At 45.9% G+C, this 60,948-nt stretch overlaps 4 protein-coding genes and 1 long non-coding RNA gene across 8 annotated transcripts in view; 3 read left to right on the plus strand and 2 right to left on the minus strand.

Moving 5' to 3' along the window:
* LOC146445658 (putative mitochondrial transporter UCP3) overlaps positions 1–556 on the plus strand; it is a 9,375-nt gene extending 8,819 nt beyond the window's left edge. For all 4 annotated transcript variants that reach the window (XM_085078228.1, XM_085078260.1, XM_085078245.1 and 1 more), the window contains one exon: positions 1–556. This exon is cut by the window's left edge and continues 1,260 nt beyond it. The gene's annotated coding sequence lies outside the window, so the exon portion shown is untranslated.
* A 145-nt stretch (positions 557–701) lies between these two features.
* LOC146445659 (uncharacterized) lies at positions 702–2,877 on the plus strand. The gene is made up of 2 exons (XM_085050049.1): positions 702–1,580; positions 1,629–2,877. Exons 1-2 carry the CDS (start codon positions 1,528–1,530, stop codon positions 2,875–2,877), a joined length of 1,302 nt encoding a protein of 433 aa, XP_084906175.1. The 5' UTR covers positions 702–1,527.
* Positions 2,878–4,964: 2,087 nt separating this feature from the next.
* Positions 4,965–8,017, minus strand: MIS18A (MIS18 kinetochore protein A). The gene is made up of 5 exons (XM_085078299.1): positions 7,672–8,017; positions 7,519–7,585; positions 6,789–6,911; positions 6,008–6,101; positions 4,965–5,287 (listed from the first exon to the last, which is right to left on the minus strand). Exons 1-5 carry the CDS (start codon positions 7,910–7,912, stop codon positions 5,207–5,209), a joined length of 606 nt encoding a protein of 201 aa, XP_084934425.1. The 5' UTR covers positions 7,913–8,017; the 3' UTR covers positions 4,965–5,206.
* Positions 8,018–8,159: 142 nt separating this feature from the next.
* Positions 8,160–12,770, plus strand: LOC146445661 (uncharacterized). The gene is made up of 3 exons (XR_014855719.1): positions 8,160–9,194; positions 11,794–11,866; positions 12,680–12,770. It is a non-coding gene; the product is annotated as an uncharacterized LOC146445661 (long non-coding RNA).
* Positions 12,771–18,497: 5,727 nt separating this feature from the next.
* URB1 (URB1 ribosome biogenesis factor) lies at positions 18,498–54,213 on the minus strand. Its single transcript, XM_085078285.1, has 39 exons — positions 54,041–54,213; positions 53,819–53,958; positions 52,517–52,668; positions 51,771–51,903; positions 50,222–50,318; positions 49,593–49,678; positions 48,311–48,436; positions 47,524–47,654; positions 47,024–47,219; positions 46,759–46,896; positions 46,195–46,368; positions 45,463–45,613; positions 43,849–43,971; positions 41,928–42,040; positions 41,027–41,146; positions 39,019–39,135; positions 38,243–38,381; positions 37,394–37,564; positions 36,238–36,434; positions 35,473–35,697; positions 34,760–34,939; positions 33,283–34,144; positions 32,187–32,388; positions 31,821–31,998; positions 31,289–31,347; positions 30,963–31,156; positions 29,664–29,774; positions 29,516–29,579; positions 28,914–29,085; positions 28,291–28,393; positions 25,456–25,616; positions 24,975–25,086; positions 24,593–24,699; positions 23,914–24,057; positions 23,176–23,285; positions 22,426–22,602; positions 21,844–22,085; positions 20,266–20,862; positions 18,498–19,696 (listed from the first exon to the last, which is right to left on the minus strand). The coding sequence occupies exons 1-39, from the start codon at positions 54,177–54,179 to the stop codon at positions 19,485–19,487; spliced, it is 6,855 nt and encodes a 2,284-aa protein (XP_084934411.1). The 5' UTR covers positions 54,180–54,213; the 3' UTR covers positions 18,498–19,484.
* Positions 54,214–60,948: the final 6,735 nt, after the last annotated feature.

A 60,948-nucleotide genomic window follows, 5' to 3' on the forward strand; every position in this document is an offset into this window, starting at 1 on the left:
AGCAGCCCATGGCCGAGGAGCCGCAGGCAGCCCTTTATCCGTGTCCGTCAGAGCGCTGCCCGGGCATCCCAGCGCCCAACCCCGGGACGTGTGTTCCGCATGCTGTGTGCCACAGGCAGGACCCTGCAGGCACAGCTCCTCCCCTGGAAATATGAAGGACAAGAGGTGCTGGTCCCCCTTCTGTGGCTCCCGACCTTCTCCCGCCCTGCATTCCCAGCCAGCTAGGACACGAGGACGAAACACCGAGGAACATTCCTGGCAGTGAGCAGGAGTTCCCGAGGGCTCTGTCTAGCTCTGGGTCTGAAAAGCAGCCCCAGCCTCAGCAGCTGCTGTCATTTGGGGCTGAAACACTCACCTGCAGGAAACTCCCCTCTGCAGGTGGGACCAGCTCTGACACTCTCCAGAAGCACTTCTGCCAATGGACCAAGTGAACCCTCAGGACTCGTCTTGCTTATTTCTCCCTGTAAAGGCACATTGCATGACCACCTTGACAGCTGCTGGGTAAATCCTGGAAGGGGCAGGAAATCAAGGTTATTGGAAAAGTTTTGTGCTGTCATGTCAGGTGCTAGCCAGGTCTGCCCTAGAGCCATGCCAGGGCTGGCGTGTAAAGCAGCATTAGCGCAGAAGAAGGAGCTGTGTTTCCATAGGAATTACCTTGCTGGCACCAACCATTTGCATTCCAAGAAGTCATCCCCATGCTCCTGAGATTGGCTCAGGTGGCTGGAGTTGAGTGCTGACAGAGCCAAGGTGGTGAGTTCAAGCCCCAAATGGGCCAGCCATTTGAGAGGTGGATTTGAGGATCCCTCTCAACCTCAGAATATCCTGTGACCTAGAAATGAAGAAGAAAAACTTCAGCTGCATTTTCAAAACAGGTTTTGCCATTGCAGAGTGTGAGCTGCAAGGAAAGGGGAGGGGGAGCATCAAGCCTCACCTGGCAGGTATTGGAGGAAAGGCCAGAGCCGAACAGTACCTGGAGCCCCAGCCACAGCTGGAGCAGCAGCGCCGAACTCAGCCACAGCTCCCGGCGTCTGGGAGATCCCAGGGTCTGCATGGAGAGAGTGCCCCTGCCGCGGCTGGATCCAGCACCAATACAGCGTCTGCAGGATGAAATCGCCGCCGTTCTCCCGTGCACGGCTACCGGCAGAGCCCCGGCTCCCCGCGGCCCCAGCGGGACCGTGCCCGGAGCCCCGGTGGGGCTGCAGCCGGAGCAGGAGCGGCAGCGCCGAGGTCGGCCCCAGAGCCTTTCCCGGAGCGGCTCCTGCTGCCCGCGGCGATCCCGGGGGCGATTCTGGTCCCGACCACGGCCCCAGTCCTGCCCCGGTCCTTCAGCCCCGGGACCCGCACCCCGCCCGCCCGGGGAGAGGTGGTGCACCCAGCAGACACCGACAGGACCCGAATCCCCGGGTCCCGATCCCGATCCCAGTCCCGGATCCCACCTTAGCACCTCAGGTCCTGCGCAGCTCCCGGAGCGACGATCTCGCTGTATCCCGAGATGAGCATCCTCCGCACGAAACGGAGCAGGCGTGAATGCGCCGGGATTTATGGGCGGGGCGGGGCGGGGCGGGGCGGGGCCGGCACAGGTGTGGAAGGTGAGGCCGGCACAGGTGTGGAAGGTGAGGCCGGCACAGGTGTGGAAGGTGGGGCCGGCACAGGTGCGCGGGGCCCCAGAGCGCCTGCGCGGGGCGGGGCCGAGACGATTTAAACCCCGGGAAGTGGGTCAGTCGCCATTTGCCCCTCGGCGCTCGGCGGGGGAGGTTGCTGCCGGGCCGGGCTCTATATCTCTTTTCTTCTGTGCCTCTTTTCTTCTACTACTTCCCTTCTTCTATACTTCTCTTCTCCTATACCTCTCGTTTCTCCCCCCTTTCCTCCCCTCCCCTACCCCCTACTCCCTCCCCCCCCCAACCCCCCCCCTCCCTCTCCCCCCTAGCCCTCCCCTCCCTCCCCCCGGGCCGTCTCCCCCGGCCCCCCATCCCTATCCCCCTACACAGCCCAGCGCTACCCTACGCTTCCATCCTCCCTCTCCTCCTTCCACCATTCCTTCCCCCCACACCCCGGCTGCCCCCTGTCCCTGCTCCCCTTCCCCCCCTTCCCCTCACCTGCCCGCAATTATCCCTCTCCTACCTCCACCCTTCCTTCCCCCTCCCCGCACTGCGGCTCCCCGTGCCCCTTCTCCATGCCACCTTCCCCCTCCTTCTCCCCCACCTGCCTTCGATCCTCCCCGTCCTTCCTTCTCCCCCCACACCTCCCTCTGCCCACTCCCCCCGCACACTCCGAGCCCCCCACCCACCCCGACAACCCCGCTGCTCCCCTATTCCCGTCCTCCATCCCCCCTCTCTCTTTCCCCCGCAGCCGCGGGGCTGGGGGCGCCGGGGAATAATAAAGCCCAGAGGGCCGGAGCCCGGCGCCCCCCTCCCTCCCTGGAACCCCCACACGGGGCCGGGCCCGCTCGGCGGGTCCCCCCATGCAGTTCACAAGCACCGCCCGACCCCGCCGGGGCTCCGGCTTCCCCCACATCACACTGGGGCTCCCCGGGAGGGTCGGGGCTGGGGGTTAGGGGGGGCCCCCTCCTTAGGATCAGGGGGAGCAGGGGGTGAAGGGGAGGAGGGAGCCCCCTCCGGAGAGGGTCCTGGGGGGGGTGGGGAGGGGCCCCCTCCGGGGAGGGCCCCGAGAGAGGTTAGAATGAGCCCCTCGGAGGAGGGGTCCGGGGGGCGAGAGGGGGAACCTTCCCCCCCCTCCAGGCCCCGCCCCCTCCCCCGGACCCCCTCCTCCGGAGGGGGCTCACCCCGGCCCCCTCCCCGGGGACCCCCCTCCCCCGGAGGGGGCCCTGGGGGAGGAGGAGGGGTCACGTCACTCTGTTCCGTGAATACACATCTCTAGAGATCGCCAGTCAAACGAACGCACTCCCCCTTCTGCCCCCGGGCCCCGGTCCGGGGGAGGGGGTCCCGGGGAGGGGGCCGGGGTGGGTCCCCTCCGGAGGAGGAGGTCCGGAGGAGGGGGCGGGGACTGGAGGGGGTCCCCCTCCCCCCCGGACCCCCTCCTCCGGAGGCCTAACCAGGGCCCCCTCCCCCAGGGCCACCCCCGGGCCCCCTCCTCCGGAGGGCCCCTCCCTCTCCCGCCCCCCCCGGGACCCCCACCGAAGGAGGGGGCCCCCCCAAACCCCCAGCCCCGACCCTCCCGGGGAGCCCCAGTGTGATGTGGGGGAAGCCGGAGCCCCGGCGGTGTCGGGCGGTGCTTGTGAACTGCATGGGGGGATCCGCCGAGCGGGCCCGGCCCCGTGTGGGGGTTCCAGGGAGGGAGGGGGGCGCCGGGCTCCGGCCCTCTGGGCTTTATTATTCCCCGGCGCCCCCAGCCCCGCGGCTGCGAAGGAAAAGATGGAGAGAGGGGGATGGAGGAAGGGAATAGGGGGCAGAGAGGGTGGTCAGGGTGGGACAAGGACGAAGGCAGGTGGGGAGAGAAGGAGAGGGGAGGACGGGGAATGAGGAGGAATAGCAGAAGATTAGGATGGGTAGGGAGAGGGGTCAGGGTGCGGAGTGAAACGGGAAGGGACCAGAAAGGTCGGGTCGGGGAAGAAGGACGGGTGGACAGAGGAGGGAGAGTAAAAGGGGTAGAGGAGTAGGGACAGGAGAGGACGGAGGGGTGGGGGGGGTCGTGTTTGGGGAAAGAAGAGAAGGTTTGAGGGGAGAGGGAAGGGGAGGAAGAAGGGGAATAGGGAGAAGAGGACGGAGGGGTGGGGGGGGTCGTGTTTGGGCAAAGAAGGGAAGGGGAGAGAGAAGGGAAGAGGGAGGAAGAGGGAGGAAGAAGGGGAATAGGTAGAAGAGGAAGGAGGGGTGGGGGTTCGTGTTTGGAGAAAGAAGGGAAGGTTTGAGGAGAGAGGGAAGAGGGAGGAAGAAGGGGAATAGGTAGAAGAGGAAGAAGAGGGGGGCAGAGGGGGAGGCAGAAGCGGGGAGCGCGGACAGGGAGCTCCTGCCCGCACCTTGCTCTCGGTGAGCAAATGGCGGCTGAGGCGATGCCTGGGGTTTAAATCACCTCGGCCCCGCCCCGCGCAGCCGCACCGGAGACCCGCACACCTGAGCCAGGTCCGGGCCCCGCCCCGCGCAGCCGCACTGCGACCCCGCACACCTGAGCCTGGTCCGGGCCCTGAAGCCCCTGAAGCCGCGCCCCCCGTGCCGCCCGGCCCCGCCTGTCACCGCCCGGCACAGCCCCGTCTGTCACCGCCCCGGCCCCGCCTGTCACCGCCCGGCACAGCCCCGCCTGTCACCGCCCCGGCCCCGCCCGGCACAGCCCCGGCCCCGTCTGTCACCGCCCCGGCCCCGCCCGGCACAGCCCCGCCCGGCACTGCCCCGTCTGTCACAGCCCCGGCCCCGCCTGGCACAGCCCCGGCCCCGCCCCGAGCCCCAGGGAAATTAATTCTGAGTTTTCGGAGAAAACTTAAAAAATTTACAGTAGTAAAATTAACTAGTGTTGGGTAACAAAAAACCAAAAATACACCAATCCACTTCTTGAAATTATTTTTTCTTTATATCACACCTGCTGGCTTTTATTAGAAAACACTAGGTGGAACACTCATACTGTAGGAGAAGCACTGACCATTAGTCAAATGAACAGAAAACCAAATGCAACCAAAATATCTGCATTAACAGATATCTAATGCTGTTAAAAAAGCCTTTTTTTACATCATATTTTAGACCCGAACTTGCAAAAAACACCACCAAACTAACAAACCACCACATATAGTTACTGAGTCATTCCGGGGTCAAGCTAAGGCTATTGGGACAAGAGAAAGAAAAGTGACTTAATGTTGTTCCTTTGGACATTACAGAATCACAGTGAGGTTTCTTATTAGCTTAGGAAAATGCACACCCAGTTCAGTACGTACCAAATACCAGGGAAGTCAGGAGATAAATGCTTTGCTTTCAGAAAGAAAAATTTAAATAAATATTTACACTAAACCAGAAGTCTACAGATTGACTGATCAGAAGTCTTTATTTAGAAAAAAACCTGGGGTGTCCTCTTAAGGGACAGAAGAGGAACTCCTCAGCTGAGGTGCAGCCTCGGCCAGCACTGCTCCCCCGCAGCACAGACTTTCAGCTTTTGGACATGGCTTTCAGCTTTTGGACAGCCTTTGCAAAGCTCCCACAGATCCCAGAGGATTACAAGGACGAGTTTCACATTCACCATTCTCCTGCAGGCCAGTGTGTATTTCTTGTCAGACTTGCCTGTGCAGAGAAGCCACACGTAATTCAACAGTGGTCAGTCTTGTCTCCAGAGCTTTGAAAATGGTATCTACCTGCAAAATTACCAGGGAAAGGTACTTGGTTACACACTGGATTTGACAACACAAAGAGCAAGTGTGGATGTCAGAAAGGGCACAAATCTGATCTCACATCACCAGTTCTTTTGATTTGATTCTTTTCCTGCTACTTTCATAGTCTGAAAGCTCACCTAACTCTAACATTCACTGTTCACACTCCATAATTTTTTTCCAGCCTTGGTGTCAGAGCCACACGTTCAGCTTTTGCTGGACAACCATCAGTTTCCACAATCAACTTCCTTACACTATCTGATCCCAACTCTCCCTACCTGCAGTCACAAGGTAGGGACATGATTTATTAAAACATTAACTTGATTCATGATGTAATATTTCAAAATAAAGTTACAGCAAAAACATTAAGTCCACTTGCACAAAAGGCAGAAGAGACATGACTAAAAGTTAAGTGAAGATCTGGAGATCAGAACTAATTAGAAACAACATATCATTACTGAGACATAAATAGGAATCTAACGCTGTGCTTGATAATCAGAAAATTCTAATTACCATGAAAATGGAAGGAAAAGTTACTGAAAATCTTGCACAACACAAGATACCAATGACATGAAGCAGTCCAGTGTATGTAACAATGCACTGAATTGCTCTGGGTGAAATGAGCTGTTCTGCAGAAAATATCAAAGCATATTAAGGTTTCACAGAGGTGATTTAAACAAAGAATGATATAAGGTTAAATCATACCCTTTCCAGGACCTCTTGCAGGACAGCTTGACTTTCAAGAGTAAGCGGTTCCTCATCAATAAGAGCTTGCTTTTCCGGGGTTCCTAAAATATAGCTGAGATGCCACAGTTTAGATCATGCACTTTCCACTCTGAAGCCAAAAATCCAAACACAGCACTCCTCCAGAACCCCGAGAGACAGCCATGGACTCTGGGGGTAAAGGATACAGTGAAAAATTGCACAGACACTGAAAACAGTGCAGCGCTGGCTGGGGGAAGCAGCATTACTGCCCAAGACAGTGACATTCTGTAGCCAGGCTAGTGCTTCAGAGAATTTTACTGCCATGAAAAAAACAAAGTATTATAGCTATGGAATGAAGAAAAAAAACCCAAAGCAACTGTCCAGAGTACAAGGGTGAACATCCACAGCAATACAGCAAAATAACTGGGAACTTCAGAAAAAAACAGAGACATCAAAACTAGTCCAGACGAACAATCACTGCCTATTAGAAAAATGCTTGCAGAAAAGAAATCTGGTGAGAAGCCTTAATTCAGGATATAGTTATTGAAGAATATTTTAAGACCATTTGAAAGTACTATAAACCAATTAAACCCAAGCACACCTTCATTTTCTAGACTGTTTTTAAGATGGGTGAGTGAGAGTCTCAAGCACATATGCAATTTTCAGATTTGCCTTTGCCCACCTTAGCAAGGGCAGAGCAGATGTGGTCAGTACAGGTCAGTGCGATGCGTGGTGGGTGAAGTGGAGATGGCAGGCTGACCCATAAACATTCTGCATTTACCTTTCAACAGAGTCAATACTGAAACAGAACAAATCTCTCTTGTAGTCCAGATTCCTTGAGGTGCACCTGTAGATGTTGCCAAGTGTCCTTGAGCAGCCAGAGCAGAATAAGGTTTCTACCATGCTGTAAGTAAGAAATAACATTTATTCAGGAGAAAATAAAAGGAAGCACCTCTCCCCATCCTGTATCTAAAAAAATTCACGCATTAGAATTTTTTAGAGCATTCATTCTCGCTTTACACAGTGTAAATTATGAACACTCATATTTCAGCCTGCATTCGCAACAGCTCCTCAGGCTGGCTGACCTCAGCAAGACCAATAGGATCACAACATTATGGAAGGGATCTTAAAGATCATCCCATTCCACCCCCTGCCATGGACACCTTCCACTATCCCAGGTTGCTCCAAGCCCTGTCCAACCTGGCCTTGAACACTTCCAGGGATCCAGGGGCAGCCACAGCTTCTCTGGACACCCTGTGCCAGGGCTTGCCCACCCTCACAGGGAAAAACGTCATCCTAATATTAAATCTAAACCTGTCTTCCTTCATTTTAAGGCCATTCCCCTCGTCTATCGCTACACGTCCTTTGAGAAGTCCCTCTCCCTTAGCCATAAGCCCCTTGTACAGATCACCCCAAAGAAGTGTTGGGGGGCACACGAGCACTGCGGGCCCTTTAGCGGGCTCATCCTCGGCGCCTTCCCCGGGACTGTGCCCAGCCGCGATCGGCCTCACCATCCGCACTCGCCGGGCAGCTTCGAGACCTTCCGCTCCGGGTCCACGGCGACGCTGGCGGCCGCGCCTGCAGAGGGGATGGATGGAGGGATGGATGGAGGGGCGCCGGGAGTGCCCGCGGGGACACGCCGGGCTGGCAGGGGTGGCACTCACTGCGCAGCAGGATGCAGCCGCTCTCCTCGTCATTGAACGCCCAGCTCGACGTGTCGCCCACGGGCCTCCTGCAGCCGGCGCACATGAACACCATGGGCATGGGGTCCGCGCCCGCCCGATCCTGCTGCTGCTCGGCCCGGCCGCTGCCCGGCTCCAGCTGCGACAGCGAGTGCTCCAGCTCCGAGTACAGCGTCAGCTCGGCCCGCCCGCCCGCCGGCACACCGCCGCCAGCCGCCGACATCGCCTTCGATTCGCCCGCCGAGGAAGCGGCAGTGACGACAGACACCGCCCCGGAACTGCGCCCGGAGCCCGCCCGGTACCGCCCCGCAGCAGCCCGGTACCGCCCGGTACCGCCCCGCACCGCCCGGGGCTCCTGCACCGCCCCCGCAGCACCCCCGTACTGCCTCGCACCGCCTCCGCACCGCCTCGGGCATCCTCCGCACCGCCTCCGCACCGCCTCGGGCATCCTCCGCACCGCCTCCGCACCGCCCGGGGCTCCCACACCGCCCCGCACTGCCCCCGTAGTGCTCCGCACCGCCCGCGGGGCGGGCGCACTTCGTGAGAGCATCGGATCAGAGCCAAGTGTGTGGTTATTCCAGCACATCCTTTTCCTGTGCAGCGTTTTATCAAGTCACACCTAATTCAGAGAATGTCCCGAGTTAGAAGGGACCCACAGGGATCATCCAGTCCAGCCCCTGGCCCTGCACAGACACCCCAACAATGCCACCCTGTGCATCCCTGGAGCTCTGGCAGCCTCGGGCTGTGCCCATTCACTGGGGAGCCTGGGCAGTGCCCAGCACCCTCTGGGGCAAGAGCCTTTCCTTGATCTCCAGCCTGACCTGCCCTGACACAGCTCCAGCTGTTCCTTCGGGTTCTGTCCCTGTCCCAGGGAGCAGAGATCAGAGCTGTCCCTCGGGAGGAGCTGCAGACCCCAGTGAGGTCTGACCTCAGTCTCCTCCAGGCTGAATAAACCAGCCACTCCTTGTGTGGCCCCTCCAGACCCCAGCCCTTTCCAGCAGGATACGTTCAGGAATGTCTTTCAGCCCAGCTGGGTTCAGGAGCTCCCAGGAACAGCGCGCTGCTCCGGGGGAAGGAAGGGTTTGTGACCCAGCTGGCACTTGCCCACCCCATCGCTAGGTTATGTGACACCCATCTCAGTTTAAAACGTGCTGAGGAATACCACGAGTGTGCAGCAGGAAGTGAGGATTGCATGGTCAGGACTGCTCTTACATCCCTGCCATACATGAACACTCATTGCCACTAGATGTTTTCGGTCCCAAGGCAGTCCTTGAGCTGCAGGACCCCAGAGTGATTGGCACAGGCATCAGTTGTGCAATTCTCTTTCTGAGGGCACTGAAGTACAATGAAGCAAAGTAGTGGGTCGGAGCTCTGAGCTGGCTTAAAATGCACCACTGACATGGCTAACAGAACAAACTCCTCCGAGTATTTCTGGTCTTACGAATATTATTGGGATTACATAGATCCAATTCCGGTAGATGGAAGCAAGTTGATGGTCAATAAATGTAAGTATTGTGGAGTGGCAGGTGCTAATCCAGCACAGGGAAAATGCTGCATAGCTTGTCTCACTGGCCTGGTTTTGTTTCCTTGCAATGGAGTCCATGCCAGTGCACAGTTTGTGTGGATGGGTGTTTGCCTTCAGGCTGGCTAATTACTAACACACAAACTCTGGGCTTTATCTTACAGTGTTTGAGGCTATAAGACTGCTGACACTAACTTTGGCTTAGAGGGACAGATTTTTTAAAAATAATTTGCTAAGGGGAAATGTGATGACTTGCACATCTGGAGTGTGGGGTGCTAGTTACCTGTGTGCTACTGGCACCAAAGTGCACGGAAAGAGCAGAGGTTTTCATGAAAATACTGTGTTTTCATCTCGGGACAAGGCTGACATTGCAACAGGTAGACATTAGGAGCCTTAGAAAGGAAAGGTATGTTTCCATGAGCCAGGAAAAACGAGCTGCAAACATATTCTTTTACCTTTCCTCCTTTGATTTAGTGCTGCTGAACTAATGAAGCAATAATATCCATTATTGTGAAGATGCTTTACTGCTGTGAAACTGATTCTGCTGGGCTTTGCAGTTTATTTTCAAAGGATATGAAATAGCATTCACCCAACTTGGCTTGCAATAGCTCGTTCCATTTCACGCCTGGCTTTGCACAGTGAAACAGCAATGTCTTTTTATGGCTACTAAAAATCCCAGATTATTTTGGTTTTTCTAAACCAACTGCATTGGTGCTGCTGGGACCAGGCAGGTTATGAGCAGCTCCTGTGATTCTCCTAATTTTAAAGTTAGGGCATATTATTACCCCCCAAATTCCACCAGGGAAACCCCAAACTGCTTAGCTAAGCCAGATGTAAGTCTCTGGCATGTGGCTGGCGTAGCAAAAACCAAAAATCAGGAATAAACCTTTCCCTTTTTTTCTCCCTAAGAACATTTTTCTACCATTTGGGTCGCCTAGTACATAATAGAGGTGGTGTTTGTGTTGCAGCACTTCCCTCCCTGGCAATTGATAGGGTATTTCTCTTTCTTCAGCTGCCTGTTTTCTTGAAATTTGTAGAAACTGTGCTTCTGAGACAAGATGCTTACCCACTGTTTAATTTAATTTAAATTTGTTTATAGTTTTGTGGAGGAAATTACCTCATATTTGCTTGGGAGTGATCTCATCAGCCTTATTTCCATTAAGAAGCAGATGAAACTGATCCTGTATTGACTTTTTTCCCACTTGTTCTCTCCCCCTAAAGAAGTAGGAAAGTCTGCCACCTTTCAGACATTGCTTTATTCTAAGGAGATGAAAATAGACATTTTTCCATGTCAGCAGTCTAGGAGGAATAGAGACTGCATCCTCGTGGTACTGTTATTCTTTCTTCTCTCCAAATACCAGTGGGAGAACAGTGGGTTACAAGTTCTAATGAAAACACCAAGGGAAACAATTCCACAGCTGGTTAGTTGTTTAATTTCTTGTTTTGAGTAAAAGCATGAGTCAAGCAATGACTATACTTTGCAGGTTTTTCCATCTTTGCATAATATTTACATCCATATACCTTGCAAAGCCACGGTTGGGATTGCTGTCCTCATGTGCTCAGGGCCTTTGCTGGGGCAGCCCAAGGGATGGGATGTCAGTTCCCTAATTCAATTTTGCCTTTTAGGAATTTTATATTTATCTAATGTGAAACAGAGACCTGAATCACTGCACTTCTTTTCTTCTGTTATGTGGCTGGTCCGCGAAACTTTGTGAAACTGGATTTGTCTCATGAAAATGACTCTAAACCCAGATAAAAAGCCATGTTCTTGCTTTCTATTAGTAATGCTGTGCATCTCTCTCCATTGTGTTCAAAAATAATGAAAAATCTTAATTGGTCCATGAACTAAGAGGCTATTTAAAAACATGCACGCACACATGCACAAAAGGTGATGGCAAAATTTAGCAATAGGGAAGATTTTTATGGATTGTTAAATATGTTACTCCAGTCCAAAAAAAAAAAAATCCTAATTGCAGAATTTAAACCCAGGAAATTTTGGTTCAAGCTCCACCTAAGACCTGGAGCCAATTTATTTAGCATCAGTGAATTCCGTGAAATGTATTAAAACTGCTTGTAAAAGATTAAGCCAATATAGCTCTGATAGGAAATTCTATAAATCCAAACTCCCGATTTCTGTCCCAATGCCTTGGAATCCTTCAAAACTTTGGGCTTTTCCAAGTGTCCCTGGGCCATAAGCTTGCTTTCTGGAGCTGTGGTTAGCCCGTAGCACCCTGTTGCTTTATCCCATAATAAGTTTGGGAAGAGCAGGTCAGAACATTGGGCTTAATGTGCTAATTTGGCATTGTCTGAACTAAAGCTCATTGAAACATTTTTTTAACAGAGGGAGAATAAAATAAGCTGCCCCTCCCCATTGATATTTGCCAGTAGCCCAGACAAAACTCAGGTTTCTGATAAGAGTACAGCTGGGCCAGCTCTAGTTTTGGGCTTGAAAGGAGCTGGGCTAATTCCCTTAATCTCTTTGTGGCTTTGATGCCAACACATACTGAACTTTTTCACAAAGAAACACTCAATCAAACATACTGGACCTGTTTCAAAGAACACAATGTTTTCTGTCCTTTCAGAGGGAAGATTTATCTTCTCTTGGTCAATATTTGTCTCTGGAGTCACTGACCCTTCTTTTCCACCTCATGTGAAGTGAGTCACCGACTGTGAATCCACGGCAGAGCACCCAAACTTGCCAAGGACAGCACAGGGATCCCAGCAAGGAGCATTTTTGAAACAGTGGCCAGATGTGCCATGGGGGCAGATTCATCCCCTTCCTCAGCTAGCCCACAGCTCTGGCCATAATTGGCACAGCACTGTAGCCTTAATGAAAGAGCAGCTCCCTCTGCTCCCCCAGCCACCTCACACACTCCCACTAAACCAGCTGGGAAAACGCTTTGGCACTGGGAATCCTCTTGTTCCTTCAATAAATCATTTGGTCCTGGCAAAGCAGGCAGCAATCTTGCACTATTTTACCATGGTTGCAGAGGCTGAACAGGGCAAGGGGCACAGTCCCTTCCATGGCACCGAGAGGATCACAGGCACTTTGCAACAAACTTCTTTCTATTTCTCTTGGTATAAAATGCTTTCAAGGCTGCAATCCCCTCCCTGAAGGCCTCTCCCTAAAGATCCTGCAGGATTTGGCAGTTAACAGCTCAAGCTTGAGCCCCACACTGCTTCCTGCACTGGGTTTGTGTAAAAGGAACCATATTCAAATATCTCCACAGTTCTAGTCACCAGAACACTCCCTGGAGGCTTTTCCCAACCTCTCCCTCATCCCATAAACTGTTACCATAAACTGTTAGGAGGCTCCCAATACCTTTAACAAATTGGTACTCAGATTCCTCTCTAAAAGGAGAAAGTGAGTTAATCAAATGGCATACCTTTATCAGAGAAGAGAAATCATCTTCTGTGTTTTACTTTTGCCATGGTAGCAGTGACAGAATTACTGTGCTGTGTCCACAGACTCCATTGTCATTGCCTTTTGGGTCGGCCTGGCTGCATTTGTGATGTTTCTGTTCCTTGTTTTACTGTGTATGTCCTGCTCTGGATCAACCCCAGCAAAGTAAGTAAGCAGAGATAAAGTAAGTAGATACTGTTGTGAAAAAATAACCTGCAGCAAACATTCACCGCCTTGCGTGGCCGAGCACTGACAGATGATGTTTACAAGTGCACAGAGGTGCAGTTTTTCTGTCAGGATTTCATTGGAAGTCTCTCTTGATCCTCAGGATGCATTTGCCCACTGCCCCTCTGATCTGGATGCAGAAAATTCAGCTCAGCAGGTTGGGCAGATTCAGGATTAGGTCACAAGCGAGCAGACGGAAACAGCAGTGAAAAGGAGCACTAATATTCTCATTTATTGGCACCCTAGGGCCTCTGGCATGCTCACAAAAGGTAACAACAATAATAAAAAAAGACAGCTTACCCAAAAAACACAGCAGACTAACAACACAACAGACATGTTGGAAATGGGCATGGAATTGCAGGATAACAGAGGCATGTGCCCAGAAATTTACTGTTCCTAAAAAACTGGCAGGACAAGTCTGCTTGCAAGAAAATCTCAGACTTTTTGAAAGACTCAAAGTATTGATTTTTAAATTTTAAATTTTTTTCACTTTTTTGTCATGTTACTGAGCAAAACGGCTTAAAAATACACATATTTACCCCTGATATATTCAATTTTGGCCATCAAAGGAGCCATTGGGAACAAGGCAAGTCTAGAAATGTTTTCTGGAGTGCCCAGAAATCATAAAAACTGTATTTGATGAGATTTGTTTAAGCTTTGAAACCATCCTAACTTACCAGTTTTTAGGTTTGAAACATGCTGTAAGAGAACAGTTTTAGAACTGAAGAAACTATATTAAACCCAGTCACACACAAAAACTGTCCTTTTGGATAGACTTGGATTGAGTTCTGTTTGTTTTTTAAGTCCCACTTCAATTCCACTTCTACCAATTCCAGCACCAAAACCCAGTGAAGTGCCTGAAAGAAGTCACTGGTGTAAACTTGCCCTGTCACCCACCCACTGCCCTTGGCATGACAATTCTGCAGTATCTGTATGGAAACCTCATGTCTCTTTTCCTATGATAATTCAGATGCACTCACCCCCACCCAGCAAATGTGTGCTCACGTCACTGGTCAAGGCTGGAGAACTTTTACCTTCAGTGTTTCTGTGCTCATCCATCCCTGTCGAGCCCAGGGACGTGCAGGGCTCTGTGAGCTCTCCCTGCATACCCAGGTCCTGCTGAGAGGAGGCAGCTTCTCTGGGGAACCATTCCAGGGCCTCACCACCCTCACAGGGAATAATTCCTTCCCAATCTCCCACCTCTCCCTGCCTTCTGGCAGTGGGAAGCCATTCCCTGTGTCCTGTCCCTCCATCCCTTGTCCCCAGTCCCTCTCCAGCTCTCCTGGAGCCCCTTTAGGCACTGGCAGGAGCTCTGAGCTCTCCCTGGAGCTTCTCTTGTACAGGTGAACACCCCCAGCTCTCCCAGCCTGGCTCCAGCCCTGGAGCAGCTCCGTGGCTCCTCTGGGCTTCTTCCAACAGCACTACATAATTCCTGTGCTGGACCCCAGGGCTGGAGGCAGCTCTGCAGGTGAGGTCTCACCTGAGTGGGCGAGAGGGGCAGAATCCCCCCTGCCCTGGCTGAATCCCCCACACCTGTTTTGATGCAGTGCTGATGCAATTTTGGCTATGTACAACACTCATCTCTCCTCCCTCCGTGTAACACCAAGGGTTTGCTCTCTTGGCAAGGTCACACCTCCCTTCACAGCAGAGTTCTGGTTCTTATCTGCACATCTGCACAGGAACAAGGCACTGGCAAAGTGTCTTCTAAAAGGCCTCTGCAACAACTTCGTTTACTTATGCCACAGTTTAATCCTTAGACACGGAGAGGTCCTGGGCCTGAATCCCTGATCTGATTGCACCACACGCTTCTCTGCAATACTGAGTGATTTGGTGCCAAGTGTGGTACATATCTGCAGCAGCCCTGCAGTGAGGAATCCATGTCCCAGTCCCTTTTGTGAGCACTGCACTATCCCACAGAAATAAGACAAAAGGTCTGGGATATGGGACCAATGATTTCAAACTCATTAGCCTGCCAAGGCAGCTGATGATCACACTGCTGGGATCCAGAGCATTAACATTTGCTTCAATGATGCATCTTAACATCCAAAATGATACAGAGAAGTAGGGGGTTTTGGCTGGAGATGGTTCCTGGGCAAGGCTGGAACTTCACACAGTGGAAGGACAGGGAGAGCTCCTGCCTGGTGTCCTGCATTTCACTGGAGGCTGTGGATTCCCAATAGCCATGCACAACACAAATCTTCTGGCTGTCACTTTCCTGCCACATGGTGTAATGTTGGAGAAACACCCAAGCTGGGTGCCCAGGGAGTTGGAAGACCTGCATGTCTCATCCCTCATTCATGTTTCTTGCTCTCAAGAGACTCAGCCCAGAGCCCCTGAGCTCCCTGCTGGCTCCAGACAGATCTCTCACAGTAAGAAACTCAATTCAATATTTGGATGTGGTGCATGACCATCCCCAGTTTTCTTTCAGATCACGCTTCCCTCACAAAATGACCTGAGACATTTGTCACTTGTCTTTGTCTAAACCCCCAGAGTGTGGAATTAGCTTCCTTGTCCTTTGAAAGACTCTTTCAGTTGTGTCTTATCTCAGCTTTAGTTCTGTGATTCTGCCTGGGAGTGACCTGGCTTGACCAGGTTGGCCTCTTTAGCTACTGGGATGCTGGAACTCTTCCAGCCTCCTCCAACCTCCCTGCTGTTCCAGGGCTGGTTAACAATTAACAGAGCTGGCCAGAGTTCTCCTCAAACAGTCCCCAGGTCTCTGGGATGCAAGTTCTCCAGCTGATTTTAAAATATGGATGGCTAGCTGGTGGCATTTAGCTACTTGATAGACTAGAAAGAAAACATCCTGTTTTGATAAGAGTTTTTCGTCTTGCTTCCATCAAAGAGGAGAGATGTCTTGAATACACCTGCAGCACAGCAAAGAAAATGCCAAACCTGCCTACCCGTGCTGGGCCTGTTACTGAGACTTTGGGTGTTTGTTTCTGCTTTTTGAATTACCATCATGCAAAATCCCTGTTGAGTTAGCCTTGTCAGGCACAGATATTGCAAGCTTTCATTAGCAATTAATATAATTTTCAGGTTATAAAGTTTGTATTTTTCTTCCTCCCAAGAATTAAAAGAATTATTTTCCTTTTCATGCCATTTAGTTTATCTTGCATTTTAGATTTTGGCTGTTAGGTTTGTCAGCCACTGAAACATTGGCTTTTAGTCAAAAATGTCTTCTTTCCCCCCTCTGAAGCCATGGCTCCAGGACATCAACAGGACTTTTCAAAATTTTCCATTTCCATTCTCACTTTTAGATTACATTTTTCTTCCCAATGTGATTTTCCTCCCCACCTTTGAAGCCCTAAGGAAACAGCAGCAGTTGAGATCTTGTCTTCAGCCCTGTTACATGGAACTTATTGCTTCTAGGCCAGGACCCCCCTGCTATTAATTCTTTAAGGGTGAAGCTTAGGAAGCAACTGGGAAGAAGGCTCAGGGAGGAGAAGGCAGGGGCCTGCTGTTCTCATATCATCCCCTCCACCCCAGCACTAGCTTGTTTTTCTGGCAGAACCACATCTCTTTGAGTTGCTATTTTTTGTGCTCTGGAACTTTCCTGCTGCCATAGTTGTATCTGCTCCTTTTTAGGTCTGTCCCATTTCCCTGCTCAGTTCCCCACTAGCCCTTAGAGTTGTCTTGTCTTTTCCCAGCCCCAGAATCAGGCAGTCTCTGCCAAATATCTCACATCCCTCTTGTTCTTGCCCTCAGTGACACCCATTCACAGCCTCAGGAAGCTCTTATCCCTTCTCTTTCCCAGGAGCAGCTGTGACAGTTCCCTTCACCCTTGGTACAGAGCAAGTCACAGTAAAGTTTCCAGTTTTCTTTCTAAAAACCCAGCTCAAGAATTGAGTTAAGGGCTGGAGTGAAGGTCCCATCTTGAGGGGGAAAGGGGAGTCCCTTCAGGCTCAGCTCACACCTTTCCTGTTGGCTATTCTCCATTTCCAGCAAGGACACAATTCTCACAGTGGATAGAGGGCTGAAGTGCAAAAGCATCTCTCATGCTGGATTCAATGTCTATTGTGATAGAAGCAGCATATCCTGTATTTTTTAAAACTTTGGTAATGTACTTCCTGTAGAAACTGTGACTGCTTTCCAAACACATGTCCCTGACAACTGTCCTTTTTTCTGGCCACACATTCCAGACAAGTGGTTGTAGGGAGCCAGAGAGAAGAAAGCAGTTCCAATGGGGAACAGCCTCACTGTGATGACCTCAGGAGCTCCTACTCAGATGTGGTTCCTTAAGCACTCACCTCCCTTTGGGATGAAACAGCCATTCCTGGAAGGATCTGAGCCCGAGGTAAAACTGGAAGAGATGAAATGAAGAGGTGAAATCAACCCTGTGGAGTTCCTATGGCTGCACAGAAAGCTCGGGGCTGTGACTGCCTGACAAACACCAACACTGCAAACCTGCAGGCAGGAGAAGAAAAGAGTCTTTCAACAAAGGACAAACCTGAAAATCCCTGCATGCATAAGACAAAGTCCTAATGGCCATACTGGAGCAATGCGGCTCAGCACATCCTTCAAGGAGAGAATATGTCTTTCATCTACTTTTGAAAAATGATATTCATTTCAAATTATTTGAAACTTGAGGAGAAGGTTAGAAACTCCACAAACCCAAGCATACAGCAAAAACTCCTGCAGGGAAACACTGCCAGAACAGCTTCATGCTGTATCCAGGGACTGTGGGCTGGGATGGTGCCTCTGTCCTGATCAGTTCTGCATGGCCTGCTGGCTCCAACATCCTCCTCCCTGACTCAGAAACACTTGGATCACCTTGCTTTTCAAGATCCTCTTCTCCACAGATGGATTTGAAGGGTACTGCTGGAAGATGTGAATATTCCCACCTGTGACAACCTCCATTTCTGGGTTGCACAGGAACATGGCTCGGAGCACATAACCACTGAAGATCTTTTCTATTTTGTTCCTTTCAAATTACCTGGAATTACAGTGTGAAATATATAATCATTAATAAATACTAAGCAAAACAAAGCCTGCCTTACAGCACCTCAGTGGGGAGCAGGGGAGTGGGGCAGAGCAGTGCATTTCCTCCCTCATGAACCATTTCAATGCCTCCTCAGTGCTTTGCTCTGCACTTTAATTCCCCTTCCTCAAGTCCTCAATTAGAATCAGAGCATCATGGAATTGTTTAGGATAGAAAAATCCTCTAGGATCAAACCCAACTGTTCCCCCAACATTGCCAAGGCCACCACTAACCCCTGTTCCCAAGTGCCACATCCTTGTCTTTAAAAGCCACACATGGCTTTTAAATCCCTCCTGTCCTTGGGTTAGTGGGATGCTCTTACCTCATTTCTTTAAATCCTCCAGGCAAATCATTCTATAAAGCACTGTTGGGTGTGCTTAGGCCCTTGAGACAGCTGAAAGACTCCTTCCCTTTGTGCCAAGAGCATTAACAGGTGAGGTGGAAAGACATTTTTGGTTTTGGAACTCCTGTGGTTTTCTTGTGCCTATTTGACTTTTAATCAAAAGTAAGTTCCTTCAATCACACAGATTTCCTGATGTCAGTCCCCAGGAATTCTACATGACACAAAATGTAGCCTCTCAAAGGTTTGCAGCTTTTTAAAAGAAATATTATTTTTAACTCAAGCCTTGCTACAGAGCTGATGGCTCCTTTAGGACAAAAATATTTACAGGTAAAAGCAATTCCCTCATTTGCATCTCACTTTTATTTAACCCCCCCCCAAAAAAAATCAATACATATCACAAGGAATGTGCAGTTCTGATTTTTCCCTGTACAGGATTTGTACAAAGGACCTGGGCACAGCAGACAGTCGTGAGTCAATTTAATAAATGCTGGTTTACACTCCAAAGGTACACGTCCTGGCACTGCCACGTTTGCAGATCTGGACTGGCATGTGCAACTCCCCTCCAGGCCACATTCTAGAACAATTTATCAGATTTCACAGCGAGCTCCCAACAAAACTCACACATAATCAATGAGGTGCAAATCCTCTGGGGGTTAGTTCCATCTCTCACCTGTTCAAGTGGAGGGAAAATGGGCCTTTGTTGCACATTACAGCACCAGTGATATGTCAGGGATTTTTTTTCTTTTTTTTTTTTATTAATTAGAAAAAAAGGGGTAATAAAAATAGAACAGCTCTGATATAAATGTTTTTAAAAGCCACTGAATTTAAGCCCAAGAAGAATCCCAGACCATCATGATTCCAGAGTTCAGTCTTCTATTCATATTGGTTTTGGTATCATGAAATCAACCAGGATTCTTCAAGAAATACTAAATCATCATGACTAAACCTCCAGCTCCTCATTATTTGCACTTACACCACATTGTGGGAAGCTCTGCAGCCTTTTTACCCCATCCTATATTGGAGAGAGGATGGATTTTAACAACAAACATGTGCACAGACAGTCTTTCTAGTTCTTCGAAAAGTTAAAAATGCCCGTAATAAAAATGACAGAAGTAATATTGTGTCCCAGACTGTTCATGAAAAGGGAAATTGGAGCTTTAATGTCCCACTGAGAGACGTTGAATAAAATCTTCCCCGAGTTTGCACACAGTAATAAAATGTTGATCTTTATGACCAAACCAGTTAGGTCTGTATGAGAACAGCTCAGGAAGCTTTCACAGCTCACAGTGATGATGGCAGAGCACAGAACACTAAAGATGAAGTGTTACTTCCCTGAATTAACACCCTGATGTAGCCAAATTTTTTTGCAAAGAGACACAATAGTTTCTTCTCCTTGTTTCTGAGTTTCCAAGTCATCCTGTAATTCATAACCTGCACCAGTGCAGACCAATCTGACATGGGTAAATAACATATCTGGTTCCTGTGCTCCAAGCCACATGTCCCCGACGTAAAGGGAAGTCAGGAATACAAAAACAGCTGTGGAAGAAAGATGAGAGAAAAATCAGTACAGACATTCTTCTATTTCCACACAGTAATATCAAACCAAGGTGTTACCTCCAGGCCTATGTTTTAAAAAAATTCCTTAACTCCTTTTCCTAGATGAAATATCTAGGATGGCTTTGCCCATGCAAAGCCAATGATCCTTCTCATATGAAGGAACAAACCAGTTTCCTGTTAAATAAAACAGTTTGAAGTCTGACCTGTCAGATGCAATCATCGACCAGCATACGGATCAGCATCCAGGCCCACATGGACTCGTTTGTTACAGGTTATTTTCCCCCTTGGAATTATATTATTTTTATAACTTTTGCTCCACTCTAGTCCTTGAAAGGGAAGTTCCTTAGAGGGAGTGTGAGTGTTGTTTTGTCAGAAAACCCCAGCATGACATGCTCCATGCTGCCCACCCTGTCCCCATCCCACCAAAGACTTTTGGGAAGCTATGAGGCTAGGTGGATATGGGAAAACTGGATCAAAAAAGCCATGGAATGTCCTACTTCCTCCCACCACTGCCTTGTAATGTGAACAGTAAGAACCACACAAGTCACCTTTCTTGTTTGCATCCTCTTCCGTGGCTGCTGCCAGGCACAGGGAGCTCAGGAGCTCGTGGGAGGTGCTGGCCAGGCGCTGTTCCTCCAGGAGCTGCAGCATGATGGAGCTGAGCACACCGAGCTCCCTGCAGAGCCCAGCTGAGCTGCTGGCCTGGCACAGCTGGCTGTAAAGCTTGCAGAGGTTGTTCCTCAGAACCTCATCCCCAAGCATCTCCTGCACGGCTGCAGGGCGCGGCAGGACGTGGCTCTGCAGCCACCGCAGCACTGGGGACACTGCCTGCTCCCTCGGGGGGCTCTGCTCAGCCAGGGAGCGCAGCAGCAACTTGGTGACAACCTGAGTGCATGCACAGGTGACAGCTGCTGCTTCACCTCCAGGGTCACTGCCTCCGAGCGTCTCCCCTCCCTGTCTGGAGGGTGGCACTTGGAAAACTGGCTCCCACTGGGTCAGTATGGAATTCAGAAGATCTCTGCATTTCTCCAGCTCAGACACTTCCAGGTCTCCAGCAGTGTCATCATCTTCCACCTCATTCTTTTTTCGAGTGTGACGATGCATGTAAGATGAGGCTTGAGGTTTGTTCTTATCTTTGATATTTTCTGTAAGGAAGAGACCACCACCAAAAAACCCATCAGATACTCCAAAGGATTCTCCTGGTTGAAAACTGTGCAAGAAAGGTGCTCTCTTGCATCGATTCAGTTGTTAAAATGGTAAGCCCCAGCCCAAAGGGGCTCCGGGAGCTCCCAGGAACTCCAGGCTGGAACACTGGATAACTCAGCCTGGAGGTGAGAGAAGCTCCTGAGGCTTGGAGCAACACAACCCACACTTACAGTAAGTTACAGGCATCACTCCAAAATCCCTCTTCGTGTCTTTCTGAGGAGTTTCAAAGGGTGAGAAAAACTTTACAAAAGCTAAAGCTTTTACAGTATCCCTTAAATACAGGATCCTTTCTTAACTGTTACAAAACATTGAAACAAACCTATAGAAGCTTTAATGCACACCAAAAGCAGTTGCTGCTGCAGGAAACCAGTGTTGTTTTAAGACCTCCCACTCCCAAGTCCCTTGCACTTTTTGGTCACAGAGAGAACAAGAGAAGTCACGCAAGTGCTGATATATTTTTCCTTTCTTCAAACACTGACGACAACAAGAAAAGCCAACAATTTAATTTTCACTTGCTTTTTTTAGTCATTGTTTTTACTCACATATCCCTTTCAGATCCCCACCCACACTCAGAATGATTTAAACCTTTGAGCACAACACCTCCAGGAACTGCCTTTTAACAATTCATTAAAGAACACCATTTTTCAAAGCCTGACACCAGATTTGCAACTAAGTTTCATTTTAAAGCTCTTTCCCTTTTTAAACTGTGTTTCTCCAAAGCTTCCAAATGGTGTTAAGGTCAGAAATCACCGCAAGGAAGATCTGAAAAATGGCTTTCCATTTCCTTTCCTCCTCCCCCAAGCTACATCAGTCCAACAGAAATTAGTAGTACTATTTCCACAGAAGTTTGCCTCACTTGTACTGTTGGTTTGTAACAGCTGCAACAAAATATGCCTTCCTTGAAGTATTTTAGCACTTACTGAGCAATTCTTTGTTTTGGTACTTCTGAGCCAGGGCCTGCAGGTCCTCCTGCAGCTGCAGGTCTTTGCTGACAAGGCTCCACTTGTGCAGCAGCAGCAGCACCTCCCTGCTGGAGAGGACACTGTCGTTCACCGTGAAACGCCTCATCTCCCGAAAAGCCCCAACAACCACAGCTCGATATTCCAGCACGGAGCTCAGGGTGCTGAAGAACTCAGTCAGCTTGGCCAGATCTACATTAGTCCTGTCAAAAGAAAACACAAGTGTCATGTATTTTCCTGCATGCTAATTAATAAAAGAAGTACAGTTTTTAATCCTTGCTGTCAGAATGGGCAGGAATTAAGGATGTAGGACTTGACAGCAACTGTGCACCAAATTTTACTTTATTTCCCATGTATTCAAACACCTAAACCCTCCTGTCAAAGAAATCTCATCCAAATTCACTATTCAACATCCAAAATGAAGGTGAAAAAAGGCATTCATCTATCAGAAAAAAGGAAGTACTTCTGGCTTTAAAAAAGTTCAAACTGCACAGAGGATGAAATGCAAACTGACTTAAACAAAAAACAGAACAAAGCACTTACCGAATATGTTTGATTAACGTGACCAAAACATACAGAAATTCATTTACAAGCTGAATAGGAAGAAGTTTCCTGTTCTCCTGGGATTGATTCTTCTTTTCTCTTTTGTCTCCCAAATTTGTTAGCCACAGAGTATGAAGTAAGGAAATAATTTTATTTATCACCTTGTTTTCAAGAAACCTGAAAAACAAAACAAAACAATAAAAAAAAAAAGAAAACCACATTTGGAAGGCAGATCCTTACCAGGAGCTGACTCATCACCTACAGGGCACCATATTCTAGAGCACTTTTGGTGCACTTGCCTGAGCCTGTCAGGGTACTCTATGCAGAAGAGATTTTGTGCATCTGTGTGAGGGAGAGGGAAGGGGAGGAGGAATGTTCTAGACAACTCAAATCCATTACTGTGCCACTTCCTGTGCAGCAGGTGCTGTGACAGGATGTGAACAGAGGGTGTTTGAAATTTAAAAGGTAAAGAAACCAAAACAAGGTGGCATTTTGCTTTCTCAGTTTTTCAATGAAGAGTTTTCCAAATCATGAAGCCCCCCCACCATCACCCCTCCTACCACAACCTGAAAGCATCTTGATTCTTTTTTCAAAAACACGAGGGACACCTCAGAGTTCAGCAAGTTCTGCCAGTATGACCCTTGGTGCTCCTGTCTCCTTGGCTGTCACCCTTGTTTCATGCTCAGTCACATAATTATCCTCCTGTGGACATTAAAATTGTTCCCATTTCTCCTGTACTCTCCTGGTTACCTTTTCTCCAAGCTGTGCAGGAGCCATGTTAGGAGGCTGTGATCCTGGATCAGCTCATAGGCAGCTCTGGTGACACGGGCAGCACTTTGTAATATGTCCAGAATACGACTCTGAAACAGAAAATATAGCTTGTCCTTTTACAGAACCAGAAATAGCCAGGATCTAATTAGCAAACTTAGAATTAGCAATTCGACTGGTGTCTGATCAACTTCAAGGTAAAATGAACACCACCTGTTCTCAGCAACCCTGGGAAGGAAAAGACATTCTCCTTTCAAAGCTTCATAGCACAGGTCTTACAAGTCTTAAAAGTTTTCAGGTAGCAAGACAATTTTATCTTTTTGTCCAAAGTTTTGATCCCTGAAATACTCAGGGGGGATGCTTCCAGAGAGCTCCTGGCAAGAGTTTCCCTCCTGTTGAAGCATTGTTCAGGTAAAAATGTGCTTGTTAGGGAATAGAGACCCCAAAAAAGTAAAGGCCCCAACTGTAGTAGCAAAACCACAGTGCCCACATGAGGCTCCATGACAGGAATCTGCTCCAGTTTCAGGGGATAAGGATGTGACTGGTTCAGACATAAACAATTATTTCCCCCTCCATACACACACAAAATCAACCAGGAACAGATTTTCAGGAGGGAAAGAGTAGAGTCACCTGCTCCTTTCTACTTTGTACTTGAGATCTCCAAACCATGCGAACTTTTGTATTTTGGGGTTCTTTGGTGCTTTATTTTAAAATTCTTACCTGGGAGCCCTCATCACACAAAGGACTGTTGAAAAAGGAGAGGATGACTTGGAAAATCCTCTGGTAGTTGTAAAGTTCATAGCAATGTTTGTCACGCAGTCCTTCCCCAAGAAATCTGAGGATCCACTCACGCTCTGTTTTGTACTGGAGGCCACAAAGAAAAGTACCACCATTAGGCATTTAGACATTTCCAAACAACATCTGCTCCTAAAAGCACTCAAACCCTGTGAGAGGCTCCCTGTGAGTGCCAGCTCAGTGCTTATTGGGCTTCCCAATTTCCATTCCTACCAAATTTAATCACTAACATCCATCAGGAACAGTCAGTCTGCAGCCCAAACATGCAGTGGAAATGGAATTTTAAAAGTTGCTGTTCCTAAAATACTTTAGTTTTAGTTTTTAGTCAACATTACTAATCTCAACTCAAAGATTAATATAAGCTAGCTGTGGCAGAATATTCTGTTTACTGTGCTCACAGAACACATACAGCACAACTCATTGTGAGTTAGTATTAAGGAAACAACAAAAACCCCACAGAAATAACGTTTTTAATTCCAATATGAAACAAAAGAAAGATGCCTCTAATTAACCACCTACAGGAGAATGAGATTTCATTGTATTTTTATGTTTTTTTCCTATAAATTTCTGAAGAATTCCTGGATAGCTAAAATGGGGCACTTACCTCGAAATCAAAACTGTAGAAAAGCTGGAAAAAACCTGGCACTTTCCTCAAGTCCAAGTACTGGTGCGACAGAAGGAATCTGTTTACCTTTATATACATGTGCTCCTCTGTGAAGAGAAAAAGCTGTTACCATGGAGGAGGACAATGAGAACCATCAATGGAAGCTGTACTGTGCAGTGTTCCAAGCTGGGAGAACAGCCCAGGAACTGAGGAAAGGTCTTTGCTCTGAGGCTCATTATTCTGCTGACCATCCTTCCCTTTCTCTTCCCCAGAATGAAAAGCTCAGTTGAGAGTGAATGAGCACAAGGCAGGTGAGGAGATCAACATTCCCCACAGCTCTGGTTTCCACCCCAGCAGTGACATGCACAGGAGGTCCCAGTACCTGGCTTCAGGATCTGCTGTGCCACACGAGCAATGTAGAGGGTCAGGGAGAAGGTGAACCTGAGGTTTGGCTGCCCAATTCCATTCTGCACAGTATCCAAGAGATACAGCAACTGCAAGAGCCCAGGGAGAGAAGCGTGAACCACAGCCCAAATGTACACAACAGGAGCACGAATACATATATCAGCTTCTGAGACATTTCAAAGGCCATAGGTCAAATGTCAATTCCATCAGAATTTCCATTCCTGCAAACAAAATTCCTAAGAATTTCTACAACACATTTCCCACTTCTTCTGTCCATCGATTGTAACAGGAAGAAACACAAAACAATAGAGGAGAAACAATGGGAAAGAGGATGAAAAGCTTCTTTTAGTTCTCTCACCACATGCATGGAGACAGATGAGCAAGGCAATGTCTCTCCCACACACATCCATGACCCACAAGGTCTCACCTGCCAAGCTGACCATGGAGCTGAGCCTTACCTGGCTCTTCTCTCGGAAGCGAGCCCCTTCCAGGTGGGAGCGGAAGGAAGCCAGGACAAAATAGGCTGCTGCTCTCATGTTGGAGTCGTAGCTGCTCAGGGCAGCCACTGTGAGACCCAGGGCATTGACTTCCACGAATTTGTGACACGCCACCACACACTCTGAGGGGGAAAAGAGACAGTAAGCACACGGTGTGTTAGTGCTGCAATGTCCCAGAGTGTTTAACAGCACCATAATCCTTAACATTTCTGCTCATGAGCACCTCTTTCTAGCTCTACAAAGCTTCTAAACCCACAAAGTATGCCTCAGGGCCTGCTGAAGGCTCCTCCAGCTGACAAAGGGGTTCAGCAAATCACTCTGAACAGGAATTCTTGCCCTGAGCTGAAATTCATGGGGCTCTTCTCATTTATGTGAGACAGAGATGATTCTGCCTGCTAGGCCATGCAAAGTTAGGGATAAATTCTGTAAAGACATCTTGTATCTCGCTGTTTCAGGGAAGTTGAGTACAAAGAACAAGACACAAAATTCCTCTCTCCAGGGCATTTTTGGGTGCCTGAAAGACGCCCAAAGCCTCTGTGATAAAGGGCAGGAAAACAACACATAAATAGCCCTTAAACCACAGCAGGAGTGACTGTTGGCAAGGCCTGTTCTGAGCCAAGTACTCAGCTGTACCCCTGAGCCCTTCTGGGAAAAATAAAATCCTGTAATGACCAGAAATCAGCCCAACAGAAAACAGGAAAACACACCCTTTAATGTAGCATTTATCTTCCACAGCATTTTGCCATCAGGATTTGGAGCTTCTCCTTTAAGGACTGTGTGCTCTGTGTGTTTTGAAGAGTCTGTGCCCTTTCTACCCACTGATGGCTAGAAATGACTTGGTGTGAAACCTCCACCTTGGCTCCATGAATGGAGTACAATGGCACCTCAGTGGTATTTTACCAGCTACAAATGTACTGTGAGTTTAGCAACAATATTCATGTATTTTCTTGTCATTCACACTGAAGGTGAAGAGGAAGTTTCAGGAAAACAAATATTCCTATTTAAGAAGGGGCTGCAATCTTACTGCCAAGTACCTACATTTGGTCCACTGATCTCCTCCTCTATACAAATTAAAGTGTGTGTGTATATACATATAAAATTATGTAAAAAAATCACAGATTATTTCTGTCCCTGCACCAGCACCTGAGCTATTTCTCTCATCTTTTTCTCAGCTGCTAGAACTTCTAAAACTCAGTTTCATGCCTAGCAGTTTCTTACCCAGCTCTGCTGGTTATGGGCCAGGTAAAGCAGGTTTCCACCTCCCCACCAGCCATTGCCATTTGTCCCAAAGTCACAATTCTGCTCTCCTTCAGACTGCAGCTCTGGAGAGCTGCTGATGTGCATCAACCATTCCAGCTATGGAGTAGTGCCACAGAATGAAATCCAAGGTTCTCACTTCAGCAGTCCATAGGCAGATTTATTTGGAAATCTTTCTTTCACTGAAAACATGCAGTGGTAATATTTTCCATCCTGCTGACCCTGAAGAGTGCATTCAACAACTAACATAAAATAACAAGCTGTTATAAAAAACCACAATTTAATTCTGTGTCTGACATACAGCTTGTTTAAAGGACCTTGAGAACCACGATGGAAAAGTGTTCCACAAGATGCTTATCAGAGCTAAAGATAGACAGAACTTGCTATTTGCCCAACTCCAGACTTACTTTTTCCTCAGTGAGCATTAAACACTGTGCAAGAAGTCCATGTTTATAAATTCAGATGGCAATGTGCAGCCAGTACAAAGAGCAAATAAATAAAGAACTGGGAATTCCAAGAGCAGCTGACGTGGTTTACAAGCACCATGGGACTTGGGCTCATAAATCATTTGGGCCCTTCAAAAGTGCCCCTCTTAGGACACAGACTCTCACTCTGCATGGAGTAGCTAAGGGGGCTATTTTTCCCCTCTCCAGGTTCAGATTCAGGATAGCCACTGTCTTTACAGCTCCAAAAGAACATGATGTGCAGCAACTCCCTCAGCCTTGGTGTTTCCCACATCAGCAGCCACCAACTGGCTGCAGTGCTGCTGGGGCTGCCACAGACCCCAAATCCTTCCCTCCACGGGGTGGGTGGTGCTGGCAGAGTGTCCTTTTTCCAGCTATCAACACCAGGTTCCAGCTGTCCATGCTCTTCATCCCTGTGCACCTCAAAGGCCCAGCATTAACTGGATTGTCCAAGATCCCTCCAACTGCAAAATGTCAAATAGCTCTGGTACCTTCCTTTTCTCCTCAGAGGACTTAAAGACAGTTCTTTTTCCTGCTGCCAGGATTATACAGAGCAGTTCAAACCATAGCTAAGGGCAGGCTAAGCACACCTACATGGGTGCTGTACCTGCAGGGGTCTGGGTGAACAAGGGACTGAGAGTGTGATTTCACTGACAGATGCTACCAGCCAGCCAGTTGCTTCCAATATTATTGCTGTGGCAAGCCAAATCTAGCTGTAACTGCACAGTGCCTAATCATAACCACCACAGGGAGAGGGCTGGTTAGGAAATCCCTTAGGATTCTTGTCTCCCTTTGACCACTGAGGGCTCTCTCCAGGGGCAGTGTGTCTGTGGAACACAGCAGGGATGTGCTTGCACAAAGCAGAGTCATGTCACACAAGAAACTTGCTGACAGATCTCCAGACAATTCAGTCACAGCCCTCCCAGTAGTTTGCTTCTTCCCTCTAAAGTCAGGCACAAAATCCTTGCAGTATTAGCTCTTGGATCAATAACAGAGATAAATAACAGAGCTCCAGGTGCAGCCCCTGCAGCACAGCAACCAGACACTACACACCAAAGAGAAACACTCGCTTTACCTGGTCTGATCAGTTCACTGAAGAGCTGAAGCAGAAAACAAGGATCATAGAAGTCATCAAGGTTCTTGACTGTTTCATCTTTATATAGTGATTCTTGTATCCCCTGAAACCAAATCCAAACCAGTATTTGTAAGGAGCACCACCGATTTCAAGCGTGGTTTCAAACTTGCCCAACCACCTCATCCCAAGATAAATCACTTGATACTACACCTTGTAAAATATGATGCAACACAGGGTGAGATATGCTTGTGTTTAAATTCTTTCATTATCAGGGTAATATCCACAACCACTTCCCCTGACCAGTACCAACAGGTACAGAAGCGCCTCGGCTGCTGTAAGAAAGGCTGGAGAGCCCACTGCCCATGGATCCTTGGGATGTCCAATCCTGGTCTCACATACTTTTGCAATGCACAATCAGCCCTGCTGACAAGACTTGGCCCATATATTGCAATGAATTTGAAAAGTGCTCCTAAAGAACTAACTCCAGTGTTCCCATGAACTGAAATTACTCTCCTGGTGGAACCAAACTGCAATGCATTACATGGATGCAAGAAAGGAACGGCTCAAGGCTCTTTCTGCACATCCAAAGAAGGGTAACCATGGCTAGGCTGAACCAACAGCACCTGTGATGGCAGCAGCCGGCGATGCTGAGGGAACGACAGAATTGTCTTCATCATCTTCTCTCGATCCAGCAGACACAGAATCTCCTCCATGCTTGGCTGCTGCCACAGGGACTTCCCCAGGCTCTTGCAAGTCTTGTGATGCTCCACAGCTGCTGGACCCCACAGCAGGATCCTTCAACATTGTTAAAGATAAAGGCATTAGGCAACAGAGACAAAAGCAATTCCAGAGGAGATCAACTAGTACTGAAATTTTCTCTTCACTTGTAGTTAGGGACAGGAAAGGGAAAAAGTCCACTGCTGACTTATGTTTCAGCCTCCCATCTGCGAGGAGACCCCTATAGTGGGTCACAATTACTGGGAGTGAGGGACTCCAGGAATGGGATGTTCCCTCATCTAACCCACAGACACCCAAAAGTTTGGGCAACACAAGGGAATTACATTAAGAATAGGAAACGTAGGAAAAATGTTTCCAAAAGCAACATTCACCTTTAGGTTTGACCTTGTTCACTGTCTCCTTCCCTTAAAAATGAGACCCTGGAAGAATCCCAGTTGTGAGACTATTTGTGTGTAGCTTGCCCAACAAAGTGAGGTGCTCAGCTTACCTGGAGTTTAGGAGACTTTGATTATTCTTCTCATACAGCTGAAGCAGCAGCAGTATCTTCTGATCTAAAAGCCAAGATTGAAGCCAACGTGAGTGAGCTGTGGAGATGAGAAGAGGCAGCAGAAGTGCCTTACCAGGCTGACACTCACCCACGGTGCTGAGCGTGGCCCCATAGGCTCCAAGCAGCACGGGGAGGTGGCTGCTTGCACAGAGAGAGGGGCTGAGCTGCACAGCTGTCAGCAGAACGTCCACCAGAGCCTCTGCAACAAGCACAGCTTCAGTCCTGCGGCTCTCAGTCACACAGAGCACAAACAAACACCCCCAGACCCACTCCATATGGATGCACACACAGCACTGGACATTTTACATCAACATTTATCTCTAGAGATACTGCAGCCCATCTCCCCAACACAATAAAGGGTGATCAGGATGCATTTAATTCAAGGGAACATCTCAGAACCCTAGTTATGTGCAGGAATATAAAATGCATGTCAAAACTGAAGAGCTCCTGAAGTACCAGCCTGAGTGAATGCACTTGTGACACCAAGCTTCTGGAATACTGCAGCTGGCTCAGAGAATCCATCCTGCTGATCTACAGAAATACACTCCAAAGGTAAGACACATACATACAGGAAGCAGCAAACTCTATTCCTTGTTTTTAATTTCCCTAAATTGTTGACTTCAAACTTCAGAGTTTCTTTCTCTTTTCAGGTGGTTTAAAACTTGAAAGCTTGTTTACATGTTGCCCACCAATAAACACAAAATTTGTTATCAACATGCTGCCCTGAGAATTTCACCCCCTTTTCTTACACAGCTCCTTCAACCCCTGAATCTCAAACCCCTGTACAGTGGAGAAAAGCTGAGGTTTATGTAGATTAAATGCAATTCAAGGTCAGGCAGGATTTCAGTTGCCAGCGAAGAAGAAACAAAGCCAATCCTACACATGAACTAGCATCCAATTTTTATTCCTCATGCAAGGATATTCTTTATGAAAGGTTGCAATATGAAATACATGTAATTTAAATTATAATTTTTGATAAAACTCACAAGATCAACTTTAAATCTCATGTACCAACCAGTTTTAAAACAGGTTTAAACATCACAGGACCTATGTGCATTTCAGTGATCTTACACTAACCGCCTCACAGAAACCAAAAGAATCAATCCAAGATTTCAACTGGGTTAAAAACAAACAAACAAACCAAAATAAAAACCCAAACTCACCTTTCCACTAGTTTAAAAAATGTTAGTCTTTAAAACCAGCATAAAATTAATGTAACTTGGATCCAAGCAGAGGTACAATTTAAAGGTAAATGCCAATATTCTGGAACTGTTAATAACTCTGCAAGTATTTATGTAGGTGGGTGTGTTACTGGACGAAGAGAATATAATGCAAGAAAGACAAGATTAATTGTATTTAGTATGGGAAGAAGATGATTAAAAAATACCTCTTGTCTGGATGTTCATGCCATCTTCTTCTCTTGACCTCAGGATGGATGACAAAAATAGAGAGTGCTGGGTGATCATCATGTGAAGTTTGGAGAGCTTGACTAAGCTCTGACTAAGTGAGGGTTCTTTCTTGTATAGTAACTGGATGGCAACATTCAGGACCTTCAGAAATGTTTCATCTCTGTAACGGTACCTTTGGGAGAAGGATCACAGAGGAGTCAGATCCCAACCAAACCAAGGAAATAAAAAGCCTTTTAAGAAATGACAACTTGACAAAGAAGGTGAACTCAGGAAAAGCAAACCAAATTAAAGTGAAAACACTTACTTGAGTCCTGTCTTCACAAGGCTGCCCCAGTCACCTGGGTCCACTTCTTCAACCACGCACTGTGTGCAGCAAGTAAAAACAGGTGTTGGCTTACATTTGGCACATGGAGCTTCTACAGCAATTTCTGTTCAAGGGACACACTAAAAACATGCAACCCAAACACTCATGTGGGATGATCAGAGGATAACAGGGAAAAAGCTCTTGGATACAACAATCCTACCTCCTAGTTCAAAGGAAACAGGAAGTATTGTTTTGTTGGTCTGGGAGCAGGGGAACATAAGGACTTTTTATGCCTAAATACCTCATACTCCTGTCTTCAAAGGGGATTCTTAGCAGAAAGCCATCGTCAAGAACATAAAACTGCTTCATACAAATGATTATCAGGGCTAAGTTAACTCTGCAAAAGCTATTAAAAGCCCATGTAAACCAGATTCCATAAAACAGGAAACACTCTACATTTACAAAATCTACAAGTACCCAGTCACACATGTGCATACAGTCCCACTGTGGCAAAGCAGATAAGAAGTCTAACCAATAATTCCTCTAGCCTCAGCAGCATGGACCTCTCCACTTCCTGCTTGCATTCATCTTTGCTGCTGCTGTACACAGCAACTAAGCCCTTCATGCAGGCTGACAACAGACGTCTCCTCCAGGAATGCAGCTCCTCCGAGTCTTGAAGCACTCTGGATATGGCATCTGCCACTGCCCAACTAGAGAGAGATAGTTATTGACTTTCTTGTTCATAGTTTAATTTGATTTTTTAAGTTAAAGATGTCTTGCTGCCAAAGTGCAAAGCGACAGATCCTCTGAGGAGAGGATGCTGTTACTGCTCCCATTCCTATCTCAGTGCTTCCCAGGACAAACTGAGCCCTGAGGGAGGCACACACACATTGCCCACCTCTCTTCATTCTCTGCTCTCTCCAGAGCAGCAGGAAGCTGGTCCATCAGATTGTGCAGCCCTTTGCTTTCCGAAGGTGGCAACAACTTTGAAAGAATTTGCAGTTTCACAGTGGCCTCATGCGATGCTTCGGCGTCCTGAATCCCAGCGCAGAGCTCCTTCCACAGGGCTTTCCTCAGCACAGGTGTGACAGCCGAGACAACTGTTGAGAGAGCAGAGGGCACAGGTTCCAGCTCCTGCAGGTGTTGAACAACACCACACTGATCCCCAGTCACTTTATAATCCAGGTTAAGATTACTCAGTTTCTAGGAAATGATGCTACAGCAGCTGCTAATCTGCTACAGCGAAAGAAGTGCTGGAGAGAGGCTCAGTTCTTTACCCATCCTCTACTTCCCTGGGTGCTGACAAGGTCTTTTCACTACTTGACCTTGTAGGTAGAGCTACAGCTACAGACAGCCTGTTTTCTTTGCTATTTCCATTTCTGGGCAGTAAGAGAAATGAAATCAAAGTGATCCTGTTCTGTGGAGTTGAATCCTAACTCATTGTTTTACTGGTAGAGAATTTAACACACTTTTCCATCGATGTAATGCTGCTGTGGGTTTGGAAAGTTCTGGACCGCCAGCTTAGGAGGCCATTACTATGGTCAGCCCACAGCTGGAGATTTGTTTTAGAAGAAATTTTTGCACTCTGCAAAAGTGAGAGCTCAGATTCTGCAAAAACCATCTGGCTGTGGCATTACACACTCCAGACACTGTTCTGTCCGAGCAAAAGGTTTTACCTCTTGTACTAAACCAAGAGGAGCACAATGACAGATTTTCACATTAATAAAAGCATTAAAAAGGGGCTTCAAAAGAGAAATCTGGGCAGCAGTAACTGTAAGAGCACTTGGCTTCAGGCTAGCAGCCAACACTCAGCACAGCCCTTCACCTTCAATGCTGCAGAGGTACTTCCAAGAGAGTCCCTAGAAGTCAGAAATCTAAGTTTCATCACCTCTATCCATTGTGCAGAGATTCCAAGACCTTGAGGCCAGCAGACCCCAAAGAGGGAATTTAATTTGGCCTGTTGAACCCCAAGCAGGGCTCGGTAGTGCCTTTACCTGTGGAAGGTCGGCTGAAGCCATACTGGTCTCTGCATTGCAAATACACATTAAGGAGTGGAAGAAAGCTCTCCATGTGTTTCCTGAGGTACTTTCCATCAGCACTGCTCAGACACCAGAGCTCAAACTGCAGCAGATGAGTCCTGGAGTGCTGGATCAGCATGGCCACGATGGCCAGGCAGGTGTGTGAGCGCTGGGCAAGGCAGTGAAGCTGCACCTCGACGCCAACTGCGAGAGAAAGGACTGGCTCACTCTGGAGAGCATGAAGGAAAACCTTCTCCAAATCTTTGCTGGCTGATGCTGACATCAATATCCCCAAAGCTTTAATGTGCTCTGTGGATAGCAGAAGTTCTCCTTGCTGGGGATGCCTTTGGTAGCTGTGTGTGAGGAGCTGCACCAAAATTTGTCCATAGAAGCTTAACTGCTTCCCCTTTTTAGGGGATTTTTCAGATTTCTCAGCAGTCAAGCTCGTCTCAGGAAGTCGCAGCATGGTTAAAGTGATGTCCTTCAGCTGAGCTGTGCTCATGTACATGTGCAGCTCCTCCAGAGCCTGCAGCTGGTGAGACTTCCTGGGATAGACCTGCCTTCTGTCCTTCCCCACAGCCTGCAGTTCTTCCAGGACACTTTTTGTGATAGCTTCGAAATACTTGGACAGCACATGTCTGTGAGCCGTTGTGATGCTCTGCAGGATGGGGGTACCTGTTTTCAGCAGCTGGAGCACCCCGGAATTGAGGTGAGCTGACAGGAGCTTCACAGTGACAGGGTTCAAACCAGGCTGAGGAATAGAGCGCAGCTCCAGTGCCAGGAACCAGCTCTCCAGCGTAGGATGTCTGAAAATCAAGGTGAGCATATCTTCCAGCATCTGTAACAACCAGTTGTAACAATATCACTGAATGGATAATCACAGTTCAGGATAAAAAATAAACTTGATCATCTGCCCATTTTCCACAACTTGTCAATTAAAATTATTGAACATGAAATTATCTACTAGCTGGCCAGAGGATAAAAACATTAATGAATTACAAGCACATAAATACCATTTTTCCAACAGTCATGCTGTGGGATTTATGCTGTTATACTGAACATCCTAGACATGCCTAGGCACATCTCCAGAGCAGAACTGAATATTCTGGGGTTAATCAACAGAATTCCAATCTAATCTCCACAAATTCACGGAACAGATGAAAGAGGGGGAAATATTCACTCCTCAAGTACATAATTTTCATACAAAGGCTTTACACAGGACTTAGGGAATACATTTTTTCCTGCAAAGGACCTCTCCTGACTGTGTTCCAGCTCAGGGGTGATGCAGCTGGATCACATCTCCAGACAGTAGTTTTGCAACTGCTGGACCACATGCTCTATACTCCTAAGCTCTCCTCCAAGACCTTTGCAGCATCTCTCTGCTCAGATTCCCAAGAGAATCAATCAAATCCAAGTTTACTAACAGGTCCATCTGTATCAAGGGATTTGGTACCTTGTCATTTGAAGACTCTTCTGTCATTAGATACTCCTCATCCACAAAGAGATCTGACTCAGCCTGATGCTCTCCCTGTTTCTGCTGATGATCCAGCTCTATTTGATTGCCTCGGCACAACAAGCTGCTCAGCAGCTCCACATAGAGGTCAATGAGTTGAGGACCCAAAGTTCTACCAAGCTATGAAAACAAAGACATCTTGGAAGTTGAGAAAAGAGGAGGATGGGACCACAAAGATAATTATCCAACAGGAATAGGAGTTAACTAAGAACTGTTTAGATTACAATTTCTTCTGGGGGATGGAATCGCTCCCTTATGTAGAAACATAATTCTAAGAAAAGTCTCAGTTTGCCAAATATTGATCGGTATAAATGTCATTTATACTGTGACATTCAGATGTTACTTAGGCTGGTGAATTTTACTCTCTGGAAAGGCTTCTTAGAGAGACCCAGGAGCTGGATTAAAATCTCGAGTTTATTTGCACTCACATCAATCAGTAAGGTAACCCATGTAAAGTAAATTCAAGTCTCCTCAACTATCAGAAGAACTGGTATTTGTTTACAAATTAGGTGCAGTTTTGTCTCAAGGGGTTCAGCCTCAGAACCAAGCATAGGAAAAAGCTGGAATCTAAGTTTCAACAGCCAAGTCATTTGTACCTTCTACATTAAAAGAAACCAAACATAACCACAATATTATTACAATATTGCCCTTACACTGCTGAAGTTCTCCACTGTGGATTTCAGGTATAGCAGCACGTGCTTAACTCCTAATAAAAGCTGTTCAGGTGGGAGCCAGGAAGCCAAGTCTCTCAATTTTGTCTGAACACCATCTTCCAGTAAGGTATTGCTTCCTCTCTCATAGGCTCTCTTTAGTGAAGTGGTAAATACAGAATCCAGTGCCACGGTAGGTTCTTGGCATACCTCCTTGTGGTTTTTAAACTGTTGTAAATGAAAAAAAGCATATGAGAAAAATAATGATGAGTATGAATCAAAAATCTCTTGAGAAACCTTTGTTTTGAGATGAGCTCTGAGCTGAAGTCAAGCCTAAAGCTCCAGGAGCACAAGTGTGCAGTCCTGCTAGAACAGAGCTGTCCAGCAGTGTCCCCAGGGGGATCTGCAGTGCTCACTGCTGGCCTTACAGAGAAACTCACCAAAGCCAGCCCAGGGGGCCTGTGACCCCCAGCCCACCCGGGGGGAGCTCCAGGCACTGTGAGCTTGAGGTCACAGCACATGCCAGGCTCTGCTGTGCCTGGTGAGAAATCTCTCTACAGCCCCTGAACCCTGGCATTGCCTCCCAGCCAGCACCAAGACCTCTTGTGTCATCACAGAAAAGCCCTGGAGCAAATGTGTGTCCCAATGTGATCAAGAAGAAACACAAAATTAGCTCAATAAAAATGCACTTTCTGATAGAAATGTAACCTCTATAAACAGTGAGGTTTTTATAGGAACACTGGCTCAAGAATTCAGTGACTTCCGTACCACAGGTTCCTGAGATTGCTGGGGTATCCAGAGCTTATAGTACTGGTTAAACTGGTAGAGCTGAGGATATTTAGAAACTTTGAGAGACTTGAGATCTTTATCATAGAGCTGGAACATCAAGCAGAGGGCAAGGGGCTCTCTCTGAGAGTGCAGGATGTCAGTGAAAACAGCAACAAGGTACTCCACAATTTGTGCTCCTAGAAAAGCAAAAATAAATGAAATTATTGACATGAGCACAGACTCACGGGCAACCCTCCTTACTCTGGGCCTGGGCAGCAGCCCACAGAGAATCACTCAGAGAAATACTGGATAAGAACAAAAGGTGTTTGCAGTGACCTGGACAAGTGTTCCTGACCCACTGAGGTACCTGAAAAGTCCTCCACACATTAGCTCTTGCTGAAGTAAATTATCCCCCTTCACTGTGCTGTGCTAAACACACCTGTATTTTAACAGGAAAAGACTCCTGCCAAGCACCACCTCAGAGAAGAACTGATTTGCACTGGGGGACACACACTCCAGTTAATGTGTACAAGTTAAATAGGAAGAATCTTCTTTCAGAACTGGGACTTTCAGTCCACCCCAGGTGCAACTTGACTGCCAAATACACAGAGCACTTAGTGAGGTGCTGTGGGGTTGGCAAATATGCTCCAAGCCCACCTGACCCCCCTGTGACTCCAGCGCTTTCCTCAAGGAGGTGGTCGAACTTTGCAACATTTGCCACCAGAGCTTCATCTCTGAAGAAGCTTTCTTTGGAAAATGCATCCATTTCCTACTCAACAGTGCAGCCCTCTCTCCCTGATCTCAGGAAGAGCTGCCTACAGGCATGGAAACATCTTCCTCTCATGATCTCCACACTGTTCTTAAAACACTGAAGTGTTTCTGAAGCCAACTACTTCCAGACCAAAACTGTCCATGCAGGGACAATGTCTCTTTTGCTTAAGGGCAGGGAAAAAGGGCAGAAGCACCTACTAAGCATCAATGCCACTCTTGAGCAGGAAACACCATGCATCTGCTCCTCCTTCTGCTTACTGGGAAGATAATAAAATGTCTCAAGGTAAAAAAAGATAAATGGTGAAAAATTGTAAAAAATGGGTAAAAATGATGCCACTTTCACTCCACTGGTAGAGATGACACATAAAACCAAAAAAGACTGTACCTGTTCCATTTTCAGACTGGAGCAACAGTACATTCCTGGCTTCTAACGCAGCAGGGACAACAGCACTGAAGGGAAATGTTTGGATAATCATGTCTTCGTTTAAAGAGAACCCAATTTCTTCATCTAAGCCATCAGTGCCCTCGATCAGGACATCCACCATATCCAGGACATCTAACAAGTGAAGAAAAAAATCTAAGCAGAGGATCCAAACTAACTGGAAAAACAACAGAGGTAGAATGCAACACTCCAGGAATACAAGGCATCTTTTTAATTCCCAAAACAAGGATGAAAGCCACATTTGTCAAGCAATACAATGGTAAGTGCAGCACAAAAATCACAGCTGAACTTCACTCTGCCTTTCAATGCTGCTGTCCAGCCCGGGCTGCCCAGAGCAGCTGTGGCTGCCCCTGGGTCCCTGGAAGTGTCCAAGGCCAGGTTGGACAGGGCTTGGAGCACCTGAAGTAGTGGAAGGTGTCCCTGCCCGTGGCAGGGGGTGGAATTGGATGAGCTTTAAGGTGCCTTCCCACCCAAACCATTCTGGGATTCCATGATTCTATGAACAGCCCCAGGGACAAGAACTAAGTTTCCATTTTTGTTTGAAAACGCTGCTGCAAGAGCCTAAAGAGAAATTTCAAAATCTGTTAAAGTGGCACAACCAAAATTACTTTTGGGGGTAAAGTAGTAACTTTGCAATTCTGACTTCTGATACCAAGTACACGTGGAGGGCTGAATCCTGGAGGTCTTTACTTAACAGGATTTCTATAGTTATCAATCCCCAGTTTGCTGATCAGGGCTAGAAAATGTAGCTCCAGATCCTGGAATTCTGTTGTTGAGGGGATAATCACATACCATCAATGTGAGACACAGGGATGCTGATGTTATCAGAGTCCTGTTTCAGCACAGTGACCTGGAGCACGCTGGCTTCCTGAACCAGGTCTGCTGCCTTGTCTGTGTAGGCATAGGGGTTTGTCACCAGCTTCAGCAGGATCTGTCAGCAAAGGTGGAGAGAAAGGAAAGTGCACAGGCTGGCAGGTGGACGGGAACCGCATGTTGCTACAAAAGACCATGTGCTAAAAGTGGTTGGGCAAGTTTCAGGAGGACAACTTCCACATCACTTCTGCAGGATTCTGTCTATGGTTCTTGCTCTACAGGGGACACTGATGGAAAAAAAAAAGTCCACAGCAATCTGGCATCTAAACTGCTACCACAGACTGAATCCCTGGGGAGACTCCACTGGAAAGGAAGCACTGGGCATTCAACATCCTGAAGAATAAACAGGAAATGTCAGCTTTTCTTGTAAAATACCACAATTTATGAAGGTCTGATTATTTTGGCATCTAAAGAGGAGATGAACACTACCTACACATACAATACTTTATCCTTATACCAGCAATGCTGTAATAACAACTGTTCTTTCTGGATTTCATTTTCCTACAAATCATTTTGCTGTCCTCCCACCCAAGACAAGAACGATGTGACCTCTCTATAAAAAAATCACAAACACTGCTTTTCTCAGAATTCATTCACTGGTCTTTCACAGGTTTCCCAACCATAGCAACAAAATCTATAGTTTCCACTAAAACTACTCTTTGCATTGTTTATCCAGCTAATTTGAACACTGTTACCCTTTCCAAAAACTGAATCACTGCTTCCTTTCGGTCTTCTTTTGTATTATCCAAGTGTTCCAGCCAAATTGAAAGTTCCTTCCATGTGTACTCAAACACTCCACTGTCACGTAAAACCTGTCCAGGAAACAAAGGAGGAGGTGTGTAAAAAAACCTCAAAATACCTAAAGTACAAAATCCCAAGAGACACAAATCTTTTTGCACACTAACTTCATGATTCTTTCTTCTGCTAAAGGAAAAAAGAAGAGCAGGTTGATGAAACAAAGGATCTGTCACTCTCCTCACTCCCTCAGTTTAGGATTCCTTATTCCTACTCAGTAAGACAACTTTAACTGTATAGTGGAGAATAAAAATCTTACTTCTATAATTTCGGGAGAGCAGGTTATACTGCTTTCAGAGGGTTGTACATCTTTATATCATCACAGGCAGAAAAAAAAGCCCCTTAAAAATAGCCTGTAGGGGACTTTAGAAAACTACTGATCTAACAAAAAGGAAAATCATTGCTAAATCAAACCAGGCTACTAGCTTCCTGACTCTGGCACCTACATTAAATGACTGCAATTACACAGAATGAATCTGTGCTTTTGCTCCTCTCTACACACAAAACACAAAGGAAGCTATCACAACTCATTTGTTCAACATTTACTCTGTGTACAACACCAGCAGCTCTAAAAATAACTGCTGCTTACGTGAATCTGACAGGGTCATTCATTTAAATAAAGAAAAAATGAAGGAAAAAGGTCTCGTTTTTACATAATTGACTATTTATGGCAGAGTCTTCAAATAGAAATGCACTTGCAGCTCTCATGAAAACAGGCTGGAACAGAATGTGAAATCCAAAAACAAGCCTTCATTTAAATGGCACTGTGTAGAAAAATAAGTTCTTACCATCTATTCTGAGCAGCCTTTCTGCTGACATAACTGCCCTGAGTTCCCTGCTCCTGCATTCCCTTTAGAGAAAACACAATGGACTGAAGGGGAAAGTGAACATAAGAATGAGTCGGGCAGTCCATGTTCCCACTTGGAACAAAGAATCCAAAACCACTGGAAAAATGGCACATTTGGAGCAGATTTTGGTTGAGACATTAGCTACTGGGAGACCCACTGAACCTGTCTCTAATGCCTTGCAAGGATCAAGGGCAACTAAATCCTAATTCAGTCACTGTAACTTTGGTTTGGTGGACTGAACATTACAATGGCACCCTGTGATCAGAGCTAAATGCAAAGATTAAATGCACAAAGCTGGGTATAAATTTGTGAGCCATGAATACTGCAGCACATTGCGTGAGGAGGTCTGCCTAGGGCCAGTACAGCTTCCTGGATTTTCTCTAGGCAGGACAGTTTGATTGCATTTATTCCTAATGTAGATCTCCACCCCTACTTAGATAACGAAAAGATGTCGTTTTTAAGAAGGCGCTGAAAACAACAGCCACTGCTGTCTTGCGGACTTGCAGTTGACCAGTTTTTCTGAAAAGTCAAATAATTCATTTAAATGTACAGAAGGATATTTTAATTACTTTTAAGACAAAAAGTACTCCTTGTATCAGACAGTAACAGAGAGGACTGCTCTGCAGGGCCAGAGCAAACTAGCAGCTAAGGCTTTAGCAAGGCTTGAGTGCTGAAGTACAGATTAAATAAACAATCACAAAATCAAAAATAAAAAGTAATCACTTCTTGATCAACGTCAAGACCTTTGCAGGCACAAACTACACTGATTTATTACAGTGTTGGAATTAATTCAGCCTAGGTGGGTGGGCAAACATTAAAGACATTTTCCTTACTCTTTCACCAACTGCTGCAGGAAAGTCAGTTCACTGCATTTATCTCCATAAAATATTTAGCTAACAGCCAGTTATCTGACAGCAAACTCCAACAAGTCACAGGAATCAGGAAAGCAGACTCTGTTGACCACACAACCATGCAGTAAAGGTATCTGCCTCTTACAATCCCGAAATTTCAGACCAGTGGGATATAGTGAATATCCTGATATTTTAATTCAAATGCTTACCTTGATGATTAATTTTTTGGTGGAAATTTTCAGATGAGAGTAGGTACTTGTAACAAACATTTTCATCAGTAAATAGAAGACTGATTTTTCACCAGACATCTTCTCTGTCTCAGAGATATCCTTCAAGAAAAATATATTAAAATTCCCCTGCCACAGCAACACTGTACAGGAGAGCATATTGCACTGAGGCTGATATGTAATTATATTATTTTATAGACCTGCCCAAAAATCCTAAGGCCAGAAATGAATGGAACCATTTACACTACTTTGCATTCAATGAGCAGCAACAGAAAGCCCAACTACAACAAGGACCCAAGAGAAAGCCACTTCCCTCACCAATCATCTTTTACTCCCCCATCATTCCACTTCTGTCCTTGTCACCACACTCCATGAGTGTCTCTGCTTCCCCTCAAAGCCAGGTCAACTCCTTTCTCCTGACATGACAAGCAAACTCTTGAAAGAGTTCTTATTTTACAAGCCTGCAGTTAAAAGGAGAGCTGGGGCCCTGATGGTTGTCCACTAATTATGGAGAGCATTAAAAAATGTTGGAATCTGCCTTGGGAAGGGGTGGGATGGCTCCCATCAGCAGCTCATTTCCCTGGTCTGCAACCTCAGGCTTTCCAGACAAGTGGAAACTAGCACATTCTCACTTGTGCTCCTCTCCAGAGGCATGCAGAGCTGAAGGAACCTTTATCAGGGGGGAAAAAATGTTGTCCTTGTAAAAAAACTTTCCGCTCAGAAGGGATTTTTCACTACTGCTAGGACTGCAATTCCTGTTGGTTTTACAAAAGGGTCAGCTCCTAAAATGACTGGACCGGACTAATTTAAAACTAGGCAATCCCAGATGGAAAGACTTGAGAACAACAGCCCAAGGAAACAAATATTTGCATCAGCCTCTTACCTGTACTCTGAACCAGGCAAATTTGTTTGCAGGAAGTTCCAAAGCCACTTTCAGTATGTGGTGCTGCAGGAGAGGAGGGACCTCCTCCCTCAGGCCCTTTTCAGTGACTATACCTGAGGTGTGAAAGCAAGAAACCAACTTCAGTTTGGTTCATCTTCCTGAGATCTCAGAACACTCACCTTTTAGGGTTTAAAACACCGCTGTGAGACAAACTGGCAATTCACAGATCTTCATAGCATGGGATCCCCAGACACACTGCAACTACGTTTGGCCAACCCTAGGTGGGAATGCAGCCCTCAGAGACAGATTGTACCACCTGACCCCAGCACAAACCATTGGTCATGCACGGGAATACAAAATTTCATTTATCAGTCTCAGCAACCCTGAAAAGCTGTGACCTACAGGTAGTACAAAGGATGGATAAACTGGAGAGCAAGTGATTCATTTACACCATCATTTTCTACCATGTCATCTTTCTTCAAAATCAATAGCCAGGCTCACTTCATTACATTTGTTTGAGAATGACAACTTATTTTCCAGCCTGTTTAACTTTATTATTTCAAAATGTACCCAAACAGACCCACAGAGATTTCTGCCTCACAAAAAGGTGTCTTGCCTTTTGTACAGTTTGAAGTAAGCAGACCAGTGCAAGAAATAAAGGGATAAACAGGGTATGTGATCTGGTGAGTCACCAAGTACAAAAATCAAACAGGCTGCGACAGGGGGAAGATCTCTGCGACAGAGCTGATTTAGAGAGGGATTTTTCTCGGACAGGTTAATCAAGGCATTTACCTAACTCCCACCCTTACACATGCCAGGCCATGCCTAACACACAGATGGCTGCTCGAGCTGGGTGGCCCACAAGCCCTGGTGGCCACACACAGCAGTGATACCCAGCCAAGCCTTTGCTCTCAGCTGTACATGGCTGCATTCATTGTACCACGAGCAGTACTGGAGGACCTTCCCAAATTTGCCAGGTGTGATTTGCCCTTAGTGAAATCATGCTGGTTGTCACCAACCACCTCTGTGTTTTCCATGTGCCTTAGCAGAGTTTCCAGGAGACTCTGCTCCATGATCTTGCCTGGCACAGAGGTGAGACTGACTGGTTTGTAGTTCTTGGCTCTTTCACTTCCTCCTTTTTAAAAATGGGGGCTGTGTATCCCCTTTTCCAGTCAGTGGGAACTTAACCAGACTGCCACAAACTCTCAAATGCAACAGGTAATGCACTAGTCACTGCCTCTGTTAGGTCCCTCAGGACCCGTGGATGGATCTCACCAGGTCCTGTGGACTTGAGCAGGTTCAGGGTCCTCAGATGGGCTTCAATCTGATCCTCTCTGACAGCGAGGCTCAGGATCTTCACTCTCCCAGTCCCGGCATTTGCCCTTCCCTACTTGGGAAGCTTGGCTGGAACACCTGCCATTGAAGGCTGAGGCACAGAAGTCATCCAGAACCTCAGCCTTCTTCATATCCAGGCTAGTCAGGTCTCCCATTTCCTTCTGGAGAGGGTCCACATCATTCCTAGTTTTTCTTTTGTTGGCTATGTACCTATGGAAGTCTTTACTGTTGCCTTTGACATCCCTGGCCAGACTCAGCTCTAACTGAGCCTTAGCTTCCTGAACCCTAGATTAGAATTCAAAGCCCATGAAGACCAAACACTTCCAAGAACATGACACACAGAGAGAAAGACTGGAGTGCAACGCAGTGCTGACAGCTGAGTGTGGCAGAGCAGCTATGGAATTTAACAGTGCCAGAACACTGCAGAAACAGCAACAATAAATGCCAGCACAATGGGGAAACTAAAATGGGCTATTTTTAGAAAACAGTTCTTTATCTCCACAGAAAAGCAAACATTCCCATCTGCTGTGGACTTTGTAAACAGCCAGAGAAAATAGTGGAGGAAATAGAAAAGCCCATCACATACCTTTTAGCAGCTTGCTAAAATCAAAGTTGCTCCGTGCTACCAAATGGGGCACAACCTTCTGATAAAGACATATGACCTGAAGCAGTGCAGCTTTCAGAAGCAGCGTCTCAGCATCATCTGAAACTAAACAAAGTGTTTCCAGAATTAGTTTCTTCTTCCTTCATGGCAAGAGAGCACAGTGTAGCACCTCCATTACCCAGCATGAGAATTACTAACTGTATTTCCAACAGACTTGCCTAGGGAATGACCTGCTAGCTTCCCAACAGCCCTTGATAAAAACACCAACGAGAAAAACACCCATGGATCTCTAGCTTCCTTCCCTAGCATTCCTGTGTGAATACTTTCAAAACTAAACCTGTGTATTCAGTGCTTAGATTGAGAGCTGCCAATTCTAATTTGACTCAGAAGTGCTCACACATATAAAACACAACCTGAACATTTGAACACTCACTGTAAGAATGCCACCAGTCCTGCTGCTGTATAATTTAAGGCTGAATAACAGGAAAAAGTGAAGGAAAGGATATGGTCATGCTGCTGATTTTCTGGGACCACTACTTTTAGCTAATGTCAGGTAGGTCTGGCTGGGGAAGTGCAGGAGACAGTACACTGTCGTTTGTTGCAAATGTGTTGTTTCAGTTAAAGACTTCTTTCTTTCCCTTTCCTCTTTCAAAATAATACTTTCTCAGTGTGAGCACTTGGCAAGAGGCAGACAACAAATAACTGTGTAAGACAAACACCAACATCACTTAAGGCATCTGTTTATTTCCTAGAAAAGCCATCTCAGCTTTCAGCTGTAACATGAGGAGGCACAAAAGCTACTTGTTATCCAGTCATTAATGAAAGGAAGCAGAGTACATGAAGGACAGCCAAAACATTTAACACCTAATTTTTTCCTATTAACTTGGTCTCCCTCAGGGAGTTAGAAAGAACTGGATGAATGCCATGGATAAACTTTGTTTGCCTGAGTCTCAGCTCCCATTAGAAAAGAATTCTCTGGTGGCCACAATGCAAATAAAGCTGTAAAAGGTGAGCTGGGAGTAAGCGACACAGCGTTACCACCTCAGCATGCAGAGGAACTTCAGCTACAGTCCTGCAGAAATTAGCTGCTCCACTGGTTTTCCCAGGCACTCTGCCAACCAAGCCCTGGAGTATCGGTGCTGACAACTACTTTGCTGCCCAAAGGGATGCACAGAAGGACATCCACTGAAAAACCCTTTGCTCCAGGAAATCTCTCTGTGGAAAATGCAATGTGAAGGGCAAAACTGGCTGCAGATTTATCTCCAGCCTACAAGGAAAACTTCACAGGCTTTTTGCCAAGATGGGTAACCAGGTTTAGGCAGAGATGGCGGGGCAAGATGATTTACAGAGATCCTTTCCAACCTCAACCATCCTGTGATCCTGGGACAGCAGAAAGTCAAACTGCCTAACCTTCTAGTAGCAGTGGCAGCCTATATGTTAAACTGTGTTCTCAGGCAATTCTAAAGGCCTGAAGAATAGAACAAAGAAAAGGCACAAGTGAGATCTGGATTTGACTGAAGTTAAGGGCAGGATGAGGGTTTCACAACACCCATTCCCACAGAGGTAAGAAGGGGTAACTCCACCTGCTTTGCCTACCATGCTGCTCAGCAACTTCTGCTGTCTCCATAGTTGCCTTCACAGTGGAGACATCACCTTCCTTTTTCTCTGCTGGGCCATCGTGGTGATCTCTCTCTTGCTTCAGAAGGGACTGCCAGACAGCCACTATATTATTCATGTCTGGTAAAACCTAAAAGCAAAAAGGGTAAATTGCAACAGCTCTCCTTTGCAGGACCAAGCTCCTGTGACAAATACATCCCAACCACCCAACAGGAAGATTTGCTGCTCTTCACAAAGGTTGAAACTGACCTCGTGTGCAATTAGGGAATGATCTGAAATCAAGCACTGTACTTTCACTTCTGCAGAACATCAAGTACTGGAAAGAACATTTTATTGAAAGGGTTTCCTGTGAAAAACTGATGTCTAGCTCTTCTTCTTCGTGCTATATTTTCAACTCAAGTGCTCTCTTGTCTAGTAATTTCTGAGTAACCTCTTCTGGCTACACTGACTTGAACCAGAAGGAGAACTTGCCTCCTGCTCTTGCAAGTCATTTGCAGCACAACAGTCATCAATATTACAAATTCCCAAATAAAGTTTAGCCATGTCAGGAAACACAGGCTCCCACATCACTGTTTATCCCAGAGCCTCCCCCAGGATACCATCTCCTGGCTCCTAGGCTGCAACCACTTGAGGAGAAAGTACAGAGGAGAGCAGTTGTCTGCTGCCTGCAAAATGCCTCCTGTCAGCCCCCAGTTGTCTCTTTCTTTCTACCTTGCTGACAGCTTCTCTGTAGAGCTGCACAAACTCCTGCGCTGCCTGCAGCGTGTAGATCTGTGACCTTTGCCAAGTTTCTTCAGACAAACAGTGCTCAATGTTCCTCAGGGCTCTTCTCAGCACCATGGATACCAGTGACAGGATGCTGTTCTTCACCACTGCGCTGGGCAACTAAAAGAAGGAAGCGAATTCATGAGATTTCAGTGATTCCTGTTAGGCTTTGCACAGAATCTGTACTCTGAATGCTAAAATTTGTCAATGAATGAATAAATGATTTCCTAACTCTTGGCTAGCAGTAAAGAATCCATAGGTTTTCAGATTCCCAGCCTAAACCACGAGTGGGCAGTGGCACAAGTAGTGCTTCTGAAAGGCACCTGGAATCAATATCAGGGGTTTTAATTCTTTTTCCAGTGCTTCCCCAAGCCTAACTCATGCTGAGGCACACAATACAAAACACATGAAATTAACCAACTTAAGAAATTTCTTGGATGATCACACACTTCAATTAAACAGTACAAACTGGAACAGAAAAATCACTGAAAAAGTATAGAGCACTCTTACATTTAACCCTTGGGTGAACATTATTTTATTGCACACTGCAGGGACTGTTGTTACCATCACCATAGAAAGCAACCTGGGAAGGGGAATGAATTCTGAAGTCTTGAAAGAATTGGAGATCTCTGGTTGAGCCTCATAGATCTGAAAAGGAAAAAAAAAAAAATTAAGGCCCATTGATACAGTCAATTCCTTCTTTCCCAGTTTAGTTTAAATGTTTACAGAGCTTCGTGCTCTGAGCATGGCTTTTTACCATCATCCATACTCCTACCTTCTTGAGTAACTTCATATTGTCCATCCAAGCAGACTTCACTCTAGGAACAAAGGAGTACCGGGTCTCCTTAAAGTATCTATTCAGTAAATCTGGGCATACTTTGAAAATATTCACCATGAGATCAGCAACCATTTCATCTTCTGTTGCAGTTTTTAAACCAAGCAGGAAGTGCAAAAGTACCACATTTCCTCCCCTGTTGAAGACAAAAAAAAAATTATTTTAAGTAAGAAATCCTTATTTTGATACTTCATAGGGAATGTGAACTCTGCAGCTCCTCTAACTGTTAATTGAAGGCACGACCTCTCACCCTCCTGGCATAATATCTGAGTTTATACTCAGAGAAGTAAGAACTGAATCTACCTCCACATTTTCTGCATGACAAACAGTAATTACTTTGAACCAATACCACACATATCAGGGCAGACACAATAACTAGTGAGGTCTCTTTTGCTTCTAGCAAAAAATCCATGTACAATCCCAGCTGCCCCGTGACTTACTTGCCAGAAGTTCCAAGACTTGGATCATAGAATGTTATGCCATGTTTCAGAGAGCAGCAGAGGTCCACCAAGAAACTATGCACAAGTTCTCGTACCATCATTTTTCCCACCTCTTCAGGACCTTCAGCCACCTACAAAAAGAGAAATTTGGCATGACAGGTATCAACTTCAGTCTACATTTTATATAGCTCCTCTTACAGAAAGGCTAGAAGAAAGTTTGGCTTTTGTTCACATTAAGAAGAGAAGCTTCAGGACTCGAAGGCCCCTTCCAACCCAAACCATTCTGTGATTCTCTATGATTCCATTAACCTTCTACATCCAGAACAACTCAAGATCCCTATGGATGAGAAAGCTCTTGACAACCATGGCTGGGCAATCATGAATCATATGACTTACATGGACTGCCAGGAACTGCAACAACTTAGTATTATTCAGAACTGAAATGTATGCTTATGAAGGGGTCAGAGATTTGCACAGCTCCAAACAGACACCTACTAGAAACCAATCTCCTCCAAAAGGTGTTTACAGTATATCAGGATGGGAGTGGAGGGTCATAAGCATCTGGTAGGGGAAATGCAAGACACAAAGGTGAAAAAGCTGCAGCCAAAACCCAGTGAGAAAGAGCAGAAATTTGGGGGTTCTTTATAAGTAGGCCCAGTAGATTCCTCTTCTTGAACTCATCAAGCTAAGAGCAACTGGGAGCTGTTTCAAAACCTGTGGGGTGCAAGGGGGGAGGGGAAAAAGGCAGCACAAGGACTAAGAGTAACAAAGAAATAAATTACCAGACCTTTAAATCCTCAGGGCTGACATCAGTAATCCCATTCCAACGGTACAGTGAAGCAATGTGAATCAACACTTCTGCAGTGAAAAAACGCACCTTCTGTGTTTTGGTGATGTTTTTGTTATGAACCACCTGAAAATAGTGAGACAAAACCAAACTCTTCTATTTATTGCAAGCTATCACAAAATAATGGCAGAATAGCAACACACTTCATTCTTCTAGCACACACAGAGCTGGCTCTCCTCACTAGGGCAGACAGAAAGTTCTGCCTGTCCTGCCAACACTTTGCTCACGTGCTCCTGGCTCCACCTTGGCCTACACCAACCTCTGCAAACCCTGCATGTGCTGGACAGGACAGACATCCACATTCAACTGGAGATTGTGTTTAGAGCATCACAGACACAGACCAGAACCAGAGAAACCTGGGGTACACGTGGTAAAGCCTACTACAAATAAAGTTTCAATGAAAGGGAATACACAGTGGAGGAAGTTTCTTAAAAGCTCTTCTGCTGTGTTTAACTCCTGGCATTGCTTTAATTCTCATTTTCCTTGCTAAGCTGAAAGAGTCATACAGTGTGCTGGGGTTCACCAATAACGTAACAGCTCATGATGTATGACTTCCACATAGGAGAATTTTCATTTGGAAAACAAAGTTTCAAGGAGGTTTATTTTACATTTAAATGGTAGCTTTTTTATTCTCCTTTTTTTTCATGTTATTGCAACAGCAAAACGAAGAACATTTTTGGTTTTAACTGGCCAGTTGTGAAAAGCCTGAGTCTGAGGCAGGCTCTCATGGTTATGCTCTAAATGTGAAACTACTTTTTCTTCATTATCTCAAATGTTTATACAACAGCTTAAGCAACATTGCTGAGCTCTCAATTTCAGCATTAATTGAAAGACCAGTCTTCCTGTGACTGGAAGCACCAAAAATACTCCAGTTCTTTTGACCTTCAGGCTTGGCACTGACGCAGTCATAACCCATGAAAAGGTGAGAATCTGTTGCACACCACACACTGAAGATGAGCTGAAATTAGCATTCAAGCACAGGCTATTGCAATGACTTCCTTTAAAAGGAGGCATTGGAAAAGGAGAATAAATTTCAATCCTGAGACAGTAATATAGCCAAGCTACCAACTTCCAACACATATTATTAACCATGGACACCACAGCAACACACTGCCAGCAGCCCTAAGAACTGAACATTGTGTGAGAAATCACTGCAGAACCCTTTCTAGAAGCAAGGAAAAGAGAAAACATGAGACAACACAGTTTCAAGGGTGTATCATACCTTAGTTCTCAGTGTGGAAAGTAGAAGATTGACAGTAGAAACTCTGTCTTCCTTTATGTCAGAGCGAAGAATATTTGGAATGAAATCTGAGAGGACATTTCAAATGTTAAGTCAAAATGTGAGAGCTTTTTTCATACTAAAATGCTTCAGGGAATTTATACCCGCTCCTCTTCCATGTCCCATTATTTATCTTGCTGTTATATGCCAGGATGAACCAAAAGGCAGCAATCAGAGTCCAGAAGGATGATGTGTCTGTGACCATGGTGATGAGCAAGTGATGCTGCCAGACCTACTCTCATCTTGAATCTGCTGATTAACACTGCTATGGCATCTGTTAACTGCAAATACATTCTGGGCCCTGAAATGCTATACTGAAACTTATGTAAGTTCATATTCTTTCTATTTTTGAAAAGTTTTAGCAGATAGCATATCGTTCTCAAACAGAAGAGGCTTATTTACTACACTACCAAAGAAGTTTAAAGCTTTTCAGGTAGTAAGATTAAAAATACATATTTTGCTTCTTATTCGTGCTCTCTACGTGGTTCACAGTTTTAATAAGATCGTATTTATTATCACCTCTAAATGACTGTGCCTTAAAACCAAAAACCAGACAAGCAATCATGAAGTACCTTTTAATTCCAGCACCTGTGCCAAGACTGCATTGTCACCAGCAATGAGAAAGGAGAGAGCAAACTGAATATAAGCCATGCGGACATCTGTTCTCCCCTGGAAACATAAAAACAGAAATATAAAATAAAAAAATGCTGTTAGCACACAGATTGTACAGAAATGAAACAACTTTTATAAACATGCTGCACATAGCCACAGACACACATTTACATGCAATACATCCACAGTGTATTCAGCTAAAAATCCTCTTGCATTAAGCAGATCAGTTTAACATAAAAAGTGCTTTGCAATTCTCAATACATGAGACCAGGCCAAAAATTTAAATAAAAAGGAAATATTAACAGCAGTTTCATGCCAAACCCTGCATCACTGAACCTCCTCACTTGTGCACTGCTTAGTCAGTTCCCAAAAATGCCCATGAAAAGGGGCTAATATATTATATTATATTATATTATATTATATTATATTATATTATATTATATTATAATAACCCCCAATTCAGGCACAATGGAAGCAGTGAAAGCTTGGCCTGTACCAGCATGGTATGTTTGTGTTTGAAAACTCACCTCAGATAGCCAGTTGTGGCAATTTCACTGAAAGCTGTGCAAGAGTAAGACCTTTTGGATGCTTCTTTCCTTGTACCTTACTTGCATATCTAACAAGCTTGTGGTCAAAAGACTGCACCCAAGCATTTAGAATTAAGGGTGGAGGTAGTTCTGCAGACAACTTCTGCAGTGAGGTCAAAACCCATGGAATCTGACAGTTCCAGAACTACAAAAGGTGGTTGCAGGGAAAAGGGGACGTGTTTGGTTTTTTGCTTTCCATTTGATTGCTTTATATAGAAAAAGTCTGAATGTTCATCTCAGATGGCACAAACCCAACACAAATGTACACATTCACTCTGCAAGTCATCTTTAAAATCTGGAAATAATATATCAGCATTGAAAATAATACTGGATGTATTACACACTTACATTTGGAATGACACATAAATATTCTTGTTCTAAAGCACTGCTTTGGGTCAATCCTGACTATTTTTAGCAAACAGGGAGGGAACAAGAATCAGATTCTTCTGGAAAAAGACTAATTACTTTTTCTCCTCACTCACATATTCTCCTTGAGGATTTCCAACAAGAGATTATTTAGAACTCTTGTTTATATTTCCAAATGCAATTACTCTGTATTAGTACTGAGCAATAGTCCCTCTCCAACATCCATTTATTTCAGTGGGAGCAAACTGCAAAAAGACTGACTAGTTTTCAGGAGTTTACTATCACTTTCACTCTTTTTTAGGCACTAGAAGGGCAGTTCATAGAAACTGTCCATTTATATTTCTCCACAGCTTGTTGGAAACACACAAATTACATGTGTCCAGTGAGGCACAATCAAGGACTTCAGCCTGACATAGGACAGGAAGGGAGAATTAAATCCTTGCAGATGAAAATACAGCAGAGAAACATCAGCAAGAGCTAAATATCTAAATAATTGGATAAAAAAGCTGGTGGAGTCATGGCATAGCATCCCATGGCACACAGCACCTTAACTTACCTTATTACATCTTTTTTTCAACAATCCAGGCAGGTATCTGTTATTGAAATCAAAATGACTATATACATCCCTTGCAGAATCTGGGCCCTGAGCCACCATTGCTGACAAGAGCATAAGGCACCCTCGGCTCATCCTAAAAAATAAGCACAGGTAAACCTGCAGGTTGTTTCCAGGATGATGGTTATACAACCCACCAAACCAAGAGATTAAAACTTGAGAAAATAGAAGGGAAGTTAAACAACCAATGTAATTATTTTAGGCAGTAATAATGGTAGCTGGGAAAGAGGGGAGAGGGAAGAAGGGAGAAGGAAACACCTTTTTACATTCTTCCCCAAAATTAAACCTTAATGTGAGGCTGGATATCCCCAGTATGAAGGAGTTTAAAAGGGAGAAAGTGCCAAAATTAACAACTTGAAGATGACCTCATGGCAGTGGGGTTGGACTAAACAACCCTGAATTATTCTATGATTCTGTGAACTTCTAAATTCATAGAGGTTTGCCATTTATTTCAATGGGAATATGCCAGGGCCACGAGGTACAAGACTGCAGACCTCCATCACCTGAACAGCCACTTCACATGAACAGATTTGTAATCTGTCCATCACGCTTCTGTCATGGACAGGCTGCAGATAGCCATGTGATTCAGGCAGAGATCCCTTCTAGACAAGATAAACTGTGCAATGTCTACTACACTCCCTCCAGATCAACTGACAGAGATTGTCCACCAGAGCACCAAGAAGACTTACCTGTGATTTTCAGAATACAAAGTGGCATAGATCAGTTTCATATAGGAATGAATCAACTTTTTGACAATGTTCATTCCCACGACAGAAAAATGTGAGAGGTCACTGGCTGTCCTCAGTAAAATGGCTTCTAGAGCTTGAAAGATTAACAGCATCTGCAGGATACAGAAGTATGTTAGTATCTGACAATATCAGGTAAGACTTGAAATTATTAGCTGAGCAAACAGTACTAACCACCATCAATAAAAAGAGTAACCCCACTCCAAGAGGAAAGTCTCCACACATGAAAGTGACATTAACTTCCCTTCTAGATTCTCTCCCAAAGTAATGCTTCCTCTTTGAAAAGATTACTTCTGAGAGCATGTAGTTTCAAAGAATCAATGCTACAAGAGACAACTGCTCCTAAGTGGATGATGAAGCATGAAATGTGCTGGAGAAAAACATCTGGGCTGTTCCAGCCTTGCAATTAACTCCTTCCAAAAGAATCCAGAATCCACACAGCACTGGGGCTGTGCCCATTACAAACATCAGCTCCTGTCAGTGAAAGGATCTTGAGGAAAGCCTGTCACTGAGCATGACACAAGTTGTCATTACACAGACAAAAATGATACTGTAAGGCAAAGACCAACAAGTGGTGGTTAAAAAGAACACAATCTAGTTCTACATTGTAAGCAGTTAGCAATGCTGCATCAGCATTCACAATGAAAAGTTATTTGACTCTTTGTTCATTCATTCTATTCTGATGAGGATAAATTGTGTCAAGATGAGACGAGAAAAATGACGTCAGCTTTACCAGTGGCTACCTAGAAACACTGCTGTATCAGGGAGATATCTAAAAACAATTACTTTCACTGGACTACTTTTGTTCTGCCTTTTTAATCACTTCTATTGACCCGTTTATTTCCTAAAAGGTCTTTTGACAACATTTAAAGAACCTGAACAGTTTGATTTGGACAGGACTATTGGTTGTATCATTAGATCCAAAAACATCTATTAACTGAAAAGAGCATTTCCCACTTGACAGGTGCTTCTGCCACTGCTACTCCCAGAAAACCCAATCCAAAACCATATTAAATTATCAGTGTTACTTACACCACTAAGCATTTAGCCACAGATCCACAGAATATCCCGAGCTGGAAGGGACCCTGAGGATCAGCCAGTCCTGCACAGCAATCCCAGCCTGGCCATTCCTGGCAGTGCTGTCCAAACATCCTGCAGCTCTGCCAGCCCCGGGCTGTGCCATTCCCTGCAGAGCTTTGGGACTGTTGCCTCTAGTCACTGAATTACACCCTACGGCCAACTTACTTCACTTTCAGGCTTCCTTTCTCCATCGAGAAGCCTGAAAATCTCAGCACACTCCATGGAAATCTTCACGTATCCCTCCACGACATCGTACACGTGAGGCGACGGCAGCGTCTTGGCGACGGCCACGAAGGTCTCCAGCCCTGTAAAAGCACAGAGTCAGCCGGGTCACCGTGAGGGGAGCTCCGGGCCCGGCGCCTTCCCGCCCGAGCCTTGGCCCCTCACCGCTGGCGGCGGCCGCGGCATCCCTGAGCAGCGCCTTGAAGCGAGCGCCATTGAACTCCTCGGCCCGTGGCCCACAGGCGCGCTTGGCCGCGGGCTCTCCACTCGGCTCCCCGGCATCCCGGCTCCGCTTCCCGGCCATGCCGAGCCCGGCCCCGCCCCGGAACCGCCGCGGCTTCCTCAGGAAGGGGCGGGCGGAGCGGGAGCGGGGCGGGCTCTGCGCCGTGCCGCCCTCGGGAGGCGGGAGCTCTCTCGGGAGGGCTTTACGAGCGATCCGTGCCCAAGGGGACCAAAAGAGATAAAAATAGTTATCGTGGAATGGTTTGGAAAGGACCGGAACGATCAGCTCGTTGCACCATCCAGCGCCACTGCCTTCCACTGTCCCAGGTTGCTCCAAGCCCTGCCCAACCTGGCCTTGGACACTACCAGGGATCCAGGGGCAGCCACAGCTTCTCTGGGCACCCTGTGCCAGGGCCTCAGCACCCTCACAGCTAGGAATTCCTTCCCAAGATCCCATCTGCAGCAGTCTCGCCCGCCGCTGCTCGCAAGGCCGAGCGGATCTTTGCCATCCCGGTTTGCCCGCACTGCAGCTCCCTGCGATCCTGAGCCGACTCGGCCTGAGCTTCGCGGTGCGAGGGCAAAGCAGAGGTGCCAGAGAGCAGGGAGAGGAGACAATGTCCTCGGGTGCTCCTCTCTTCCCGGGAAAGGGAAAGGAAGGCTTCGGGGCGACCAAACTGGGGCTTTCCAGTACCTGAGGGGCCCACGGGAAAAACAGAGAGGGACAGTTTACAAGGGAAGGAGTGACAGAGCAATGGGGAATGACTTCCCACTGCCAGAGGGCAGCGTTAGATTAACTAAAATCCAAACTCCTCCCTTGCTTTCAGCGAGACTTATTCCAGGAGAAGCACAGTGATAAGGAGGGATGGGAAAAGCCTTGTTCCAATAAACTGCTAGATATGCAATGACAACAGTTGAAACAGTGCTAGAAGACAAAGGAGATTGTTTTCGTAAGAAAAAAATGAAAATAAAGATCAAGATCTAACCAAATCCAAACCGGATTATTTTTCAGTTTGGATTTTTTTTTTTTAAGCAAGAGCCTGTAAAAATGAAGTGGTCCACAAGAGGGCGACACTCGCAGCCGGTCCCAGGATGAACAGACGCTTCCGCGCTGATGAAGATGCTGCTGTGCTTTGAGAAAAAAGAGGTGATGTTAGAAAAGGTTTAAATAAAAGGAGTACATCAGACTGGGAGGGAAAGGAAATGGGGTAATATGAATGGCTGGACACTAGATACAAGGGCTGTTTGCAAGTAATTTAGGAGAACAAAACTAAGAGCATCTTACTGCTGCTGGTATATCATGCTCCAAACACTGCTAATAATTCCTATTTCCTATACTTCAGTTTAACTCACTACATTCCAGCTATTTTTCTGCTTGTTTCTACGGCAGTTCCATTTGGAATTCACCTTAGTACAGCAAATTCTATGCAAAGGTACATACTTTTCAGTTCTCCCGTAAAACATTCTCAGTGGGTTCTTCTGGATGATGGAAATCCTTTGTTCCAGCCTTACTGTTTTCTTGAAACCTAAATTTAATGAGGTATCCAAATACATTTACAATTTCAGAAATTGCTAGGCACATAGTATGGAAAGTAAATAACATTCTTAGGAGGGAGTTGCTTTGTTATTGAGGGGATGAAAAGGAAGGCTAGATCTAGTAGCACTAGGAAAAATATTTGATTTAACACAGCTTTTAAAAAGCTCACAGTACCCATACTGTGATCCTCAAGGTAAAAGTCCTAGTTGCCAGACTTACAAGTCTGATAGTTATCATCACACCATATTTCATAGGATTTCTAGTATAAAAAAATTACTGCCAAATGCTACCGAAAATTTTTTTTTTCAACTCGAAGTTCAATTATTCTCTCCCCTCCCTGCCCGTGTGGCTGTTAGAGGTTTCCAGGAGGCCGGGGAGGCAGACTGCTGCTTTCACTTCCAGCCAGGTCACTTCCATGTTCTGCTGGAGTGCACTCTGAAGCCTGTGTCCTTTTCTTTGTCTATTATATCTGACAGCTTTCCTCCCCCGAGTATGTTTTTGGCAAGCTGCATCTTTGGAGGGCCAGTCAGAGACCTCAGGCTCAGATAAAGCTCATCTGCTCTGCTGTGCTTTCATGTGCAACAGATGGAAGCAGCAAATGAGTCAAGTGGTAACTTCTGAGCTGCCCGGTTTTCAGTAAATCAAAATATACTTCTGTGACTCTTACCAGATGAACATATCGTCATACCCAAGTTACACACTGCCCCTGTGGCATTTTCAAGTCTGAAAAACAATTTCTGGTCCCTTGCATGAACCTCAGCTCTCCCCCTTGTTCAAGGAACAGTTCTAGATACAAGACTAATTGAGCCAAGCAGCCCTTTCCTGCCTCAGCCACAATATGACCTCGGAAGCCTTTACTGCCCTGAACAGTGTTTAAACAGCCAAGCCCCAGCCCTGCAGTCCTGCCTAACTGCCTTGGCCTTCCAAACCTGAACCTTTTTCTTCACTGTAGGATCCTCACTTATGCAATCCTGAAGACAAAAATCTGATTTGGCAGATGAGGCCATTTCTTAGGCAAAAGCTTAATCAAGGTTTTTCTCCTGATTTCAGCCTTAAACACTCCTGTCCTGCTCAGACAGCCCCTATCTCCAGCCTTTAGCTGTAAATACTCTCTGTTCTATAGCCAAGAGTTGCCACCCCTCAAGATTAAGTCTCCTGATATGCATTTACATCATTCCCTGACCATGTCCTGGCAACCCTTCCGAAACTCAGCCTGATCTCCAGCCCTACAACCTCTCCCTACAGAGAAGGGACTATCTCTGAGTTGGACTGCTGACAGACCTGCACCTGAGCATAGTTATATAACCCATGCTAATCCCAGCCCAAACCTGTCTTTTCAGCCCACTGAAAGGTGTTTGGGTCCTGGAGCCCCAGTTACAGTAACCCCAAGACCATATGTGAGTTGTGATTCCCTACCCTAAACTACTTTGGTAGGAAATGCATTAGTTTCTTATAATACATTTTTCTTTTTATGTATAAATTAATTATAGAAAGCATTCAGGGATAATGGATTTAATTCAAAGTCACATCTTTGAAACTGTAGTTCTCAATGTTCACCCTTGGTTTACACAATTATTCCACAGAAAAGTTTCCTCCAGTTTTTCCCCAAAATTTCAAGTGTGAGATAGAGCTCTTTGTCAAATTTTCCAGCTTTCCAGCCTTTGACACCCTGAGGCATGGGGTCACAGAAGGAGAGAGGGTGGATGCTGCCAAGAGAGGGGATGTGGATGTCAGGACCACTTCCTCAGCACAGCCTCCCAAGAAGGGAATATTCCCAGTGCTATCACTTCCTTGCCATCACATGTCTGAATGCCCTCTGTTCCACACTCCCATGATCCTTGCCCCAATCAGCCCAGTGCTGATCACACACCTGGAGACACAGTCATTGCACAGCTTGAATTCCACAAGTTTGGCATTGAGGAGTCCAGCTGATGTGCAAGGACAGTGTATGGACCCAGGACATGAGTGGGCTGGCAAGGCTGAAGTAAAACCACAACTTTTTTTACTCTCGATGCTGTAAAACAAAATCACCCCTCCTCCTCTTCTTCCTCCTCCTCCTCCAATCTTGTAGTTCTTTCAGCTGGAGTGCAAGGAGTGCACTTTAAAGCTGACTAATGGCAGTTTATCTTCCTCCCACAAGGTATATTAGAACCTGTCGATATGGAAGGACCTGCCAATGCTGCATTATGAGCACCAGGGGTTTGAGTCAGAGCATGATGTGAGTCCAGAATTGGGCTGTGTGCCCACGTGCTGAAGATGGGGGGAAAGGTCAGAAAAGAAGGGAAGAGGACAGAAAACTGGGGAGGTCAATCAGCAGGCTGTGAAGAGCTACAGGAGGCAAGTGCTGAAAGCTGCTCTGAGTATCTACTGTGATACTCGTGGTACCTTTTGTGTGCTGAAATCCTTCCCACCTTCTGCACATGGAATCATCTTCAAACATCCTCCAGTCTGATTTTGTTTGACATAGTCACTGAGTCACAGAGTTTACCAGGGAGCCCTAATGCTCCTGATAGGAAAAGCAGGCACTTAGGAACGCTGCAGTTTTATTTTCAAATTTTGTTATTTGCTTCTAATTTCACAGTGCTTGGGTCAAATTAGCCTGAGGTCTGGATCTCAAAACTATTAACTCGCATTGATTATGTATTGCTGGGAGCTACTGTTTCCTGAAACACTACCAGTTTTCCATGTCTTTGTATACCTAACTTGAGAGACCTTGAAGCCTGATTTTTTTCATGGCTCTTGGAAAAGCCACAGCTTTTTCAGTGTTTTGACATTGATTCTGTGGCTTTAAAAAGCTTCAGTCTTGAATTTCAAGTACACAGTCATTAGCCATTTTGGAAAATCTTAGCTTAAGCACTCATTAAAAGGGAAACAGTGGTAACAATCAGTCGAAGGCAGGCTTAAAACCCATAATAAAGCACTTTCACTAAGAGGTTGATTTCCAAGACTGTGGTCCACCCAGCAGCTCTGTCCTACTGTCCTTCCTAAACTGAGAGGCAAAACACACAGTCTTTCCCAGTGTGTCTTGGAAGCATTGAGTCAAGAAGTGACCAGGGATGACTTGGGTGCTTTAAGAGGGCAAGAACAACAAAGCCAGGACCTTTTCCTTGGTGCACTGGTTCTGCCTCCACCTTAGGTCATGTTTTCTCTTGTTTCCAGCAGCTAGCTCTGTAAGATGGGACATGCCTCTTACTTCATGTCTATACAAGTGCCAGGTGCACTGCGAGAAAAAGTAATCCATGTACAGGAGAACTGCTGGCAGGGCTGGCAGCGTTCAGGAGAATGAGGAGTGGGGACTTTCTGCTGTGAGTGGTGAGGAAATGGAGTGAGGTTCCATTCCAAATGAAACATGAGGAGATTGGTTTTACAAACTTCATGGGTCATTGTTCTTTCTTGTGAAGTGGTCAGGGTCTCTGTGGTGTATGACTAGTTTGGCCAAGGAGCAGCTCATGACCACAAAACTCAAAACTTGTTTAGCTGAGTTTGCTCTCTCTGAAGCAAGTAAAAAAATGGCAGAAAACAGAAAATATTTCCCCTCCTTCTAAACCTGCTGGTTGAAGTACTGCACTCAGTATTCATTCAAACTTCTACTCCCACACATGAGAATGTTTCCTAACTCTGGCCCACTGAATTGGTCCTCTCAAGTTCAAATTGCCACACACTCGAAGATCTTGTTAGATCTTATAATCCATAGCACCTTGTGAGAACTTACAGCATCCAAAACACATTTAGAATTAGAAAAAAACTACAGAACAGGCTTCTCTACAACTATTTTCAACTTGTATCCATAGAAATAGAGGTTGAATTGAGAAAAATGTGCTATGTTATTTGAAATAATCACCATATAGTGATTACTGTAAAGTATGTGCTTTGCTTTAACTGGTCTGACACTCATTTCCATAGAAACAGAGAGAGGATAGCAACCCACTTGTTTGAACTGTCCTGTAGATTCTGTCTGTGTCAGAATGCAGGAATATAAAGCTTTTTAAAATGTGGGAAAAGCCTGGGGTTTTGTTCTTAGATGTTATCTATTTTTTGTTTTAATCCTCGAAAGCCCAGAAGAACATTAGAGAACTTCTTGGAAACTTTATTCTGGGAGAAGAGAATGACAATGACATATATCAGCTCTTTAAAAAATTATAGGGGAGAAAGCAGGAAGAAAAAGCACTCAGGGGTATAGTGGAGAGAAGTGTACACACACATACATATATATATATATACATATATATTTGTGTGTGTGTGAGCGTGTTAAAAAGCATTTCTGAGATTGTATATTTCTGAACAATTTTTGTTATTGTGCAATAGATCTACTGTTTTTTTTCACTAATAGAAAATTTTAGGCCATGTGACTCAACTGTCTTTTTATTGTATTTCACATTCTTTCTTTCATATTCACTTTCTTTTATTTCACATTGTTTATTTCTTAACTGACGACACTAATTTTATTCAAATTTCCATACACTAAGCCATGATATGAGTTTCAAATTGGCAGTTTGGCTGAAGTTCAGAGAAAAATTAATAATATGGGGAAAAATAAGTTAAGTGCTCAGATTTTGGCTTTGTTTTAGCAAAGCTTCCATGCAACAACACAATTCTTGCATTTCTGGCACTGTGAAATTGTATCTTTTCTCCCCGAGTTCAAAAGAGAGAAACTTTCTGAAGCAGACATGGTATCTTGCCTGGATTCTAACTTATGGGCTTTCGTGTGATTTTTTTTTCTCTGGGGAAAAGAACGGAATCTAATTCGTGTTGCTCATGAGGAAAGGCCAAGGCTGAGATTCTGTAATTCTACATGCTGAACATGTCTGGATTAGTTATATTGTCCTCCAGCGACTGCACATTGCCAGCTTGTAGGAGCTGCTTTCAAGGCTGTGGCAAAGAGACACATTCTGCACATCATGATAAGCACTTTCTCCCTTCCTGCCTTTGTGTTTTACACTGCTGTCTCCAAGTTTGCTATTTAAGCCCTAACCATTGCAGGGAATAGCAGAGATTCCCAAAAATACTTTTATATTTTAGGTTACTTGGTTTTAGGGTAATGTTGAGTAGCAAAGTAGCCCCCATTTTGGGGGGGGAGGAATATATATATATATAAAAAATATCAGCGCCATTCTTCTGAGAGCATGTCTTCAATTCCTGTCAGCCACAGTGTCCACAAATTTTCCTCCTCCATAGGAAGGTTCCCTAAAAGACAGATGTCTACATGCAGGAGCACCCAGCTGTGTGTTGTGGCATCATTCAACCTCACTGCTTCACCTCCCTGGAGGTTACCTACATCTTGAACCTCTCCTGCTTCAGTCATTCCACCTGGAAAGTG

This window comes from Lichenostomus cassidix, chromosome 1, assembly GCF_008360975.1.
Source record: "Lichenostomus cassidix isolate B80296 chromosome 1, HeHo_3.0, whole genome shotgun sequence".
Lineage (NCBI taxonomy): Eukaryota > Metazoa > Chordata > Aves > Passeriformes > Meliphagidae > Lichenostomus > Lichenostomus cassidix.

Excerpts from the sequence above, each read along its gene's own strand:
- URB1 (XM_085078285.1), bottom strand. The coding sequence starts at position 54,179 with ATGGCCGGGAAGCGGAGCCGGGATGCCGGGGAGCCGAGTGGAGAGCCC. Across the intron at positions 50,319-51,770 it reads TGAAAAAAAGATGTAATAAG|GGGAGAACAGATGTCCGCAT; the intron begins GTAAGTTAAGGT and ends TTATGTTTCCAG. Across the intron at positions 22,603-23,175 it reads CTGCACAGCTTGGAGAAAAG|GTTTCTTGAAAACAAGGTGA; the intron begins GTAACCAGGAGA and ends TTTGTTTTTCAG.
- LOC146445659 (XM_085050049.1), top strand. The coding sequence starts at position 1,528 with ATGCGCCGGGATTTATGGGCGGGGCGGGGCGGGGCGGGGCGGGGCCGG. Across the intron at positions 1,581-1,628 it reads GCGGGGCGGGGCCGGCACAG|GTGTGGAAGGTGGGGCCGGC; the intron begins GTGTGGAAGGTG and ends AGGCCGGCACAG.
- MIS18A (XM_085078299.1), bottom strand. The coding sequence starts at position 7,912 with ATGTCGGCGGCTGGCGGCGGTGTGCCGGCGGGCGGGCGGGCCGAGCTG. Across the intron at positions 6,912-7,518 it reads CTGCCCGGCGAGTGCGGATG|CATGGTAGAAACCTTATTCT; the intron begins GTGAGGCCGATC and ends TCTTACTTACAG. Across the intron at positions 6,102-6,788 it reads AGTATTGACTCTGTTGAAAG|CTATATTTTAGGAACCCCGG; the intron begins GTAAATGCAGAA and ends GTGGCATCTCAG.